The sequence below is a fragment of the Metopolophium dirhodum genome, chromosome 1, assembly GCF_019925205.1.
Source record: "Metopolophium dirhodum isolate CAU chromosome 1, ASM1992520v1, whole genome shotgun sequence".
Taxonomy (NCBI): domain Eukaryota; kingdom Metazoa; phylum Arthropoda; class Insecta; order Hemiptera; family Aphididae; genus Metopolophium; species Metopolophium dirhodum.
This window is the reverse complement of record NC_083560.1, coordinates 48,161,738-48,233,826: the sequence shown is the minus strand read 5'-3', so window position 1 is coordinate 48,233,826 and position 72,089 is coordinate 48,161,738. Positions and strand designations below refer to the sequence as shown.

The window sequence follows — 72,089 nt, the reverse complement described above, 5'->3', positions numbered from 1 at the left end:
AAATTTAATTCAAAAAATATAATTCGTAGGGACTTGGAACTTTTAAACGCTTCGTATAATGCATATTATTATTTACAACAAGGAAGTGTTCAAAATAAAAAAAAAATACATAAAAATGACGAAAATGTAATCAGTGTTTCCGGGAACCGTCCATTACAGTGAATTACTTGTAACCTACTGTACAACAGAGCTACATCAACTTACCCGCTTTTATAAATCTAATCAATGTTAAATATTCGTTTGTGTCTGGTTTATCGACCATTGTAATTACGCATTATTTCGTCAATTTTTTCAATTCGTTATCGAAACTAAAAACTAAAAAAAAATATGAAAGTTTGTATTGTGGGTTCACTTATCACGGTTTGTTATGATACCACATTTTCATTATAATTTATACGTAACCACTTTGGTAACTAGTATGCTCTTCGATCACTCTTAAATACATGACAATATGCCCCATCCACATATATATTATTATCTACGAACATGGCGTCGACAGCTTATATTATTATATGAAAAAATTATGGCAAACATTTAGTTCGGCAACGGTTGTCAACACGCGCCGATAACGTGAGGATTTGACCAGCGTAAAAAGGTCCCCGATGTCGCCTATGAATTATTCACTTAAATAACAACAATAAGTGTAACTGGGATAACAGAGAGAAAGAGAACATAACATGAAACATAATATGAAGAGGTGGGGCCATTCAGGCTCAGGCTGTAATTCTTACAAATATACCACAAGTAGTTTTTTATTTGAAAAACACACTTAAATTTCAAACATATTTGTATTAGTTTCAATAGTTATTTATTCAATTATATACGACGAACATATTATTGTCAACACCTTCCCCGTTGTTTTTTACCATTTATCCTACCCAGCGCCCACATTACGACGCGTACAACACACAATATAATAATATATTATCATAAAAGTGGCGTGGACATAAAAGGGACTAGTGTGATTTGTATGGTATTATTATATCATTATGTAGATTGTAGATAATATATTATTACATGGTCATAATATACTGTGGACAGGGACACTTTACTAAAAGGGTTTCTGTCGATAACTCCGGACGCGGGTCGTCGCCATTACGACGGTATTATTAACTTAGAAATGTGTCGAAACTAAACGTCTATATATCGTGCTATCATGCATGACGTACCTATACAAAAATACAATATCGTATAATAAGTATATGAGTGTGTGTGTGTGTGTGTGTGTGTGTGTGTGTGTGTGTGTGTGTGTGTGTGTGTGTGTGTCATAACGAGAAAGCACCATATACGCGTGTATAATGTGTGCCCTGCAATTAAACACGTGGCCTTTTAAAATGCTTATGTACAGTAAAAAAAAAAAAAATAATAATAATAAAAAAATATTTACGATGAAGGTTCTGTCAGTAACGCGTTTACATATTATATGATACATGACTGCATTACCACAATATAATATATAGTATGTACATTGTACCTAATAGTGTTCGTTGGCGGTCATATTATATTGTCTCGTCCGCTAGTTTATGTGAACTATATAATTGTGTATAAATAATGTCAAGTCGTTCGTTTTACTGCAGTTGTTGTACATAGATGTTTAGGCAAAAATAATTTTAAAATATAGTTTATACCTACTCAACATTTTTGAATTTCAGCATAAACAACTTATGAGGACCATATAAGTAATAAATTATTAGCCTTTTGACAGTGTTAATTTTGTATCGACGTTAGTAAAAAAAAGACAAGATAATTTAAAAATCATACCATGTTGTATAGAGAATACTTGTATTATTATTTGTGAACATTTCAAGGATCTACGGTTATTTATTTTTGAATTACAACGAAATAAATATACAATATATTATAGGGTTTGAAAAATGAAAACCCTTTATTTGCCAAAGGAAAATTAACCGAATTTTCAGCGAATATTCGTGTGTATCAATAGTGACATATTAAGACAATTAATGCTGTTTTCAAATTAAATTGAAAAAGCGGTATATCATTTGGAAGAATTGTTTATTAGATTAAATGAAACATAATTGATATTAGAAACGAATAAATAAAATGAACGCTCAGCTTAACTATGTTATGCTAATTTTAGTATTTTTGATTTGATAATTGTGAACTTTTATATAAAAGATATATTTAAGTTCTGAAAATTAACCAATTAATAATTGAAAAATAAAACCATAAAAATTATACAAATAAAATTATATCTTCCTCACAAATGCTCATTACTTCAACCATTTTGAATGCAACTTATAAGTATAAAAGCAATGTTTATGTCTTAACATAATAATTATCAATTTTATATTTTATTTTCTCAATAAATTACTCCAACACGTATAGTAATAAGTTGGATACTAGTCCAATAATTTGGTGCCTGGGCGAAATTAGTCCTCGATGATTTTCCATATAGGTCACCAGGTCGGTGCTTATATTTTATAGGTTAGTCGCTGATTCCGTGCACTCTGCTGCCCGTTAAAAATGGCAACTCTATATGAATTGTTTTAAACCAATGGCAACCTATAATTATTATAATAATAGCTTTAAAACCCACGACAATAATTTATAAACAAAAATTTCCATCGGAAATCTCAAAATCCCTGTTTGAGCATCTTCCGGGGTTGGTCCTCTCCATTTTTAAATTAGCCTATCTTCTGTCCAAAAGTCTAACCTATCTCTGTACTAAATGATCCCATTTACTCCGTTGCCCGGCAACCAATAATGATCCAGTAAACTTCGTTGCCCGGCAATCAATTGTTATTATTAGAATAGCTTCAAAACCCATGGTAACCATCATAGTAACCTTGGTAACCGATGGTTACAATAGACATTATCTATGGACACATACACTGTCATTAATTTTTATATATATAGAAAAGAAAAAATATGATGCCACTACTCATCATCATTGTTTATCTGACCATCAAACAAGTCATATTTTATATTTGACTGATCGAAGTATTAAAGTACCAAACTAGCAAACTCATAGTTTCAAGTCAGGGCACCGAATATTTTTACTGAACCTATCCCGGGGGATGGTGGTAATGAAATTAATCTTATAGTGTACCTACCACATCGTTTTGATAGAACACCGAAAACCATATTTATTTTTAGTTCTAATTATATTAGATATACTCCATACAATAAACTATACAAGTCTTTAATAAATATTAATAATAATTAAAACAATCATATACTATGAGGTCTGTATTAAAAACGGACCTAATTAAACACAAAATGTCAAAAAGATTAGCTTCATAATTCAATACACTTTTTGGATAACTAACTTATATTTTATTGGGCACCCAGCTGCCCAGCGTGGACATTTGGATTTGTTCGGCCCTTACAAATCTAATCAAACCCTTCAGTGGGTAGCAAGGCACACCCTGTGCCTCTGTGCGCACGCTTATGACCAAACTCACTTTTTTCATATTTTGCCTCTATCAGTAGACGTATCCACAGGCTATCTAACAACAGTCATCCAAGTCACCGTCGAACACCTAGTGAATGCCAAATGTATATAGAAACTTGTCTAATAAACAGCCGAAATACTACACAATCGCCCTCAGTCAAACTCCAACATCACTGCCACCTACTCTTCTAGACAAAATCTGAAAAACCTAATGTAAAGTACACTACCCATTTGTTCAATGTATAGCTGAAATTTTAAACGTAAATTCATAAGTTTATCGCACACCCGACGGGCTGCGTTGTAATTTTTATTGTTCCCTCACTTTCTTTCCCCGGATAAACACCCATAATGCCTAAAAATCATTGAAATCCCGAAAAATGTCTGAATCGTTCCTAAAATACCTACTCCAAAAAATATGTCGATCGATGTTTCCTGTAATATTATTATATCCGCATCGTTATACGACGACGACAAACATTTTACGATCGTGGCGTCCCGTACCACCGACACGATTTCTCGCATAATATAATACGTCGCAGTGCGTTGTCGTCATTATATTGTAATAATATATAGTGTGTTGTATAATATAGTTGTGTCGGTAGTGCGTCGCCAACCCCGCTGCCGTACCTACACAATAAAACATACGCACTACATTCACACCACTCGCACCACCGCCGTTGACTTCTTAATGGACCCTCTTGTGTTTCGCGTGATTCGATTTGAACTGTTTGCCGACAGTGCGGTCTAAGCTCGGGGCGGGAAGGGGGGGGGGGGCGCAAATCAGTTTTAAAATCCCATTGTACAGCCTGCTGCAGTGCGCCGTATATATTATTATATATTTATACAGCACGCGCGCCCGCGACTCCAAAGCCCGACAGGAGGCGGGGACAGTAATGTCATAATATTCGTCGCGCACATATTATTATTATTCCGGCAGTCGATCGTGTGTGCCGTAAGCGCGCACGCATATTATTATGATATTATTATTATTATTATATAATTGTTATTCACAATCGACACTATGCAGGGCCGGAGTGTATAAGGACGAGAACGGTCGCACGCTAGCGCGTCTCGAATGACGACTATAATATAATAACTAAATAACACGTTATGACATTGTGCGAACAATAACATCATGTAGAGGTACATAGGTGCCGGCTACCGCTACCAACGAGCACGACATTAAATCGTAATAATAATATAATATATTATATAGAATATACATCATTTGTCCGGGAGGGAAGTGACCGCACAGTGGTCTGAAAATGTATATTAACCGGTCTTAATTGACCATTTTCAATTTGGAAAAGTCAATTTTTTTTTACACATTTTTATCCCCGTATCCTACTGAATTGAAATTGTATAAGTTTTGAGATCTATAAGAATGTTCTTAACAAAAGTTGACTATTGAAATGCGATGAATTTTTCGTAATATTTTTTTCTTTTATATTTGATTTTTAAATTATTTTTTAATAATAAGTATTTTAACTAAAAACAATACCGTTATATATTAATTTTTAAAAATTAATTATTTAAATTGTTGTCTTTATCATTACTGTCAGCATTTCTTGTGGTACAAGCAAGGTTTTAACGTTGGATAAAACAAAAAAAATAAATAAATAAATAAAAATTAGGTTTAAGGGCCCCATACACGATCAAACATTTTGCGCAACGACTGTGTTTGTGCAAACATATTGTAAGGCACGGTTTGAGAGTTGTGCAACGTATTTCGGTCGGCATCGAAATTTATTGCGCAAAACAGTCATTAAAATGTTCATCGTGTCTACTTCCTGCATCAACAAGTCTCTTCATAAATCTTTCAATTCCCTTTCCCTCTCAAGATTAAACTCTCTTATAGTCATTGACAATCCCTCACAATATAACATTTTAGAAAACCAAACAAAGAAAATAAAAGAAACAAAAAACCCAAAATCGTTTCTAGCTCTCTCAAACAATTTCTAGAAAATATTGGTACTAATTTAAGTTTTACGGAAATAAATCTTCAATAATAACGAAGATGTAACAGTTATTTCAGAAATGCCAATAACCCTGGTAGTTGAGGCGTATTTATATATATGTATAACAAAATTGATCATCGTGGATACTTAAAATTCTCACCAAATATCCATATGACCATTTTCCATGTATGATGACATTTTCAAAATATTTTGACCTATTTTGAGCTATTATACTCCAAGACAATGATGAAATAGAATAAAAAATATTAATTTAATTCATGTATACCAAGAAAATTTATATTTTAATTAAGTATAATATCTTGTTGTTTAATATTTTATAATATTCATATTCATTATCATTGTTTATTAGTTATTACCTACTTATTACATATTATTTAGTTATAGATGTTGTTTAATTAAATACTGTATGATACATTAATTTAATATTCTGTATTATAATTTATTAAGGAATCTTTTTTTATATTTTTATTTAGGTACATCATTTTTGGTTGTACCCTAAATGTTAAATTTTGTATGAATTTTTTTTTTTTTTTTAGAATTTGGTTGCCTTGACCTTAATTATATTTATACTTTTAATCAGTGGCGTGACGACGGACTTTATTTGAGGCATGTTCCTCAGTTAAAAGGGGGGTGGGTGTCCTGGAGACTAGAGGCATTTCACATATTATAATAGTCTATTAAGTATGTACTAAGACTAAGCCAATCGTTATCAGTTACCATTTACGTAATTACGTAATTGCTTAAATAAGTATTTATAATTTATTAGTTATATAAATTATTGTGCCTCATAAGTTAATGAAGTTCTTGCCACTGCTTTTAATTGTTGATGATTGTACTTTAAGCTGACCCCCATGTTCTTTGTATAATGCAGTTATCTGTGGAACTCTTACATATACACGTGACTGGTAGATAAAGGTATGGGGTGACTGCTCAAGTAAATGAACAGCACCAGTGAATGGACATCCCAACGGTTTCATTTAAATAATAAGAAAATCAGAAGTAAACTACTGTGATAAATGGTATCAATATTTAAAAAATATTTTGATGTTGGTCACATTGTAATTTCATGATATTCGATTTGATATCAATTGATTGAGAATATTCATCATTTCCCTCCATTTACTATCATTAGCATTGTCACTAAATTGTTTTATTTTTCAAAAGTTGGGTGTACAGAAATGAAACGTTAAAACCTCTTCAACACAAGGCGAAATATTTAAAGTTATATTTTATTTGATTCATCTTATACTTATAATGCAATTGATATATTAATCAATTAACTTAAGGCATTTTTTAATCTCTTTTAAAAGTGTTCAAGCACTGGTACAAGTAATGATGCAAAAACCAGTGAATGAACTAGTGTTCATTCATTGGGATTTAGGTATTTTACTTTTTACTAGTGAATGAACACTGTGCATTTTATTTTATTATTTTCTAATTTAACGTGATCGTAGGTAACTTTAATGTAACAATCAACACATTTTGTTTAAAATAACTACCCATCTAAATAAAATGCAAGATTATTAAAAAAAAAAATATTGAGAACAAAAGAAAAAATGAAAGTGTCAAACCTATTGGCAGTAATAAAAAACAAAAAGTTTTAAAGTAATTTATCATTTATCATCAAGCACCTGCCTAAAAGAAAAGCACCCGGAGAAGACCTTATAACAGCTCTAAAGTTCCTCCCTAGAAATAAACTTATAAATCTTACAAACATCTTAAATGGTTGCTTAAGACTCAATTACTTCCCATCCATATGGAAAAAAGCAGTCATCATCTCGATCTACAAGCCGTTGAAAGACCACTCACTTCCGGAAAACCGTCCCATTGCCTTGCTGTCTTCAATTTCAAAAGTTTACGAAAACATCCAAAACACCACCTCTCGTATAATTAGGGAAGAACAGTTCGCTTTTCGTCCAGGCCACTCAACAATTCAACAATTGACCAATTTGATAGATGATATAAGTGTAAATTGAAACTCTAAAATCAACACAGCCTCAGTCTTTATTGACGCTTTTGATAAAGTTTGGCACGATGGCTTCCTTTTTAAAATGAACAAAATGCAAATCCACCCAGCTTGACTAAAATCGTACAATCATTTCTTGAAAACCGAACCTTCGCAGTTAAACAAGAAGATCAAATATCTACAAACCGCCCAATTTTCTCTGGAGTACCCCATGCCTTTCACCCACCCTATTCTTAATATATACAAACGACATACCGTTAATTCCAAAGGCTAAACTAGCGTTATTTTCTGATGATTTTCCGCCCAAAACCACAACGCCAGATGGGCAGCATTTACACTTCAAAAATAAGTAGATCTGGCCGCTGAATGGTTTAAACGATGGCGCTTAAAAATAAACGAACAAAAAACCGTTGCACTACTCTTCGGTAACAAAAACACCAAAAATATTCCTCCAATTAAAATCAATGGGCATCCAATAAAATGGTCTGATAACGTGAAATATCTCGGTGTAACACTAAACAGACGACTTGGCGTAACACAGCACATAAAAAGAGCCACCATGGTCAGGGGCATGTTATACCCCTTAATCAACAAGAAAAGCCCATAACCCCTAAAAACTAAAATCCTGATCCTCAAAATGTATGTCATCCCTATATTAACATACGTAGGTGCAGCTTGGGCACCCCTTGTATCGAAGCACCAATGGAAAAGAATTGAGTCAGTACAAACAATTGGCCTTCGCACCATTACGGGCAATCCCACGTTTGTCAGGAATGATATTCTTCGCCGCTCCGCAGGCTTAAAAACCATCAGGGGAACCATCAGCAACCAGGCATCTGCGATGTTTTACCAGAACTCATACTCCAAGTACCCACATATAAGATACTTCGGCCACAAACCCAGTGAAACACGATGCAAAACCCCGAAACAACGTCCGCTAAAATGGGCATCAGCTAACTAGTAATCATTATATTACTCAAATAATTTAAACCACTGGTATAGGCAAAATGCCTGGTACAGTATAAATGCCCCAGGGGCAGTCACTCAAGCAAAGCGATCATCATCAGTAATTTTCCAACCTTCAAGACATCAAGACTATGCAAAATTCATAGCTGCTGTTACTTAAAAACGGAGAATACCACCAACCGCCGCGCCGGACCATCAGAACTGTAGGAGCCGAACGACGATACCAGCAAGCCCCAAGACGAGAACCAGCTACGACGACCAGAGTGACGATACGCAAACACCCGACCGTTCTACGCCATTGCCCGCATACAGTGCGGAGGCCGGAGACTACGAAGCGTCGTCATCGTCAAGGGCTCTCCACGGACGCCGACTATACCACAGCCGTTTAGGATTAATCATCATCTCAAGTCTATCGTAGGACGATTATCGAACGTTTTATAAGTTGTGGCAATCACGAGTAGTGATTATTCATACATTGGCGCGACAGCGGGAACATCACCTTCCGACAAAACCGACCCACCATCGTTACGCCATCGGATGTCGCGAGCTTATTCCGTCGGGCCGCGCGACGATAATCCGAAGGGACGCAGCTGCCGTTAGCAGTAATAGCCGCCGCTCCAAGTGAGCACCCGGTCCGGAACGAGCGGCTAAGCCATCGGATCGAGGTTCGCGTCCTAGGACGACGTGGAAGAGTCACCGATCACACGGTTGAGCCAGCCACGCCGATTAATCCAGTTCCACGGGATTCCGAAATCCGCTGCCAGACCGGGTTACCAACAAACCCGTGTTTTAGGACTCATAAAAATACAAACAAGTTCCTCCAAGCGCACCTGCATAGGCCACGCTACCACCCAACGGAGGTACGAACCAACACCACTTATTTGAACGGACCGGATGTATCCACCCGTACCTTCCCGAACTGTAAATAAACCAACACATTCCCCTCTTTGTCAAGATGGTCTCAACCCCGTGAACCATACCATACGGTCTCGGGGATGTGAACTATCGTCCCAATACCCTGTATATTAAAATTACATAGAAATAAAAACACGTTGATCACCCGAAATCACCCGAGTGTTATACTTTCTTTAAAGTGATAGATATTCGCCCCCGGCGGCTCCGTTACAATCTTTTGCCCAGCGGCGTACAAATCCTAACAATAGCGGTGGTATATCTACTGACGAGGTATAACACATTTACACACAATAACCAAAACCCCCCAACTTTGAGGAGCAATATCTAATCAACAGATTAATGAAAATTTAAACGGGATAGTTCATGAAAAAATAGTCTTATTAATTTATGAAATTTAAAGTATAGATTACAATTTGAAAATCAAAAGTTGATAGTGGTTTTCCTAATAAATATAAAATCATACAATTCTAGAAGAACGTAAATCTTCAATTTTGAAAAAAGTCTTTAGTTTTTGAGATAATGAGTGTTTTACGCTTAGTGAATCATCCTGTATAGTACAACTTAAAATCTATTATTAATTTTTACAATATTTATGGTTGTTTTTTTAATTTAAAAATAATAATATTTTAAGTAAACTCAAATAATATATTATAAGTAAATACCTAATATTATATTTTGATGTTTGTCACTATGAAAGATGATGTACTAATGACAATTTGACAATTTTCAACTGGCACTCTTTAAATACTTTTTTTTTAACTTTGAGTAGAGCTGTAATTTTATTAGAACCATTGAACATTTTTTTTATGTATGCAATATTTGATTTACTCGTATATGCATTTAAATTTACATACCTAACACATCAGTGGTTGATAATGACATCGAAATAGATAATTTTTTTAGTACCTATATAACATTTAAATACCTAGGTACCTACAATTTATTAACACAAAATGTAACTAGTTTGGTTTTGAACTTCCTAAGTAGGACATATCAATGTGCGGGTGCTGGTGTAATGTTACACCAGCACCCGGTTGGGAAAAACGGTTTTCCTGGTACTTGGTTTAGGTTACGAATTATACATTTTCGGTTACGAATGGTTACTAATCGGTTACTAAAGTATGGAACCAAATTCCAAGAAATTAGTTTAGGTTGTGGTGCTAGTGTAATGTACCTCATGAATTTATATTATTACAATTAATTTATTATTATCATACGGAGGTTAACTTATTTTAAGATTTAAACAATCAATTTCCTATGAAGAAAAAAAACAACGTAAATGAAAAATCTTTGACGTTTTGATGTTTTTGGTTGTTTTCGGCGAAATCTGTTTGTTATCTGTTCTTGAAACGCTGCAAAATTAAAACGTCCGTAATTCTTATATTTCCGGCGCATCATAGTACCGATCAATTAATCACCGGAGTTAAGGTGTGTACAATAATATTATAATCACAAAAAAAGAATACAAAAAAAAGTTTGAAAACCACAACCATTAATTAATTGTGTACCGCGTGCACCCCCCATCACATACACCGCGGCGGATATACCACGTTGGTCTCCACGGCTCTCCGCCCTCGGATACCGTAATAAATATGGCTATAGGTATATAATATACGCACACGCACACGCACACTCCCTTTCCATTATGCATAGTAATATAATAATATAATATATAACTGCCCCGCCGCCGCTGCGATGTTCTTGAAATCGCGTATTAAACCGCGCTTAAGTATATACCGGTCGCGGACGTATACACGATACCATTCACCCCGCGCGTTATACCTCGGGTAATGACCGTAATGGGTGCGGACCTCAGAAGTGGTTCCCACTGTTTTCGAACCACATCAACCATATAGGTATATATATATTATATTATAGTACTCGCACGTATAGCATATTATTGCAGCGCGCGTGTGCGTCGCGCGGTCCTCCGCCGAGCCCTGGCCCCTTTGGAGCAGACCACTTGTTGAATGGGGCCGATGCTGCAATGCGCGCATAGGTATTATAGACGCACTACACATTCGATATTTGAACGCGCGCGCACAAACCGGATCCGTTTTCCAACGGTTTCAACTGGAATGAAAAGAAAATAATAACACATATATGTATAATATTATAACCTGTATACAATATAATATGCGTGCGTATAAAAAACGAGCACCTATATACGTACTTGCGGAGCACAACAAAAGTTGTTTTGTAGACTGCATCTATATTGTATTATACGCTTTGTATTTTTTTAGCAAGTGTGGTCGCACGCACCCAAAAGCTCGCGACGTCGCGGGCCGGATCTGGTACAGCAGTCATTGGGTTCTAATATACTAATATGATATTATACACAGTGAAATCTCTAAATACCGGACGCTTTTGGTTACCGACATTTTGTCCGCTATTCAGAGGGTTCAGTTTGTAGACGTCTTGTAGTGTGTTCCCCCAAAAAACGTCTGCTCTTTGGAGGTATCTGATATTTAGAGGTGCCCGTTAATGGAGGTTTCACTGTATTATAATAATATAAGTTACATAGAATCAAAAAATATAGGTAGGTTATATAATTGAATTGATTTATTTTTCATGAAATATTTCAGTTCGATGAAAAATAAAAATAAAATATTTATTATATCTAAAAGTTTATAGTCGTCAACTTCTAAGTGGACATTTTTAAAAGTTGGTTAATTGTATGAAACAAAGAAAATATGTAACATATTTACATACAATTTATAAGTTGTTTAATAAATCTATAACACTTATCACAAATTTAAACATTGTTTTTTAACTCTTAAGTTACCAACTCATAAACCAACTTTACATCATAACATATTGTTGAGAGCCATGGTTCTGCAAATGCATATTATATTATATTCACATTATTATATAGATATAAACCACTCTTAATAGTCGTGACATTTTACAATATACAAAATATGATCTAAGTATTAAATTAAGTCCAGAGCACCTTCACATCACTCAGCCACATACACACACATTTGCAACTTTTGTACACTTTATAATTACTGAAAATACACTATTATTTCATTCACTGTTGGAATTGACATAAAATTTATTTCAAACCATTATCTTTTGGATCGCTGACGGTCCGCATAGAAAAATATTTTAAAACTAAAATGTTTTTATTCTCAATATAATGCCAGGAATATTTTTAAGCACTACAAATAGAATATACAATTATGAAATAATAAATCAACAAAAATAATATGTATTTCTTTATTTCTAATCAATGTGTGTAATCAATATATTATTTCTAATCATCTATAACCGAACATGTTTAAAAGAAGAAAAAATATTTTTCATAATTTCCTTGAAATATTTCAAGAACAGTGAAATTTACAATTTGGAAATATTTCAATATTTCAATTCAAAACCCTAGGTATTAGATTAGGTATACTTTGGAGTTTATTTTCTGGACATATTACTAGGTATAATTAATTGGGTCGTGTTTTACATAATGTTATATCAAGCAAGGAACAACACTGGTTTATATTCATTTCCAAAAAACCAACTACTAACGAAATTCAACTTACATTGAAGAGTAAAAACTATAAAAATAGTAAAATTTTTCAAACAAAAATTAATTGTAAATTTATTTAACTAAGCTAATAATATGTTAAACCATTTTGTAACCATTTTATAACCAATTGTTTTACTGTATTGTTTTTCCAAACAGTTGTACTTAACTAATAATGTTTATTAAAAAAATACATGTTTGGGTACGATCATATTTAATTAAATATACAAATTGATAAGTTCAGTTGTAATAATTGTAAATTTTAAAGAAAACTGTATGTATACTGGAAACAGTATGGGAACGGTAAGTTTTGACCGAAAAATGACACTGGTCGAAAATGAGAGGGTACATTTTGGCCAAAAACAGTGGCGCCCTTGTAATCACCCATCTGAAATATTCAACTACGAACTAAGTCTCCAAGTTCATCCAGTTCCTATCCGAAACTCACCTTAAAAACAAATTGAAACGGCGTTTTCCTGCTTAGCAATATAACTTCTATTATTTACTATTATAGTATTGTGTAATCTAATACTTAATGTTTTAATTTATTGTTTTTCGTCATATTTTGTTATTTATTTCCTTAAAATGTGGTTTTGTGATTATTATTCGTTAAGTATTTACGTCATGTATATATTATATCTGAAATATAATGTTACATCATATTGTAGATGCCACAGATGCCACAGATGCCGCGGACAGTTTACTGGATACAAAAAATAAAACATAGTAATTTTCACTAATTCACTTATGGTCAAACCGTGACCGTACTGCACTAGTTATGACACGACTAAAGTTCGGTTGTAGACGGGTTTGAGGGATCCGACATTCGTTGACGACTGCAAAAATGATTATTTCGACTCCTACCAATTTTTTTTTTTGATTTTTGTCTCGAAACGTCCGCCAACTTGATCCGGCGAATGCGGTTGTTATAGTATTGTTATTAATTATTATAAAATATATTAAGCGATATTAGTTATTATCCATTGTCCACCCGGCAATGATTATTGTTATTGCGTCGTAATATAATAATAATAAAAAAAACAATGTAAATAAAATGACGCCGCGCCGTCGTTGCGTTGTTGTAATTTACGCGTCTTGAAAAGTCTTAAATGTTTTTATTGTTGTTGACAGACACATTGACAAACTTCAATAAAATATTTGCTATTGAATTCGGTATACATAGCAACACTAAACACGGGCGGAACAATGAATTATGAATGGCAGAGTGTTATAATGCACATAAAGTATATAACATCTCACATTATTATATTATAATATCCGATATCACTCGGGGGTCGTATATATTTGGTAAACAGCTCGACAAACAATATGACTCCGTTTTAACACGAATGTATACATTTTTGTTCGCCGACACAATTCGGTAGAAAACACACTTGTGGGCATCTGGAAGGAAGGGTAAAATTTACCCGTTCGGGACAACGACGCGTGTTTATTGGTTGTTGAATGACGTGATTTTCTTTGTGGCTGCATTATGACGAGTATATTAGGAACATATAAATACATAATACAAATATATTGAAGACACTTTAATTTTTTAAAAGTAGAAAAAAATCGTCTGAACTTTCACTTTGACGGAAGTACCTACTTAGAGGAGACAAAAGCGGAATTTTTTCGGTAATTTTCAAGATAATTTGACGAAAAAAAAAATATAAAATAAGAATGAGAATATTTACGCAATATCAATAATTCGAGAAATCTGAAAATGTGCAGTTCTTCAAAAATAAATAGGTATCCAACCGTAAAGACTTCACATTATCAAAAAATGTTGATTATCGTATAGGTATTCAAAATATTTTTTGCTCTTTTTGACTTACCTATAAACAATATATATTTAAAACGTTCTATTGTCTATAGTTTTTTTTTTTAATTGTATGTATGATAATACGTTTGTTTGTGAGTACAAAACATGAAAATTTAATTTAACGTCTCTCATACGTCATTTTGTTATTACCAAAACCTAAAATCGCACAAGTACAATATTTGCGCGAATTTAATTTATAGACATTTGTACATTTCTAAATATTCACAAATTCTAATGTACCTTGCATTGATATAAAATGTATCACATTCATGACAGTTACCCACTCAATGTCCAGGCTCACTCGACGACTACTTGTAGGTATAAGCGTATATTGTAGTATAGCAACTTGCTCGGTTTTCTTTGTGACTGTATCGCATTACACCTGCACGGCCGTTGAATTGTTACGTCGTATGGACAATATGCTTAATAATTGTAAAACAACATATAAATTATTTATTTGAACGTGATATCATATCACTGGGTCTACCACAAGCAGGGCGTCTGCGATTTACAATAGTTTATTGCTTACCGTTTCGTATAATAAAAATATAATAGGCCTGCAATGTATTATGCGGCAGGGTCGACTTTTCGAAATGAAAATATTAAAGTCTAATCTTTTATCTCTACTGAGCATTCACATTATATATACTGTATATGCACGGGCTGGAAAATCCCTCTCGGCGCATTCGCACAGGTGCAGGACCAGCTACGGGGAAATGTAACGTAATAATTTATTATTATTATATTGTATACCTGCAGCGGTGTAGGGTACCTACACGAACGCCGACGTATACTATATTATATTGTATACACGTGACATATAATTAATGCCACCTCCGTCGTATCTGTCGTCGTCGAAGCGCATTAGCTTTATATAATATAATATATATATATATATTACACCGTTATAATATACATTAAACGCACATAATATAATAAACATCCGTCGGCGTGTCCCTTCGCATAGCTGTGTGCTCGTGTGTGCGTGCGTGTCGCCGCCGCCGCCGACGTATCATCGTGCGCGCGGGATCCGTATTGATCGAAAAGATTTAACACGGCTTTTGACGATTTAATTTAGAGAGACCGGTGTGGATGGTGGTGGCGGCGATGGGTTTCCGGGACCCCCTCCTGCGGTGGCCGCGTGTAATAAGCGCAAAGGATTAAGGACTATAATATATATATATATAATAATAATAATACGTGCAGTAAGCCCACCGCCGCCGCCGCCGCCGCTGCACGGTGACTGCTATATATTGGGAAATGACAAGCGACAACGGAATAATAATAATAATAAAAAAAAAAAAAAAACCGTATTAAGACGGTCGCGGCGGAAACGCGCGAAGGGCGAGGGGACGACAGTCGCCGCGAGGACTCTCGCGGGGCCAGAACACCGCCGCCGCGGACAGCTAAGCCACGATTTTCGGATTTCGCCATGTATATAATACGTATTATATACTCCGCCGGACGAGTTGCGCACGATGTGCCCGGCGTAAAAAAAAAAAAAAAGAAAGAAATAAAAATATATAAAACTGACACGCCTCGGAGATCTAATAGTTTTTTATCCCACGATTATTTTCTTCCATTTTTTTTTTTCCACCGTCCGCGTCCGCGTTTCTATATTATTATTATTATTATTACATCGCGTACATTACTGCTGCTGCTGCTACTGCTCCTGCTGCTACTGCTGCCGCAGTGTAATGCGTATAATATAACTACGTGTCCTCCGCACACCCGCCCACCGCGGCTACCGTGTGTGCGATTCGCTCTCGGGCGCGTTTCGTAAGATAATCATAAAAATAATAATACAATGTCGTATAATATATACCTACATGTAGGTACCTATGAGGTATATACCTATAACGACGTATATATATATTATATATATACCTACCGCCTCCCGTGCAGCCCGCGCGCTGCTCCGGCAAAGGTCAAATTACTCATATAACATACGCGCGCAGTATTATATTATTATTATTATTATTAAGAGTATTCGTGCGAGTGCGTGTGCGCTCCACATAGAACGCGATATACCTACAGGATTTTTATTATTATTAATTGTGCAATACAATCGTCGCTGCCCAGGAGCGTATATTATGTTGTAATGGGTATAATATAGGTAACTACATCGCTCGCAGACGACCGAAATTCGATTACCCTCGTTCACGGTGCTGCGGCGGCTATAATATAATATGATTATAATAGAAAGAGAAAAAAATAAATAGCTAGGCCATATTGTAGTGGGTCCGATAGCTATTCCATTAATCAGTGGCGTGTCTAGAATATTTTTTTTCAACAGGTGTCACGTATTATTATTATACAACGCACCAAACGAACTTAAAATTGTGCACCAATATATAGAACAACGCCGTGTACGATAATATATGAAAACATAGTTAATAATATTTTAGGCAATTACTATAGAAGCTAATAAAATGTAATTAGAACGGTAAAGTTATGGCCAACAATGTAATATTAAAATAGCTTAATAGCAGTAGAGAACTACACTATAACATAGTAATTACAATTTTGGGTTCGTGCATGCACGAAATATACATTTTTTTTTTTTTTTAATAAATAAAGCTTATTGACGTATGTCATCTAAGCTTATTGTTGATTAAATACATTTTTATAACATTTGAAAAATAGATAACAATTATAGTAATAAAATATACGTTTTAAAGTATTTAAGGAGAAAATTAAAATTAAAATTAAGTAAACAATAATTATAACGCGAAATACACAAGACACGGTACTTACGAGTCTATACTTCTTGTATATTACAATGATATTATATTGGTATTTCCAAATTCGGGATAAACTATAATGTACAATTTACATCGCTTATTTGTTTAGATTTGTTTGATTTAAACTTTAAACTAACGGTTCGACTCATTTTTGAAATAGAGTTATTACAAAATATTATACTCTTCGCTTGTATGCTATCTCTGGGTGTATCTATACAGTGTCTCTTTTTTAGTATATTATTATAATTATATGATGCGCGTCATAATAACCACCGTAACGACGATTGAAAGTTGATATTATACTGATGGACAAATAAAGTTATTTTAATAATATACACGACAATAACGGTAGTTCAAATTTATTATGATATCCGTAAAATATTCTTTAGTTGAAAAAAAAAATAACACGCACTGACGTACAAATGGAAGCGGTGTCGTATACCCGTAACAACCCAACCGTCGCGTATATAGTATATGGGCCTGTTTATCATTTCAATTGCATAAAATATATTCTACATCACTGCGGTGGGTTTCGAATATACGCGCGGATATAGGACATCATCGTATAAGCTATAAATGTATATACGCGCATGGCGCTTAAATTTAAATAATTATTTTATAAATCATTATACGCAGCGTGCGGTATTTTAATAAAAAAAAAAAACCGATTGCTGTATAATATGTGTAGGCGTGTATAGTATTGGTGTGTACGCCGCACGGTGCGCGGTACAAACGGATATTCTGTCGAACGGCAAAGCCGCGGCGGCACTCGAAACCCGTGTGGTTTGATTTTATATGATATTACGGTTAAATATCGCTGTCGGCGCTATACGAGGTTTTAATTCGAATAATGATATTGAAAATCGCGTGGATCGAATAATTCATTCGGAGTCGGAGCGTACAATATTTTAGCGCCCGTGTATATATATGCACCGATCCGGCGCAGGGTGACGACGACACGCGCAGTGAACGTAATATTATATAATATTTGATATAGGTAGGCGGGTAGGTGCGTAATATTATAATATGGGGGATATGACGACGGCTTAAAGTGTCATTATAAAATCAATTTCGTTGCTCGGTTGAAACGCGCCGGCATTATGTAAAACTGCATGCATCGTATACGGTTGAATTCCGAACGTGTCCGGAGACTTTCATCAAAATGCGAAACGCGTTTTTTATGTTTCCGGTCCGAAAGTTCTGCAGAGGGTCCTCCGGAGGGATGGCCACGGGGCACCGTGCGCAGCATACACGCCGTACACTGTATAATATATGCACAATATATGACTGTCGTATACGCCGATCGCAGACGTACACAAATAAGCGAATTTAAGTTAAAATTATAAGCAACTTATTAAAACTTTGACGTCCAGTGGCGATCGAGTCACACGATCACCACCTGGCTCTAACAGTGGTGGTCAGTGGTAATCGAGTCACACGATCACCACTCACTGACCCTCTTTCTGTCTTCACATATTACTTATTATACTTACAATTTTACTATCAAAGCAGTAATATCGATATTAAGTTTAACCTAGTTACGTTGTACTTATTGGCCATGCTTAAAATTATACTAATTGTTATTTTATTTCATAATAATTGTTATATTAACCTAATTTATTTGAATGCGTGTTTCTACGTTGTTACTTAGCTCATTGAATATTGTATAATTTGTTTTGGTATTTTACCTGTTACATAGTATACGATTGTTTACTTAACCTAGTTAATAGTTTTAACTTTAATATTTTTATATAATACTATGCATGACACAACACACCCCAACGTTACATAAAATATGTCCTAAATTTTTTTAAATAATTCTTTCAGTTACAACTGCAGTGTTAGGAACAGATAACAAAAAAATCATCTAGATAAATATAAAGATAACAATACTAAATTTTATCTAAGATACAGATAAAAGATAAACAAATCAAATTCATCTAACAAAAAGATAAAAGATAAAAATATTTTATCTAGATAATTATCTAAATATTTAAATAACAGATAATTTTAGAAATTATAATTAGAACAACTTTAAAAAAATATATATACCGTTATGTAAGTACACAAAATAATACACTCACAAGAAAACCCATGGCTATAACGGCCGTTCTTGCCGGGCTAACTTGCCTATATTCATATTTTAATTATAGTTTAAAAATATTTATAAAATTCTGGGAATTTGACATATTTGTTGCGACAGTAATATACTAATATAGGCTAATTACATAAATTAATTAGTATATTATATTATATATTATTAACCGAATACATAATATTAATTACTAATAAGTACTAAAATATAGGAATAATTTAAAGTCTTTTCAGAATAACGTCATATATTTTTAGCCCTGAATGTTATTTTACGTACAAGTTGTGCCTCAGATAATGAGAATAAAAATAAAACATTTTCGAACAGATCTAGCTAAGTTTCTCTAATAAATTTATCTTGTAAATTTATCTAGATAAATCCTAACACTGGTTATAAGAATGAAGTTCAAAATATATGGATTTTGTATAATATAAAATGAAATTGAAGTTGATGGTGTTGCGTGGATAATAAAAATAATGTTTTTATGTTTATTGGTCTTCTCCCAAAGAAGTGGTCGTCAAAAAAAAATGTAGTAGTGTTCAGTAAAAAAAAAAACTGCAATCATTGGATTTAAATCATATGGCTTGCTATGTATGAGATGCGGTCTTTATATAGGTCGAAAATTGTTGTGTATCAGTGTATCGGTGGACGATGGACGATGATGTTTTGAATTGTCCGATCTATTATTTCGTCACATGCATTTAATCGTATTACATATATTAAAATATATGTGTATTTATTAATTTTAAACAATATTTTTCTTCATTGTATACCTATTGTACGTGTACTTAACATGTAATTTAATGGCTTAATCTATATTTTTTTTAAATAATATGTAATAGTTTTGAACCTACATTGATGGTTTATATGTAATTTGAAAATTTTTCCCATGATAAACGATATAATTAATGTTCAATTTACATTTAAAATTCAAAAGTTAGTATTAAATATTTTAGATTACTTTTTTTTGATAAGCATGATAAAAATGAAAAAAAAATGAACCTTTAAAGTTAAGTCATCCACACATGTGTACATTAATGTTGTACCTCGTTATAACGTAGGTACCTAATCTCAAAGTACTAAATGATGCAGTATATCCATTGAAGTACCTGTTTGGCTGTTCACTAAAATATTGAATGCACACGCCTGTACACACACGCTAAGTCAAAACTCGTATTCACATCCTACGGTACTACACACAAGTTTGATAACCCCCCAAAACCCCGTGTACATACATACACATGACAAGTCATATTATCGTATTCACACATTATTCATACATCTATATATCTTATTTGAATGGGTTTTTGGTTTGATGTATCATTTTAAATTCCCCCAGTAGTTTTCTTGAGCATAAAGAAAAACTATCTTATAAACCATATTATGTGTCTGGAATTTTTTATGTTTGCAAATTATCAAATTTTAACTTTACACTAAGTTGAGTTACTTTTTTTTCAAAGTTAACTCTTAACTTAACGAGTTAACGAAAAAAAAATACGAGTAACTTTTAACTTTATCATTTTAAAACAACTTAACTTAACGAGTTAAATAAAAATAGCCAACTTGTCCAGTTTTGCTAGTCAATACTCACGTAAAGGTAAATCCAAAATATCATGTATATAACACACATTCATGGAAACGCAAAATATCGTATTCAAGCTCACATACAAAAAATTAATTCGTATCCACAAAAGTTGTGCCAAGGGTTAATATGTACCCAAATAAATACGCATTAAAAAAAAAAGGTTGAGGTACCAAAACACGAATATACTCACTTAAAAATCTAAAGTTTAGATAAACCTTTCAAGATTCGTGAATTTATGATAAATACCTAACACATATTATTTGGTACAAATATATTTTCTTTATGTTACAATGTCTGGGGCAAAGCTAAACTCTCTGTTTTTCTTTATGTGTACATGATCCAGTCCAGATGGTATTTTTGCGTTTCTTTTTGAAATAGAAGTCTTGACGTACTTGGTTTGACTGCCAGTTTGATCTTTAAGAAATTACGTGCTTTGAAATAATATTATGGCACCAAAATTCCGCGATACTTCTTTACTATACATATATTCCTTCAACAACATTAGCATTCCAGTCCTCCAGACTAAAAGTCTCACAATTTATCATATGAATCAAGTACATCTTAATGTATTCTTTCAATTTCAATCATGTACCATGATACTATTTTTAATTTTTCATGTTAGGAGCATTGTTCTTATATTCCAGGTCCCACCGGGATTCACTTCCTGTTCCTCATGCTGGATATCTCCCACCTAAAGTTCTGATGGGGAGCTATTTTACCTCCTGAAATAAATTTTACTCTGCCAAAGTCCATCAGTGAATCGATATTAAGCTGTTGTGAGGATAATAATGAAGTGGTTTTCTTTTGTCTTTACCATCTCACCACTGTACAGTTATACCGCTTTCATAACAGCTGACAGCTATCAGGTGTGTAGCTGTTACTGCCAAAAGGTTACCTGCGCTTGCACCCTGTATATTTACAAATACTTTGTAGTCATCTTTTACGAAAAGCATATTGACGAAATTTGTCAAAATTCTAAGTTAAAACACATGGGTTTTAAATTTAGGTATATTTTAGTTGGGCACTAGGAACATAATAATAATAATAATGATAATATAAATAAAAATAATTACATTATTTATAAACCATAATCTTGGTTTGAGAATCTGTATAAATGGACGGTTCTTAAGAGAAAGGGCTTAAGTCATTTTTGGACATTTTCAGTTTATACATTAATTCTGTATGAAATTTCAAGCCGCGCTGAATGGTACCACTGTAGATGCCATGTGGGACTTGGTTTACGAGATATAATAAAATGCGTATGGTAATAAGTCATCCTACAGAATTTTTTTTTTTTGTGGGAAAAGGCCTAAGTCACTAATTATAACTTATTTTAATGACAAAGGGCATAAGTCTTATAAAATTACATGCAATAGGTCATAAGTCATAATAATTTGAAGAAAATAAATAAATACTAAAATATATTTAATAGTAAAATAACAAAACACTTATATATATATATATATATATGTATATACACCTATATATTAAACATGATTATGAATACAAAATTTAAAAACGTTAAAAATTTTCAAAGTTATAATGTTTTTTGTGTCTCCTGAAAAGTATCAATTTTTGACTTAAGCCCTTAAAAACCGTCCAAATATTTAAATGCGTTTGTACAATTTCGCGATTTTTATCAATAAAAAATTTATCTAGATGAATTTATTTAGATGAGTAAAAAATTTATCTAAGATGAACGTTTAGATACCTTGTAACTATTTATCTAGATAAGATAAAAGATGAACAAATAATTATCTAGGTAAGTCCGAACACTGAAGAAATTACATGAAATGGAAAAACGATTAATAATAATATATACCACCATGCACAGAATATTCGAAAAGCATTGGATATATCTACAAGTTTCAATGTTTTCTCCGTAAGTGTGCACGTCTTTAATTTATACAGTTCGTTTTTGTTCTCATTCTCGTACCTTAGTCATATATAGATAACTGTGTAAGCCAAGTGTAATTGTTTATATTAAAAGTCGCTAAGACAACACACAACGACGCCGCGGCCGAGCGCGTTAACACATACTGTTATTATTATCATTATAGTAATAAACGCAACACAGTGTTGAAAATTAAAATTAAACTCGTTAAGCCGAGCTGAACTTTTGAATTATTTAATTTAAAGCCAAACGTGAAGGTGAGTCGAAAGACACATTTAATGTCTTCAGTGATATAATTATAATCACTATATTATATACGTATACAACATTATTATACATATACGTACGAGGGTCTGACATAAAAACAAATTATTATTACTCAGCACGTAAATGTGACATTTCAAATAAATGAGTGGAACATTAAGTTTCAGTATATATATGTACCGACTACATTTTTCAATAGTACTGTCACCTTCATTGTTAGAGTGTCATTGAAAAATCCTTACGGATAAGGGAATTCACTTATAGTCCTGGTTAGCGTAGGTATATTCATCGCCTATAAAGAATTTAAGTACACGCCGACCGTTTAAGATAATAATATGCATTTTCAGACGGCCGTTAGGTGCATGTAATTATAATATTATAACAATTTATCATGTGAACACATGCCGTAATTTTGATATTGTACATTACGACGATACCTATCATATCATGAATTTTTAAATATATTTTACTTTAAATATATTAGTCCCAATTTATTAATTTGTGTAACATTACGCCATTACCTACACCTTTGTCCTTTGACAGAATAAACGATAAAATACATTTTCAAATCAAACTTTTCACGTACCTCCGTAGTAGGTATTTTAAGGAATAGGCAATAATTATTAAAACACTTAAAACTATAACAAATTGTCTCATACATCATAAATCATAATAATATATTATAATATATCATATGATTCATGTTATACTATAACGTTAATAAATCTAAGAGCTTAGTATTGTTATCAAAATTAAAATAATTAATTTCAAAATACGACGATGTCATCAATTTGTCCGTTATACCTATATAACATGACAATGGTTCGTGTAAACAGATCGATTACTGTATATAGGAACCTAACCTATTTGGTGAGCGTTTAACAAAGGCTATTGTTGGCAACTTCAAAATTCATTTTAGGGTCTAGGTGCTAGTGTTGTTGAAAACGCACAGTGCACTAATTTATTATAGATCAACAAAAACATTATAGGTACATTTTACTATGTAATTATGTATATAGAGTTTTTTTCCGTCATTAACTGAATATTAAATAATATTATATGTCGGTGAATTTTGTATTGTACTATAACAGGTATAGTGTAAACTATATGTATATTATATTTTTGAAAAATTGAAACTAGTAACTTTGATTACTGGTTACCGCCGAAACAATCGACTGCTGATATAAGTCAAACAATTTGCGATTGTAAAATTGCAATGGTCTGTGCTCTAAAAAAACGTGTGCAACTGCTTTTATAAACAATTAATATTATATTGTGTTTTCAGTATTTTAACGTGATACGATGCGAATATTATATTCCTGTAAAAATTATAATACGGCAATTATTGGAAATAATGCATATTGTCAATATCATATTATTCCTTCGGTATATTATCATCATATTTTTCGAAGTTCGCAATGATTGGTAACTTTGTAAACAAAATGACTCGTCCTGGATGTGTTGGTTTTTATTTCGACGTACACAGAATATGACTAGGAAATCAATAATTGTCACGTCAAGAATATCAATGTTTAACGATCAGAGACGGTCAAGTAACCTAAATATACTAAATAAATACTTACCCACACATATAGATATTTATATTGGACAGCATGATTGCCCATAGCTTAAAATAATTTTACTTCGTCCCCGGACGTATTGACGACACTATCGTAATGATTATTTTGTCTGCAGTAATCTGTCAACAAAACTTCTTTTCGAAATTGAAATACAATACAACACCGCTGATTCTATATTTCTAATTTGAAATTTCTGAATACTTTACTGCGGGACATTGACGAATATCGTCGAATACAATTAAAAAAATATTTAAGAAATAATGAAAATAAGAATTCTATTGCATAACATAATATTATATCTGCAACTGATATTATTAATTATTATTACGTGTACAAGAAAAACTTATTGAAATTACGTAACGGGAAGACATAAATAAACTCGAATTCAGACCGACTCAATAAGCCATCTCAATACCAATCGGTTCAATACCAATTTTATTGTTCGAACCTGTTAGTAAGTTCTTCTCAATGAAAATATTTCTAAAAACCACACGATATTTTGCGATACCGAATACATACAATATTATAATATATATTGTATATGACACGTTCCGCACTTGGTGCAATCATGTCGGATGGTTTCGACGTATAATGTTGGTTTCATATCGACACGGAAATGTAGATCGTCGATCAGTATGTGAACCTAAATAATGTCCGCACCGCAGCTTGCAAACCCCATGTCGAACGCAGTATAATACCTTCACGTGAAAAAAATCACACGTTTTAGAAAGCCATTAGCAATTTCATTAAGTCCACGTGTCCATCGTTGCGAGAGTGAAAAAAAAAGAAAAACAGAGATCGCGGTCACTCGAGAGTCCTAATAGTCATAATATCGGCTACCCAGCAAAACCTCGTAAGTCGTAATTTGAAAAAAAAATTTTTTTTCTTTTATTGGATGCACTGTACATTTTCGCACGTTTTGATATCATAATATCATTGTTTTTCCCGCTATTTTCATAAGATAATACACAAAAACAAAAACTCGTAACAACAGTATCAATAACAAAACCTCGTAAATCTGAAATCAACTGACTGGGTACTTAATAGGTACTATTATGATTAATCATTAATGGCATACATTATTTACATATCTACGTATTTTAAACGTTTGAAATAATTATAATACATTATTGTATTCAAAATGTTAACAGACAGTGGAATTCAATCACTTTTAAACACTTTTAGTGATTCTGAAGATTCTGATACTAGTGCTCAGAATTCTGTGATTGATTTTGTTAGAGATGATGTGAATAACATTGAAGATAAACTTGTTAGGTGTTTTTTTTTATGTTATTACATTTTATTTTACTCATAATATTGTATACATTTATTAATATAACACATTAGATCTGGAGACTGATATTGTAAATAATGAAAACTGTAATACTCAAATTGATGTATTAGATATGGCGTTAGAAGTTGAGACTGATCCTAATGTAGAAATGTATAGTGATAAAATGGTGAATATTGATGGTTCACTTGCTGTAATTGAAGGTACAACATGTTAGGTGTTTTGTTCATGACGTTTTAATAGTTAAATCAACTTTTTTTTATTTGTTCATGTTTTGATAGTTAAATCATTTTTAATTTGTTCATGTTTTAATAATTAAATCAACATTGTTTTTATGATATTTCTATGGTTATTATAAATAAAAGGATTTTAAAGTTAAATCAAAAACTCGTAAGTCAAATTTACTTAAAATCAAAACCTCCTAGGTACATTTAATAAATTACAAAAACTCGTAAGTCAAATTATTTTCACAATTATATTAAAATGTTGATTTTTTTGTCTTTCACCAATGTGGAGTAATCATAAAAGGAGTATAAAGTTATAATAGTTTATAATTGTCAAATATTAATACGTGTCACAGTTTTTCGCTTCTCCTGATCAATTTGATAAAAGTGACTTACGAGGTTTTGCTGGGTAGCCGATTATTATGCTCTAGTTATTATATGCAGACCACCGCGAAGGCGATGAGGGGTTTCGCCGACCGGTCCCTTATTATTATTTTATTACGACTTATTATCATATACGGCGTTTACCGCGTTATTCAAGTCCCGCTCCAATCACCTCCGCAATAATATTACAACGTTGTACACCGCGTTAAACGTGTATATATAATATCGTGAAATATTATTACAAATTATATACATAATATATATACACACATTGGCCGTGTCATTTTGTACGATATAAATTCTATTTCTCGTATATATACACACACACGGCGATATAGACATTATAATACGTATTTACAGAACCCCCTGGGCGCGCGTACCGGGGGCTGCACGTCATACAAAATTACCATCCCTTTGAAGCGCGCCGTGTGTCGCGGAGGATTAGACGAGCGACAGACGCCGCTCTCATTTAAAATAATCTCTTTGGCTGCTGTTACTGCTGCAGCGGCGGCGGCGGCGGGACTACGCGAGTTGTTGATAAGTTGTACACGAGTACTGCTCCGACTTATCTGATGAAATCTCAAAAATACACAGCCCTAATTCAATGGACCCGCGTAATATTCTCTCCGCTCCTGCAGCGGCGCTCGTGTATAATATAATATATACTTATATTAAATTATATTATATCATAGCAGTATACATATATATATATAAAGCTGTAATACAGATATCATGTGTATGTTTGTGAGTGTGTGTGGGTGCTTGTGTGTGTGTGTGTGTGTGTGTGTGCGCGTGTGTGTGTGTGTGTATGTGTCTGTGTGTCTGTGTGTGTGTGTGTGTGTGCGCGCGCGCGCGCAACGACTGACTTTTTTTTCAATTTACATTTTTTAACATTTTTCAAATTTATGACTTTACTCCCTATAGTTACTCATTATGACTTACCTACTCGTATTATAAGATCTTATCAAAGTCGATTAATCAGTTACAGCTATTATAGTATTATAATATTATTAAGTTTTGAGCTATTTATAGATATTTAAAATTTGAAATTTGTTTTAGTTTTCTTCTATAAATGCCAATACAATATTTTTCGTTGGGTCAAAAATCTTGAAAATAAAATTTAATTCAAGGTTCCTTATAATTAGTTATTATAACAGTTGAAAACATATTAAAGGTAGGTTAACACATTCACCGCGATATTTTATAAACATTTAGAGTTAACAATATGACAAAATTCAACATAATCTCGAAAATTTGAAAATTATTTTGTAATGACAAATTTATAATATGTTCAGTTTTATAGTTGAGGATTGAGTTTTTAAAACAATATTTCTGACAAGTAGTTCTGACTGTTACAGAAAATATCTAAAAAATGTATAGATATTTTATTTTATTTTTATTTGTTCATTTATATTTTAAGCTAAAATGTAGACGAAATTAGATATTTAAACGGAGAACGTCGATTTTAGTTAATTCGTGTAGTTTAAAAATGTTATAATATTATAATATAAGCTGACTGACAGATCGTCTCCGCTCAGAATCGTTTTTCGTGTACAATGATATTACATCATTGATTTTAAATTTAACACCTTCCGTTTTAGTAACCCACACCACACCTAATGTACAGCAGAGCGGTACCCACTTGCTCACATTTTTGAACATTTTGCACGAATTAAGGGCTCTCAGTGTGCGTAATTTATTTTGTATTGGTAATTCAGCGTCAGGCCAAACTGACCATGTCTGGGTTATGGACGTTGAACATTAATATCGTCGCGTATATAACAGTAAACTGTAGGTATTTCAGAACAATAATCTGCGCACTATCTGCATGGTAGAGCTGTGATTTAATCACAAAGTTTTCTGCGCCATCGCGTATCCTATTGGTTGGACATTAATTCGCGTTGATTTTTCGTCTAGTTGATGACGGTACTGCACCGTCGCACATCGGTACAGTATTTCCGAGACCGTAGAATGATCATGATGATATTATTATGACACACAATATAATATGAAATGCGTCACGTCTAACGCCGCGGCCGGTCTAAAAAAAATATATATATATATAATTATATATACGTATATTATGTGATCATAAGAGCACGTGACTGTTGGGAAAATTCGGGCACAACCGCCTCTATACTTTCAGGCCGGATCCGCCCCCGGTTGGCGATGGGAAACGGGCTTGGGGGCGCGGACGAGGCGATATAGGCGAGTTGCTGTGCGGCGGGGTGGTTTCTGTTCGCGGGCGCTCGCACACACGTCGCGCGCGCACATAAAAAATATAAATACTGACGTCGCTCGGGGGGGGGGGTGTTGTAGGGGGACGCGGCGGCGAGGGGGTCAACATCGACGACGTGGAAAACACTTCATCCCCTATACGCGATATACCTATATATATATATATAATATATGCACACATATGGATCGTGTGTGCGTAAAACTGTCAGTGGCGGCGGTATTTCGCCGCCACCCATAATATAATATAGTAATAATAATATAACGCTGTACACGTATATAATAATATAATACATCGTTCGTGGCGTAACGCCGACGTCGTTGCGGCGGTTGCGGTGGTGGTGTTGGCGCGACGACGACGACGACGACGACAGACGAGGGGAAAGATGAATATCTTATACAGGCGACGCGCACTAATTAATCACTGCGTGTCATTCGCCTTTTACGTTTGTGCGGGTGAGTGTGCGTGCGAGTGTACGCCGTTTCATGTACGCACAGTATACGTGTGTGTGTGTGTGTTATACTCATATAAGTGTAAATTATGGTGCACATATATATATATATGTGTGTGTGTGTGTGTGTGTGTGTGTGAGCTCTCCGTGTACATGTAGGAGTTTGAAAACTCAACTTGGTCGGCGAGCACCGGTACTATATTTTATTTGTATGTGCGTAGATGCGGCGTATATATATATATATTATATATATAGTCTATGTATATATATAAATATTATATACCTACAGGGTGACGCTCCGGAGCTCCTAAGTTTTGGTTAAATTGAACAATATTAATAATATTATTATGTATTGTACGAGAATGACATACCGCTACTTCCATATAATATATGCTTTTAGCTTTTTTTTTTTTTTACCAAGGATGTACACCAACGTTTGATTTCATAACGGCGGATCAAATAAAAAAACCAATGAAAGAGAAAATAATTGGGGTAAAAATAATACTATACAATTCGTTCACTATAGTCGCAATAGGTACCTCTTTATCTACTCCTTTATATTTAACAGTATATGTTTTACATAGTATAATATGGTTTTAGTGTAGGTGGTACCTACTTATTTTGTTCAATATCTTTGAATGTGTACGGTACAATTAATAATTGTTTGCGAAAATGTACTTATAAAATGACACCTTGATCCATTCGTATATATAGGTACGTCGTAATACCAACAATAAAATATGTCAAAATTAAGTACCTATCACTAACACGGTGACAATGTGACATTATACCGTATTGTCGTATACTTCGACCACTTCAAACGTACATTATTAAACATACGCAATAATTAAAGATTAAAACTTTATTACTGCAGTTATTTAATGACAAGCTAATGACAGTTATTCAAATTGACAGACAATTGTAACTCTATTACCTATAAAGTTCAGTTGCATTCAGTCGGAATGCATTAAAACAATAGTCGACTTATCTATATGAAATAGTTGAAATGCAACTAACCAATATTTAGCTGTAGTGACTATAATATTCGAACTATAAAATAATAGTATCTGAAACAAAAAATATAGCAATGCCATAGGGAACTATAATTTACAGATGATGTACCTATAATTGAAGTTAGATAAACCAAACATTTTTTTCCTTGTAACGTATTGTGTAACAAATATATTATATTCTGTGTAAACATGTTTTGCCCGACAGTGTCACAGTGACCGCATCAAGCGATCACCCCAGAAGGACCCACATTTGTCTAGTCCTATCACTTATACATTATCGCTTAACCTAGTTTCTATTTTGTTACTTCTGCTAAAACTTGCTGACTAGTTTTAACATTAATAATGTTTATGTTAGTTTGTATTATATTTTGTATGATACAACATAATTTACGTATACAAATAATTAGATATGATTAATAACCGATGACAAAACTGGATTTATATTTATTGTGATCATAATAATTATATAGCTATCGATACTTCGTTATAAAAAATGTTCGATATTGTATTATGCAATATACACACTCCAAATTGATGGCGTCTTGAAAATAACCCTTTTAACTGATATTTTGTTATAAATACAATTCAATAATTTTCTGCTGTATTTTTAATCCATGGTTTCACTATTAATTCGAACTTTTAACCTTTAAGTCAAACTTAAAAAAGGAATAAGTCTGAAATTTATCTTGTGATTTTACACTTTATTTTACATACTTTAAAAATATACTAGTTGGTTTAACTGTATATTATTGTTCTCTTAGAATTCTAGTTAACATTATTTGTCTATAATCAATTTTATATTTTTCTTCGAGGATTGATACTTTTACGAAATGTGTACTTTGTCTGTTGAAGCTTGAAGCTCGCTACATAATATGTTAATAAACAGCCGGTGGTAATATACTTGTTGTACTTCAGCAGTACAGCATACACGGTGATTTACCAACCATGTGCCCCCCCCCCCTAACTTAGTAACTTAACTATGAATCTATTCAAATTCTGATTCTTAGTATTTTTATGTATACTTCAAGATCGTATATCGTTTTCAAATACTTGAATAATTGTTTAAGGAGTGTCCTGTGGTAATACTAACTATTTTTTCATATTATGTGAACCAAAAAAAGTCCGTACTTGAATAAATTGATTTTTAAAGGACAAAAGGGGGGGAGGGGAGGTGACCATGCTTGGATAATCACGATGTATTATATTATATTTATATACATGGAATCATGGTGCGTGTTGAATAATCCTACTGTCTATAATATGTACCTAATCGTCCTAATCGAATGCAATCATACATAGGTATATAAACAGTTGTACAGCAATCGTATGTCAACAAAAGGAAATCGGTATACCCATGTAGTGTAATGTAGGTACATTATTATACTATTGTTTAAGACATGTGATATAATGATAATGGACATCATAAACTGCATTTCTATATATTACTACAAAGCAAAAACACACCAAATTGGATATTTTTCAAATTTCACTGCTATATTATCGTATAGTATTGTTATATTATCGTAATCAAAAACATATTTTTGCTCTCGGCTGACTTCTCTCTCTCCGCCAAACGCAAAAATATGTTCGTTCCTTCGAATTTCGAAACTGTAGACGATGACCGCGTGTCTGAGACGCAATTGCTGGCCCTGTAGAATAATAAACTATATAATATATTTTATAGAACGCGGTCGTCGTCGTATAAATACACGCGCATAATATTATATAGGTTCGTATGCATTTAATCTTAATATACGCCGATGTACACGCCGCGAAGCGGTTTTCGACGTGCGGGCGGCGGTGTACGTACCTAAATATTATTATTATTATTATTATTATTATATATTATACCTACCTACCTATATATATATATATGTTTTATAATATTATGTATATAAGACGCGATGGCGGCGGCGGCGGACTGATAAATTACCCGCCACCGCCGTCTTCGTGCCTTTAAACACACCGATTTCCTCCTCTGCAACCGCCACTCGCCAGTCGACGTCGACGTCGCAGTCCACCTCATCCGTTCTCCGCCGTCTTTCTGCTCGCTCGTCTTTTCCTATCCTACTCTCCCTCGTCGTCGTCGTCGTCAACCGCCACGACCGCCCCTCCGCCACCGCGGCAACACACCCACCGCGGCCGCCGCCACTGCACGCTTTGTGTATACGCGTATAAAATATATATTATTATATATTTCAGACGGTCGTCCGTCATGTATATATTATACACACACACACACACACGTATATATAATACGTCAGTATATAATATTATACATAAATCGTATATATTATACTACTACTACTACTACTACTATACGAGTACCGGTGGTGGTTAGCGATCGTGGGGGGGAGGGGGGGAGCGCAGCGCTCGGCGTTGCCCGCGATGATTGATTAAGAGATGACGGACTTTGTTCTGCCGTCTCGCCCCCGCGCGCACGACGCAAGAGACGACGCGCCCGAGACGTTCCTCGACTATATGCGTCCACGACGACGGCGCAAGTCACGCACACACACACACACACACACACACACACGCTGTTCGTGTAGGTTTAAGCCATCTCCGAGCAGCTGTTTCCCGCCGACGGACGACACTGTAAACATTATTATACGCACGTATAATGCGTGTGTAGTACGAGGCATAGTAATTCGTAACATACCTATATAATATTATTATATTGTCATAAATCGTGATGCGATCGTATGCGGCCATTTTTCGTATGCCTCCTCCCCGCCGCGGATCGCAGGAGACGCGAAGCGCTGGAAACGATCGAAAAAAATCGCCGTTTTAAAACAGAAGAAACCTATAATTCTCTGCCGTCCTTAGGAAAAATGCCGTAACCATACGATTGTTTAACCAGAATCTTATGGCCACAAGAAAACAATATCGCCGCAATTATAGTAATGAAATATAATCGGTGCTTAGCGAAAACGCCGTAACCACAGTTTGCGTGGAAACATTGCCGTAAGTCTTGTTTAAAATACGCCGTTTTTACTTAGCACATCCGCATAATCTATATTTGCGTCGTTGTTGCTTAGGAAACCGGTTGCCATTAAGCCGTATCGCCCGTATCCTATGTATACAATTTTAAATTACTGATGATGTTCGGACATTTTGATGTCATTATGCATCGGACACATAATATTGTTTTTCGTTCAGCTATCGATGTACCTCGTAGCGAATATTTTACGCACTGTTTTAATTTTTGCCGTTATCAGATTTGCGGCATTTTCGCCAAGCAAACAATTCTGAATAATTAATAGCTTACTTAGTATAAATATCAAAACAATGATATCTTGGTGAAAGAAAAATTGAATAGTTCCATTGCATTCGTCAGGTATATTTCCATGAGAAGTTATGTATTTTACTTTGAGAAATATTATATTTATGAAAATAAAACTACCAAAAACTACTAAACATAAAATGTCATTTTTCTCAAAATGGCATGGCGGGAAATAACGGCGTTTTTTCTTAGCACGGCAGTAATAAATTGTATCCGTGTAGGTACATAATATATAGGTGCCTCCTAAACGGGCGTTTTGCTGATATGACTGCCGTGCGACCGTTCTCTGGCCGTCGATTCTTCCGAGCTCCACTCCGGATGATCATTATATTATTATAATAATTTATTATCGTCATTAAATTGTGGAATATTTCACTGTTGAGCGCGCTTATACGTGTTGTACACCCGCGACATGCGAGGTAGATTTTTTTCGCACATTCTTCTGAATATAGCGGTTATTGTGAATAATATTTTTTTGCGTGTGTGTGTGTGTGTGTGTGTGTGTGTGTGTGTGCGTGAGTGAGAGAGTCGCAAGAGGTGTCGCGAACGCCGTGTGTAAAATATGTAAACAACTTTTTGAAGAGCGTCCTCGGGGGCCAAGTATATAGGCGTACTCTCCACACGCGCGTTTGTGCAGTGCGTGACGAGCATATTATACGAGAAAGGTAGGTATACGTATAGGCGTGGAATACGACGTGTACGACTTGACACTGTCTGGTAATTGTGTGTAATGCTGTTTCAACCCGCACACATAGCGTGTGGAAAACCCTGCAGGACCCGGGCAGTGGGTATAGTGTGTGTGTGTGTGTGTTTGTGTGTGTATACTTCATCCGCCACCAAACTGTTTTGATTATTTAATTATCAAACGCAAGAACGGGGATATCTCCGTGTGCCGTGTGCGCAAAATAGTGTAAGTATATTACATAATTTACAGGCAGGTACTAGAATATATTATTCAGGCATATATTATATTATTATTAATTATGTATAATATTATATACTCGGGACGGGGTTGTTCACGTATTCGCTCGAACCCCGAACAGCACAATATAATTATAATTTATAATGTACGCATAATGTACGAATACCGTCGTGTAATTACGCACTTTCCTCGATTCTCGACAACCACTTTGGCAGCGAAAATAATATAAATGTAAAACATAATTACTATAAATTATACTTTAGTCGTGCAAACGTGTGCAGCGCGCATTACGTCGTAATATTGTAACGAACCCCCTAATACGCATAATGTATTATTGTGCTCGTTTCGCCTTCGGCCACATTTGGCAACATAAAGATTAGATAAATATCAGCACGTAGAAATTCGGCTAAAATAAATCAAAGTCATATATCCAATTAGAAAGCCTATGGAAATATAACAAGAGGGCAATACGGTCTTTTGCATTTTAATAAGTCTTACAACCTCGCTTTAATCATAAATGTATGAATATAATATTTAGAATTTGCTTACGAACTATACATATATATATATATATATATAATGCACAGTATCTAAATATTGTCGGATAGCGTATACCATATACGGCAAAACATGATAACGAAATAAAACGGACACGACTCTCCGATTAACCAGGCGTGGGAATGTAAACAGCATCCTGTGAAATCCACGGAGTTATCGATAGACTAGGGGGGAAGTAGAAGAGCAGGAGGCCCTATAAAACCAGACCCGAAACGGCCTGTAGATTAGACGTGTAGCACCATAGTACAGGCGAGCACCTTCACGCACGGCAACATAATAAATTCTCAAATTGTACTTAGAACAATTTTCAATAAAAAACCTAAATAACTTACATCAGTCTTATTATTCAACTCTACCTGAAGAACTCCTCATCCATCAGTCTTGCTACCTGCAACTTTATGAGCTAGGCAGTTAACTCAACTCCTAGACCATAACACTGGCGCAGTCGAGTACGGAACTTCCAAGGAATTGAGGCGAGTCGAGCAGTCAAAGCAGCAGAAATCAGCGGAGGAAGTGCAGCAGCGACGCAGAGCTCGATTCAAATCAACGACACGGAGGCAACTTTTCAAGTCACAGTCGAGGACCGATCACCCTTGACGACTCCGGGAAGCGACGAACAATTCAAGACAGGCAAGCAGACAAAATAAGGAAAAAATATGAACAGAGCAGTAGGTGCAGGAGTAATGTGAGTTAATAATAATTATAAAAATAATTAGAATTGTAGCTTGGGTACACGTCTCACGTTGGTTTTTTTTTAAGAAGCCAGCGGTAAAAATTTTTTAGTTTAGATATTGGTGAAGGTGCGTATAATAAGAAATCTTATTATATATTAAAGGAAAAAAAAAAATATAAGCTGTTGAAAAAGAAATATATATAATTGTGGTAAAATAGACAGCGGTAGACTGATCTGTGTTGAAATAAATGGTTGAATTAAATAGGAATCAACAAATGAAATAGTAAGGGAATACTATAGTTAATTGAAAAAGTAATAGAGGAAATATAGAATTTGATAGAAAAAAATATTGGGAAAAATATATATATGAATGCACGCGTAGCAATTGAATAAATGATAAAAGTTGATGAATAATTAGAGAAAAAAAAAAAGGGATTATTGAAATAAAATTTTGAAGTGAATTAATTGATAGTCAATTGTTGAATAAATGAAGATTTTTGAGAAATATAGGTACCTATGGAATAATTAAATGATGTTTTGTGAATAATATAGAAGAATACTGAAGTTGAAATATTGAAATATAAAGAGTATATAAAGAGTTTTTGTTTTTGAAGTATAAAGAAATTTTTTTTGAATAACTGAAATAAAGTTAATTTTGTGTCTAAAAGACAAGTGTATTGAATTGAAGTATTAATGTTGAAAAATTATAGACAAAGAGAATTAGATTGAAAGAAATCAATTGGGAAAAATATTACAAGTGGAAGTAATAGGAAGGCTAGCATAGAATAAGTGTAGTAATAGAATATAATAGTAATATTCGATAGTTAAATTGGTAAAAAAATAATAGAGTAATTAGATTTTAATTGTAAGAATTAATAAGAAATTAGGTAGTGGATATAAAATATTTATTAAATTGGAGTAGCTAACCAATGTTAATGGTATTTTAATATCCAAAGCTTGTTATATATCGTAGGGAGAGCGATAGAAATTACGCAACGACAGAGTTACGTAAAAATACGAGTGTTTTGTGTGTGTGAGTGTGTGTATACACTACACAATACGACGCGGTGTACGTAAATACAAGCGTACGGGTATGAAATATAGAATAAATAATGAGAATAAATGTCGAGTTAAATAAATTAAATATTCTTAAATGATATTAGTGAATATTGAATATATATGAATAAAGAATCAGGAAATTCAGATATTGAGAGTAGTTCTTCGGATGAATCGATAGAACAAGTTAAAAATAAAAAATTAGGAAAAGAAGTAGTAAGGAAAAATAGGATAATAAAAGAGGAATTTTTAATAGACACTACAGAAATAATAGAAGGAATAGACAACGTTACTAGAAAAAATTATTTTAGGACTTTAAGTCAAACAGAAGAGTTAGGTAAAGTATTTACCCCTCAGAAAAGTGTAAAACAAAAATTGTCGGGTAGATCAGGTTCTAGATCTGATCCCGGTGTAAAACACGTTCAATTACAGCAAATAACTAGGAAAAAAGTAGCGAACGTAAAACATAAGATGGATTTAGATAAAGCAGTTTCTATGATTCCGATTTGCACGGGTAAAAAGGACGTAGCAGAATTTATAAATACATGTGAGATAGCACTCAACGATATTGCAGAGATAGATAAACAACTATTGTTAAAAATTATAACTTCTAAGTTAGCGGGAAATGCTTTAGAGGTAACCAAGTATCGTACGTTAGATTCTTGGGAAGCAATAAAATCAATTTTACAAGGGGCATTTGAGCATAAAATTTCGGAAAGGGCTTTATCAATAGGTTTAAATACGGCACGTATGGCAGAAGGTGAAAGTGTAGCGAAATTCGCGAATAGAATCGAAGAATTATATTACAAATTATGTGCAGCTAGTACCGTAGGGTTGAACAAAGCTGAGGAAACTGTAGTGAAAAGCCAAACGAAAAAACAGGCTATGATTATATTTATGACGGGTTTACCAAATCACTTATATATAGTACTGAAAGCAAGAAGTCCTAAGTCTTTAGAGGAGTGTATACAAATGACTCTTGATATCGAATATAATTCTAGGATGAGTATAGAAAATTTACAGAATAATGCGGAAAGTCAAAGTTTTAGTAAAAACGAAAATCAGGGTGTAAATGGGAATACAAAACAACAGAATAATAATGGTAAAATTAATACATTTTACCGCGGTAATAATGGTCATATGAATCAAAACGGTAGAAATAATAATTTTAATAATCGAAATGGTTATAATGACGGATATAATAAATTCAATAAAAATGTTAATCGCGGAGGATACAGTAATTTTAATAATAATAATCGTAACGGATACAGTAATTTTGATAGTAATAATCGTAACGGATACAGTAATCGTACAGGATACAGTAATTCCAATAATCGCGGCGGATATAGTAACAATTATAGACAAAATTATAACGAAAATAATAATCAGCGAAATAATTTTGGTAATCAGAATAGAAGTAACACTGGATGTTACACGTGTGGGAAAACAAACCATATCGCAAGAGAGTGCTGGCAAACGAACGGTCGACCAGGCGGAAACGACCGAGCAAATACACATAACACCAGTCGTGATAATGGTGCGCGTAATTCTGGAGGTGGTAATAGTAGTAGAAACAATACGGGTGTTCAGAATTTGCATTGTAGTTATTGTAATAAAATAGGACATGAAATTTCGAATTGTTTTACAAAACAGAAAAACGAGAAAAATAATTCAAAAAATTCCAAAGGGCAAGTTCCAGTGGGCGTCAGGCTTGTCCAAGAGATAATGGAATCGCCACAAAACGATGTTTTCACATCACAACTAAATTAATAGAAAATCATATCACTTTAAAATCACCTAGTTTTAATAAAGAACAAATTAAATTATTAGTAGACACGGGGGCTGAATTAAATATCATTAAAATTAATGCACTAAAAGGGGATACAGAAATTAACGAAAAAGACAAGATTTATTTAAAGGGTATTAATGAAAAAATAGTCTCAACAATAGGTAAAGCGAAAATATATTTAATTATAAATAAAAAAGCATTCGAAACAGAATTTTATGTAGTTAACAAAACATTTCCAATAGAAGGTGAAGGAATATTAGGACACAAGTTTTTAATGGATAATCATGCGGTTATAGATATTGCTAACAATACGATAACAATTAATGAAAATAAAGTAGAAAACGAAAATAATGTATGTTTTATTTTAGAACCGCGTTCGGAAACAGTAGTTGAGATAGATATCACAAATAAGGCAATGAATAGTAAAAATATATTGATTAATAAACAAGAATTGTCACCAGATGTATATTGCGCGAATATTTATAATACGGTTAGAAACGGAAAAATAACGATAAGTGTGTTAAATATATCAGAAGTAACACAAAGTATCAGTGTAGGTCAAGTTCGTAAAATATCATACGAGGATGACATAGTAGCACACATCGATAACGCGGTATATGACAACAAAATTGACATTGACCGCGCGAGCAAAATAAAAACGTTGATTAGGACGGAACATTTGAATATTGACGAACGAAAGTCGATAATAAGAATTTGTGAAAATTACGCAGATATTTTTCATATAGAAGGGGATAATCTTACGTGTACAACGGCGGCAGAGCACGTCATAAAGGTACCTAAGGATTTAAAACCAATTTATAAAAAACCGTACCGTTTACCGTTTTCACAACATGACGAAATAGAACGACAAATAGGTCAAATGATGAAAGACGAAATTATAGAGAGATCAATGAGTCCTTTTAATGCACCTTTAATATTAGTTAAGAAGAAGGAGGATGCCTCGGGAAAACAAAAGTTCAGAATAGTTATAGATTTTAGAGCACTTAATGACGTAACTTTAAATGAATTTCACCCATTACCAAATATTACGGAAATATTAGACCAGTTGGGGCAATGCCAACTGTTTAGTCTATTAGATTTAAAGTCAGGTTATTTTCAAGTCCCATTATCAAAAGATTCGAAGGAGCTTACAGCTTTTTCCACGGGACAAGGTCATTATCAATTTAAACGGTTAGTTATGGGTTTAAGCTCAGCTCCGGCAACATTTCAAAAAATGATGACGAATGTGTTGTCAGGGTTAATAGGAATTAAATGTCTAGTTTATTTGGATGACATAATAGTATATGCGAAAAACTTGCAAGATCATAATGATAAATTAATTAACGTATTTGAACGATTACGTATTCATAATCTAAAAATAGAACCAGATAAATGTAGTTTTTTACAGCGGGAATGTTTATTTCTAGGTCATGTAATTACAGATGAGGGTATAAAACCAGATAAAAAGAAAGTTGAAGCTGTTATGCATTTTCCAGTGCCTAAGAATGTTAAGCAAATAAAAAGTTTTTTAGGTCTTAGTGGATATTATCGTAAATTCATAGAAAATTATAGTGCTATAGCTAATCCGATGGTAAAACTATTGAGGAAAGACGTAAAATTTAATTGGGATGAAGGTTGTCAGAAAGCTTTTGACAAATTAAAAGAAATACTATGTTCGGAACCAATTTTGCAATATCCTGATTTTACAAAACAATTTATACTTACGACAGATGCTAGTGGTAAAGCATTAGGAGCAATCTTATCTCAAGGTACAGTAGGATCAGACTTACCAATAGCTTATAGTTCGAGAACATTAAATAAAGCAGAATGTAATTATTCAGCGACAGAATTGGAATGTTTAGCGATTATATTCGGCGTAAAAACATTCCGACCGTACTTGTATGGTAGAAAATTTACAATACTAACAGACCATAGACCGTTATCTTGGTTATTTAATTTGAAAGATCCGTTATCTAGATTGGCAAGATGGCGTATCGAGCTTGAACAATATAATTATGAAATAATTTATAAAATGGGAAAATTAAACACTAATGTTGATGCATTATCGCGAATGTATAATATTAGCGAAATCAAAGACGAAAGTTATACGAATTTTCTAGAAAAATTAGAAACGACAATAATTAGTAATAAGAATGTTAAGGAAGTACACGGCGAGTTAATAGACTCTCCGTCAGAATATAATATAGTATCGGAAATAGAAAAATATTATAATTTCAGATCAGGTATTAATTATGAATTAAAAACACGATTCGGGCGTGACAAAAAGTTGAAATCTAATAAAGATTTGGGTGACGTAGTAAAATTTAAAAATGGGGATAGATATATAATATTTTTAATAACAAAGACAAAACAGAAACAATTAACGACGTATGAAAACATACACATAGCATTATTGAATCTTAAACATTTTTGTGAAAAACATTCGTTAAATAAATTAGCAATGAATCAATTAGGACGACAAGACGGACTAGATTGGGCTAAAATTAGGTCAATGATAAGATACATTTTTCGTAATACAAATATAGAAATAATAATTTGCACCAAGTTCGAATTCAGTGAGGAAGAAAAATTAATTATTTTTAAACAATTCCACGATTCGAAACTAGGGGGGCATGGTGGCGTTAATAGAACAGTAAAGAAGATAAAAAAACAATTTAACTGGCCAAATTTGAAAAACGAGGTGAAGGGGTATATAAAAAACTGTACAGCTTGTCAAACAAATAAAAACACTAACAAGCATATTCAATATCCAATGGTTATTACCACAACGAGTACAAAACCATTTGAAAAAATATTTTTGGACATTGTAGGACCGTTAATTACAACAGGGTTAGGCAATAATTATATATTGACAATGCAATGTGATTTGACAAAGTTTAGTTTAGGTACACCTTTACAGTGTCATACAGCGAACGTAGTAGCTAAAGCATTTGTGACAAATTTTGTTTGTATACATGGTATTCCAGAAACAGTTTTAACGGACCAAGGTACCGAATTTCTTAGTAAAACTTTTACGGAGGTATGTAGGTTGTTAAAAATTAATAAGATTAAGACTTCAAGTTACCACCCACTTTCTAACGGTGCACTTGAACGTAGTCACAGATCACTAGCAGAGTATTTAAGACACTATGTGAGCAAAAGTTTAAACAATTGGGATGAGTTGCTACCGTACGCAATGTTCGTATATAATTCAACGGAGCATACATCCACGAAATACCAACCGTATGCGTTGTTGTATGGTAGGGAAATTAATATTCCAGTTAGGTTGAAATCAAATCCAGAACCTAGGTATAATTATGACGATTACGTATATGATTTAAAGCAAAAATTACAAGAAGCACATCACATAGCCAGGGAGAGATTAGTTAAAAATAAAGAAAAAAGTAAAAAATATTACGATAAAAAAGTAAAAACGGAAACGTTAGAGATAGGAAATTTAGTACTACTCAAAGATCATACTCAAAGGAATAAGTTAAGTCCATATTGGAAGGGACCATACGAAATTTTGGAAGTATTAGATTCAGAGAACGTAGTTATATCGCGAAATCGAAAAAAAGTAACAATACATAAAAATGACGTAAAAAAGTATTACGAGAGCGATGATAAAAATAACGAACAAAATGATTGAATATACTACGAATAATTAATTATATAATATAATAAATAAATAAATAATAAAATGATAGAAAATAAAAGGATTAAAAAGTATATAGATATAATGTATAAATAATTAAATAATCGAGTAATATAGCAAAATACGGATAATAAAAGTCGACGTGGGATGTGAACGTCGTAGCGTAGAAAAATGATAAATAGTATAAATATATATATATTATAGGTTGTGTTGGTTATGTACCACAATTCAAGGAGTATCAAATAGTTTCAATGACAATATACCAGAGTACGAAGGAATATCAGAAATAAAAATTGATTTTAATAACAGAATCGGAGTTAAGAAAGGAATGGTGGAAGTATCAAATCACCAAAATGATAGGATAGTTGTACCACAATTCCAGAATGTAGGATGTAATATAGAATCATTACAGTATATATGTAATACACCATATCAAGAAGCTGACAATGTTGGTTATAAGGGAGAATATACGTATCTTTTGGAGAAATCATGTACCATACATGTGAAAACTGGGAATGGCACAGACGAAAAAATTAAAGTAGGAAAAATAGATTACTATATAGTAATAAATCGAAAAATGGAAATAGAGAATGAAGATAATAATAAATCAATAATTAATAATAACAACGAGATAACAACGAAGAGGACTGACCAAACATTAAGAAAAATAGTTACAAGAAACGCGACTATAGATGAAGACAGTCACATCGTTAGTACTACAGAAATGACCGAAAATCACGAAAAAAAAAAACAATGAGCACATCAATGGAAAACATTACGGGGTTAGAGGAAGTTGAAAAAACATATTCAGATAACGTAGCAGATAGTGCTACGCAACCAGTACAAACAAACGAACATTCAAGTTTTGATTTTTATACGACAGAAAGTGAACGGAAGTCGGAAATAAACAAGGAGTCATTAAATTTTAATAAGGAAATCAATAATACGAATAAAAATAATGAAACAATTTCATGTAATCAAGAAAAAAATGAAATAGATTATGTATATATGGTATGTGTGTTATTAGGAATGATAGTAATAATAAAGATGTTAATAATAATGAACATATTGAAATATTATAAATTAGTAAGAAAAGAGAGGTACAGATATTTAGTACAAACATTGACTACTACAGCACGACGCGACGTTCAGAATAGGGAGGAAATAGCTCTCACGAGTCTTTAGAAAGAAAAAGAAAATAATAATAAATAAATAAAAATACGTAATAATATATATAGCAATAACGATTTAATTCTAGTATAGATAAAATAAAAAAAAAAACTGTAGAATAGAGTATACAGGGTGATAAAGTTACTATTAGATTAATAATATACTAATAAAGCATGGCGCAGCTAACAATGGAAATAATTAATATAAATTGATAATAAAATAAAAAAAAAAATACTATTATAGGGTTTTGATCGCAATAACGTTCAATGGACGAGAGGCGGATAGTGAAAATCTAATAGGAAAGGTAATAGAATTAAAATTCAGAGGACAATTGGATTTAATTAATATCACGGGAGAAGTAGATGATGAATTTTATATTCCAAATTTGGACTACGAAAACAATTATGTCAAAACTATTCAGATAAAATGCGAATTATCTGATAATTATGTTAGATTGGATAAGGTGTTGAATGCACCTAGGACATATTATTTACAAAAATTTTGTGCGATTAATTTAATAGGCGGGAAAGATAAGAAATACGAAACAACATATATACACGAAATTAACAAATCAAATGAGGAAGCGAATAAAAAATTAATAGTATCTACAAACGAAACGTTAAAAAAAACAACGACACCAAAAATCGATGTTTATAAAATTTTAAAACAAATGGTTAACGATAGGGGAAATTCAACAACATCAATTGATGAATATTATCGAAAAAATTTTTTCAGAAATGTGTACACTAAAATACCACTGGTAACGGAGTTAGAACTAACGTTATATAGAATATTACCAATACCACAACCTGTAAAAACAATGATAAACGGAGTATTGGATAAAAATCATAGTATTATTCTTAAACCAGAATTCCAATATGTAGGAATTACGAAAAATCGTGAACAATATACAACTTTCACTGAAACACAACTATTGCATTGCACTGAGACAGAAATTTTTACGATATGTCCGGAGTTTTCACCTGTTGTTCATTCAAATATTAGAAACCCATGCGAAATATCATTATTTAAAAACCCAGATATATTACCAGAAACATGTGAAACAGGAGTATTAATTTTAACGAAAGATATTTTTTATAAGTTGAGGTACGCAAATACGTGGATATACACGACTAGAGGCGAAACATTGACTATTGCATGTCGAGGGAATACGGAACCGTATATACAAAAGATAAAAAATCAAGGGTTGATTACCCTAACGACAGATTGTAGGGCATACGGAAACAATATAATTTTGAATCCAACGCAGTATATAAAATCTAAATATTATGTAAATTTTATTCCACAAATAGGATCAGGAAATTTAGTATTCACGATTCCTAATAAAATAAAAAATATAAACCTACCTAGATTAGTAATTAGGGAAGATAATCACAAATTAGAACAGATTCACGAAATGGCACATTCGCTTGACGAGGTACAAAACATGATAGATAGTGAAATAGAAAAACAATCGGGACAGGACGTAATAAACGATAGACGCAACTATTTGTTGTATGTAACCATAGGATTATTAGTATTTTCATTAATGTTAATATTTGTAATATATATAACATATAAATGTAAACTAACGTCGTTAAGACAACCACGGTATGAAATGGTACGAATGGGAAAAAGTAAGTCCTATGCGGAAACCGCAAGTAATACAGCTAAAGGTGTTATTCAAGTAGAACAAGAACAAAGCAAAGGAAAAAGCGTATTACCGCAAATAAAATAAAAATATAATTAATACATAATAAAATATTATAATATGTAAGTTTAAATATTAATATAATATAAATTAATTAATAATCGATAATACTAGAATCATTATAAGGATAAGTATATATATAAAAAAAAAAAAAATATATAAACCTAATATATCCCAATTGTTACCTAACCTTAGGAATTATATTAACCTAACCTAACCTAACTGGCTAAGTTTAAATATTAATATAATATAAATTAATTAATAATCGATAATACTAGAATCATTATAAGGATAAGTATATATATAAAAAAAAAAAATATATAAATAAATAAATGTTAAAATATAATATAGATATTGAAATTTAATAATAAATTTTGAAATAGAAGGGAAGTCAAATTCGTCATCATGGATTTTGAGTTCACCATGATGAATAGAACGAGTATAGTGGTAATATCCGGAGCCATTTCGAACAGCCTGAACAAGTGCAAAGTTCGAAAGCTAGAAGGGAGACCGCTACTTTTGCCACTTCATGAACGAGTAAGAGAAATGAAAGTTCATGAATTACTGTTGGCCAAAAAGGAGATCAAGCGGATTCTAAAATGTAAACAGGTACTACAGGAGGCATGTTTAACGCAACTTGAGAAAAGTGTGAATTCTAGTCTGAATAATTTAAAACCAGATTACATTGAAAGGTATATTTCGAATGGAGATAAGTTAAACGTAATAGTAGTGTGGAATGGGCATTCTGATAGAAACATTTTACAAAGGATGGGTATAGATAAATATGAAATTTTGAATATAACCTGTTATGATGAACACCTTACAAAAGAATTTACAGTTAAATTAGAGAAGCTAAGAACAAAAGAAATTATATTTAGATATGAAATAGGTTCATTTGAAAAAAATGGTAGAATGTTAAATTTGGAGGAAACTCACAGTATAATGTGTTCGAAAAAACATAGAATGACTTACGCTCACGACCCGAAAATGGACGTGAGGTTCACAAAATGTATATTCAATATGGTTTTGAGGAAACAAGGATACACAAATTTGATAAAATATTTTAATTAATGAAATAATTGGAAATTAAAAGTTTTAAATATTTTTTTTTTTTGTAAAATGGTCAATCTCACAAAATAGTAGAATTAGATTAATGAAAAAAAAAATATTATATATAACAATATGAGGGTAATTTTGTAATAAGTATGTTATAGTAATTTAAATTATTTTAATTACAGAGGAAGAAATAGGAATTGAAATTAGGTGGGGGAATGACATTATGACGGTGGATCAATAGAATTTAAATTATGATCGGTGGAATAATGTCATGTCCCATGTAAAAAAAAAAAATCTACAAAATAGAAAATAGAAATCGATTCGGATAAAATTCGGATTGGAATGTAATACTGTGCCAAGTAATTTAATAGAAAAAATAAGATTTGATTAGTGGTACAATATTATATTCCGTGCGAGATAAAAATCTTCAGAAAAAATATAGGCATTTGATCAATTGGTGATACATTTAATAGTTGTGAATATAATGGAACTTTGAATGGATCATACAATCGATCAAATGGATTTAACAAATCTCAATAAGATAAGGAAAGAATAAATAAAGATAAAATCATTTTAATGCTGGTCTACACCACAAACACAACTTTGATTAAATAGTATGTTTGAGTGATAGATCCGCAGTAAATAAGATAAATACAAACGATATTGTAGAAAGTGAAAAAAAAAAAAAAAAAAAATTAATTAAATTAACAATCTAATATTAGATATAAAGAATTTTGAAATATTTAAATGGAAGGTATATATATACAATGGAAAAAAAAAAATTAGATATATACGCATAAGAAATAGAAAATATGGGGGAAATAAAGGTAAAATATAGAACTAAGGTAAAAAGAAAAAGGATATATATATGATATTAAATTTATTAACTAATATTGTTAACACGGTGTTGGAAATGAAATACATAAGAAAGTATATATATATTATATAAACAAAAAGAAAATATTGTAATAACTTTAAGCATTGATATCATAAAAACTAACACTAAAATAAGTGAAATTGTGGAAAAAAGAAAAAAAAAAAAAAAAAAAAAAACTATATGTTATTATTATAAACTAACATAGATAATAATTAATGATATATTGTAATACTAATTGTAATCTAACAAGAATTAACAAATGATAAATGAATTGTTTAATTGTACTTAATGTTGAAAATCAATGTAACAAAAATATATTGTGGATTGTACGTATATTTTTGAAAACAATAAGAGAATATTTCGAAATAATGTAACCAAAATATGTAATTGTAAAATGATAATTATTGTAAACATGATTGTAATTGTAACAAATAACTTATGAATGTAAAATTGTAAATTAGGGAAGGTGCTTGTACTGAAATTTAGAAATAAGCCACATTTTAATGTTAGAACAGTAAAATATGACTTTAAGAGGGGAGGTGTAACGAACCCCCTAATACGCATAATGTATTATTGTGCTCGTTTCGCCTTCGGCCACATTTGGCAACATAAAGATTAGATAAATATCAGCACGTAGAAATTCGGCTAAAATAAATCAAAGTCATATATCCAATTAGAAAGCCTATGGAAATATAACAAGAGGGCAATACGGTCTTTTGCATTTTAATAAGTCTTACAACCTCGCTTTAATCATAAATGTATGAATATAATATTTAGAATTTGCTTACGAACTATACATATATATATATATATATATAATGCACAGTATCTAAATATTGTCGGATAGCGTATACCATATACGGCAAAACATGATAACGAAATAAAACGGACACGACTCTCCGATTAACCAGGCGTGGGAATGTAAACAGCATCCTGTGAAATCCACGGAGTTATCGATAGACTAGGGGGGAAGTAGAAGAGCAGGAGGCCCTATAAAACCAGACCCGAAACGGCCTGTAGATTAGACGTGTAGCACCATAGTACAGGCGAGCACCTTCACGCACGGCAACATAATAAATTCTCAAATTGTACTTAGAACAATTTTCAATAAAAAACCTAAATAACTTACATCAGTCTTATTATTCAACTCTACCTGAAGAACTCCTCATCCATCAGTCTTGCTACCTGCAACTTTATGAGCTAGGCAGTTAACTCAACTCCTAGACCATAACAATATTATTATACCGTGTTCCAAATTGTATGCGTCTCAATTTTTCAACACAATCATACATAATATAATGACAACTATATACTATTAATGGGTGGATAGGCCTACAGGGAAACCGGGAACTTCCCTTGTGAGCTCCTCCGTATGGGGCCCTTTTTCTTCGTTTGGACGGAATAACGCCTTGATGGTAGAATGCATGGACGTAATATGGAATAAGAATCAGTAACTACGAAAACTACACTAAGTGACCATATTATGATATTATACAATAGAATTTTGAATTCAATTCAGTTTGATAATATTAAGGGGTGCAACTGCAGTGTAATTTGCACCAAAACAAAAAGTTGCGAATATTTTTAAGGCTGTGATTTGCACCACATAAAACTAGCTAAAATTATAATATTATGCCATCATGTAATCCGTGCAATCTTGATCTTCTTAAAATTGTAATTTGTGCTAATTTAAAATAATTAAGAGAACGTGGCACCAGCATGTGTTGTCTCCGTTTTGTACACCTTCAAATATTCATACCTCACTTTAAAATTAAAATATAATAAAATAAAACCTTTGACATTGCCTATATAATAATCTTACCTTTAAATATTATAAGAGGTCAATTCACCCTAAATTTTAAACTAACAAAGCTAAACGTGATCTGCCGAGTGTAAAATTTTCAATGTTACGCACTTGTAAGACGGAGACAACACACGAGGATCCTCTTAATAGTAATTTATTAAACTTACTCATATGCATTTACTATTTTGTTCATCAATCAAGTTAATTTTAACAGATAAATTTCAAAAAAATATTAAAATGTACACAACGTAAATTAAATAAGGTCACCGACTATAATATGGATTGCCGGCAGATAGTAATTACGGCTGCGAACGGTAAGGTGTGTTATTTGGGCTACGACACGATTGAACATATAAGACAGATTTTTTGCGACACGATTAAGCAAATTTGTCGGCATGTGAAAGGATATAGAAATTTAAACAAAAACCTATACGATTATTGAGTATAAAAATTCTGCAACCTTGCCATTTTAAATTTTGAACTACCTATATATTATACAAAAATATATATATTGGTTTATGAAGAAGTTATCAGGAACCTTCTATTGCATTTTCAAGCTCAGTATGTAGTATATAAGTATATTGACCTCCGTACGTATATTATGTAACACGGGTCACTTTGCTCACCTATGTATAAAAAGTACACTGCATTGACTGCGCACAATGTTGTTATAGGAACTAAAAAATACCTTCCGATAAATTCACGTCACCAACTGAGCATCATGTAGATGTGGGTATAATATGGTGACTGGTGAGTAATGCCAAAATACGTTTGACGAAAATCGTTATTTGACATTATTCGGTAAAATAATATCGTTCGACACTGTATGCGGGTACACGCGCGCACTTAACGCCATTATAACGCGCAAAGCCGCGAACCTTTATGACAGTGTTTTGTTTTCGGCATGACGCCCACTAAAATTAATTATTGATAACAACGAAACGTCCATAATATGTCAAACGTTGAGAATATAGGAAAAAAAAAATATTTAACAACATGACAATGCAACAGTACGAATAAAATATTATTAACCGCAGCGCATTACGAACCTATCAATTACTTGCAGTTATATATAGGTACATTATTGTACACATATTATACGGTGTACATGCGAATAACAAATTGATTAAAAATCAAACTCGAGCAACGTACCGACCGCGACAGCAGGAACAAATTTATGAATAATCATGAATATTAAAATATTGGTTGGGCGTTTTTTTTAATTATATACCAAATAAAATAGTACAACGTAGTCGCCTCAATGTAACAAACGATGCAACTACAGACATAAAATCCGAAAATCCTAAAAAACTTTGACTCTGCAGATAAATGCAATAAGTCGTTAACTCTTCAAGCACTAAAAATATTACCATCGCATATAATATACGATAAAGCACGTCGAAAACTCGAAAAAATTTGGTAACTATGTTGTTATTGTAACTGCAGTTCGAATATGAACGTTAATATTTAATTTACTAAAAAATTAATTAGCATCAAAAATCGTTATAATTATAAATGTCGATGGTTAAGAGGCCAAAAGTTGTATGTCCCAAACATTAAATTTTACAGGAGAGCAGTTTTAAGATTTTAAATTATTCTACACCAAAACATATGTGTTGTAGATTTTCGTTTTTCAGTGTTGCAACTGATTTATTTGTAAAATATTCTGTAGATTACATAAATTATTACTTTTAGGCCTTAAAATTTGTTTTCAACGTAATTATAATGTTTCTTTTAAATTTAAATGGGACTTATTATGAATGGCAATTATAATATATTTTTACCGTGGACGTATAAGGTTTTGATGGACATTTTAAAAGTTGTTAATTTAATATAAACTCTAATTTATTTATTATATACATAGTTAAAATGTACGTAAGACTAATTTATTTGATATAAAAATTCAATTTGCTTATATAATTGCAGTAAAAAAGGAAAAAATATAAAAATATAGAAATTTTTTATTAAATGTAAAAAATAATAAAGTAGCATTTTTCAACAAATTTTTATTCAAATAAAACCCGTGTTTAATGATATTTTATGCTAATTGAAGATATCATATTATTTAGTGTAATATAAAATTAAAAATTTTTATTATTTAAAATAATACGTCTGGACATATTCATTTTTTATAAATAGATAAACAAATTCAATATTATCTAAAACATTACACGTCCAAAATTGGATGTATTGTTTTTGACAAAAGTAACAAGTCCTGACTTATTATATTTGTCCGCTTGATATTTAGATCATGTTAAAATATTTATTGTATGTCTCATTAAATTAGGACTTGTTATATGTGTGCACTAAAAAAACCTATCTTGCACTTAAAACACAAAAATTGTAAGCATAAATAAAACATGTTTTAATTATGATATTGATTTGTAATGTTTTATCGAATCAAAAAGACGACCCAGATAAACCCTATGGACTAATAAAACGTTTTTTAGAAAAATTGGACTTACAACTTTTGGCCTCTTAGCTATCGATGTATGTATTTAATTCAAGCCTCTACCTTAATATAATTATTTATTAAAATAATATTGTTTTAGTGGATTGGTGTGGAGCGTACACTCAACTGTGGAAATGCTCTGAGTGTACGTATCGGCCGATGTCACTAGCTTCCAGATGGGTGACCATTTGTAGCTACAAATCCTTGCCACACATACAAACGTATTTCAACCAACCTTTTTATATATATTGTTTTACTTATTAATATATATTGACAATATTTCAAAAGTTCAGAAGTCCAACCGATCGTAGAAAATACTAAATTCTAATTACTTGGTACAGATGTTTAATGAGCGACTATTGCAAAAAAATGTATGGTATACCAATTTAACAATATAAACCATGTAGGTAATAATAATATTTATATGGATATAAATTTAAACAGCCACATTTATTGATAATCATTTCAATAAGTATTATATGAAAATAATTAATGGACTCAATGTCCTTATACAAGTGAATAATGTCCCATTTCTTTATTATTAGTTATTGGTATGATATATTATAATTTAATGTATCTATAATATGTATAAATGAGGACGGAGTGGCTGGCTGAGCGGACTAAGGCGTCGGCTGCGACGCAGTCGACCCGAGTTCGATTCCTCGGCCATGGACGGCATTTTTCTTCGGACAAGTCACGGTGTCCGGAGAACAAGTGCCGCCATCCCCCACCCGGGCATGGCAGATACCTACGGGTGCCCACTTGAAAATCTGCCAAAAACTACACACACGTGTTTACCAACCAACAGTATCCTCCCCTACAAATAAACAAACAAACAGTTAATAGCCATAGTTGCCGGGCTTAATCACCAATAAAAAAAAAAAATGTATAAATACAAAATGCTTCGTAATAGTAACATTTTATCTAGTATTATTTATACAACTTTACGAACTTATAATAATATAAACAGTAATAAACAAACATATTTTTCTGAATTATATGAAAATTAAAATAATAATTTAATTGAGAATATTTAAAATGTATAAATTAATTTTAAATAAACATAGAGAAAATTAGTTAAGTAAAAGAAATTAAAGTTAATAATACAACAAACAAAGAGGTTATTGTGTCAAAAGTGCCCTAATCTTTTTCTTATTAACTCTTTGGTAAATTAATTAGTAAATATGTGTGAATTGTTTAAATGGTCCATCAAGATACATTTTATTTATAGAAAAAATATTTTTCGCATGAATAAATAATAATATACGTTTTTGGGATTAATTAGAATTAAAACATTTTCATCTATATAAGTATATACGCATTTAAATTGTTTTTAAAAGTTCACGAGCCTCATTAATTGATGCGCCGCAACTTCGATAATGCAGAAGACCTTGCCCGAAGAATATTTTTTCTAATTAAACGTACACCATTAAACATGAATACGTGATTGTGTACACATCGTAATTGAAAAGTTATGTACCATCTATGTATAAGTTTAGCTTGCGTTTACACGAATCTTCTCACATACACTCTATGGCTTTTCATTTAAATTTATTATTCAGTTGTAAGTGATTATTCTCTGGATGATTTAGATATTGAGATTGAAGATGGAAATTTTCATTTATAAATGGTGGCTATTGGTTATGGAGAAATAATAATTAGTAGAAATTAGTTTTTATTTGTATATTGGTCACCATTGGTTAATCAGGCAGATCAAGAATGCATACAATCGAATTTTCGCACAATGCCTACTTGATATGTTATCGCACATTGTCCGCGATCCGACGTAGTGCTGAGTTGCAGTATTCGGATCAGATATTATGTTTTTTTTTTTTAAATGGTTTTAAAATGATCAGACCACACAATATAATTTTTTATTTTATTATTCTATTTACTATTTTCATACAGGCTACAACATTATAGCTATACCTAGCTATATATGTTATATTATTATAGTATAAATTATATATTATAATTTATAATATATAGCCTAACACAGATTAAATGCTTTATCTATTTTTTTATTATATTTATGTAAAAATTATTATTATTTTTTTAGGTAATGAAATAATCAAAACAGAACAGTAACCTGTACATTTATATAGTAAATAAACAAATACCACATTTTTGGAATTAAATATTAATATTATTTATGTTATTGATATAATAATAAAAATTATAATTTAGCATTTGAATTGTAATTATAATAATTAATAGTTAAATTATAAATTAAATATTGACTGTGTGAAAATCAATTTATGTATATCTATTATTCAAAAGAGAAATGTTATGGATGTGCGCTTTTCAAAAACGCTATTGTCTCATGTGGTACAACCTAATTTTTTACATGAATATTATGTTTATTATTATGTTTCTGTTATTATTTAGTATAACTACGATGTGATTTTGGCTTAAAATGTTATCCAGAAAAAGAACTCATGCCCTGTGAAAGTCCAAGAAGAATCCAAATGATTATTAATTGTTGCCTCTTTTCGTACTCTATAAAATACCGAGTATAAAGACTAAAGTGTGTCACTTGTTGTACATACATAATATTGAGTTACCATTTCTTTCTTGAAAGTTATTGGACATTATTGGTAGGAAAAGGTCGGATAGTGATATACCTGTTAATGTTGAGCTCAATGGTGTTTTATAGGTGCTTCAGTGTTCCAAGGGTAATTTTGACCTTTTTGGTACGATGAGGCCATAATTTGGTGAAAGTAACATTCCAGCTTTCGGCTGTGGTCAAGGTTCAGAATGTGGATAGAGTCAGACTGGGTTATATTAACTGTCAGCTACGCCAATGGGAAGAATTCCGTAAGACCGTAGGGTAGGTGCCCTAGATATTTGCACATGCACACACTCGGGATAACTGTACCAGATAGAAAAGACTGTCCGGCATGTGAAGAAACGAGGCACCAAGTGACACTGTGCAGATCGTCTGAGGATAAAAAACAGAGTTCAAAGAACTGCTGAACACGCAAACAACAGTGTCATGTACTACGAAATCACAATGATAAGCATTCTTTAGATTAATGTCGGTATTTGCAAAGCTGCACGGGGTCTGGCAATGTCAATGGCTTACGAAAGAGAACCAGACATCATTATTTTCAGTGAGCAACACTTTGACAAAGGTGAATAAGATTACTGGTACGAGATGCAGTAACTGAACCAAATTCGATAGGCTTCAGATGGATAGAAGAGAAAGATTTCAGAATCTACAGCTTCTACTCTTTTACTAACAAAACCTTTGCACCGTTTGAGTCACCAGATACTTAAAATAGATAATCTGAAGAATGGGACAGACCCAGCTAAGGTGCTAGAGGAATGTTCTGGCAGACTTCTCCACTTTGTTAGGATTGGCGATTTGTAACCAGTGTTGGAGACCAACGTTCGTGAAGGAGAAGCGTCTAAGTTTCATCTCGACCTTCCCCTCGTGTTCTAATCCACAGCGAGTAGAGTCGGGCATTGGACAACTCTGAAGGAAGAATCCATGAACCTACGCTAGAAGTACAGCGTGCTTTAGATAGACACGCTCCCGTAGCCATCTCAAAGTGCAGGTTTGTAAAATTTGGCCCTTCGGAAAACTGTATCGTGTGAAGCTGATTAAAGAACTCAAGCGCAGAGCACTGTATACCACGAGCACGGCAGAAGAAGAGTGCAACCAAACAGTCCGCTGGCTGACACATTAATGCAACTCCAGTATGCTGATGCCTATACACAGGGGAATCCGTCATTACGCCTATATCGTGGATCAAAGAAAGAAATGCCTAAAGGTAATAAGATAGATGAAATAGGCTGCACCGTAGAAAAGGAGGAAATGGAATGGAAATCCTTTCAGTTAAGTAATGTTACTGGAGGGACTTTTGTGACCCAGTGGGCAAGGAGACTACCGTATAAAATCTTGATGAAGCGTTTAAATCTTAAGAGGATAATTCTGAGAATTGACTTGACGGACTTCAGTATAGTATCATCAGCACACTGTTGCTTTTTTGATAGACGAGTGCGATTTCTCTACTGAACGTTTGTCAGGAGGGATGGGACCTGGCGAGATTCTCAACTATTGAAGTTTCGGTGGTGAAAAGTCTACCAAACGGCAAAGCCAGACTGCATTTACAACGCTGAGAACAGCAGTCAAGTTATATCTGGACCGTTTCGCGTCGATGAAAAATAACTGCTTTAAGAACGCTTTCTACCCAGTGGAGAAAAAACGGCTAATTTTGTGCTCATTTGTAAGCGCAGGAGACCACTTGAAACCCGAAGACATGACAAAGCGGCTCAGATATATGGCCTACAGCTATAGAAGAATCATTCTTAATGTGCCATTTTGTTATTGCATAGTGTCCAATAACGCCGTGATAGTTGTCTAAAGCATGTCCCCTTTGGCTCTACTAGCTGATAAAAGGCAAAAGGTATCCAAGGGAACTGACAGGTCAGGCTACAGTGTATAGAATACACTTACTTCTGTCAGGGAAGTGGCAACCTCCATCATCGACGTAACCTTACCCAGGGGAGGGTGGAAGTCGCTGCCTGGTCCGTCCTCGAGGCCATTTTGAACTCGGGCTGGGTACTTGAAACGTTCTACAATCACTTCAATGCCAAGCCCGTGATTATGAGGTAGGATGCTGCTCCAGACAAAGCAGCTCTCTGGCTGCTGGGGCTCTTGTCAGCTACATCAACCATGCTTACAAAGACTCGATGCTTGTAACGCTTCGATACCTCCAAGAACCCCAAATCCGCGGTGTAAAAAGCCAATGTACAGATGGGCTGAGCTCATCGTGGATCTCAAGTCAGCCGGCTTCACCTCCTCCCACAGGACCTACCATGCTCCTCGTGCACAGTAGGGAGGGCTCGCTGACCATTAGGGCTAACTTTACCGCATCTAGAAGGGATCTTCGTTAGGAAGTCCAAGGAGCAGGCTAGAAGGACCTATGCACTCAGGTGAGCTCTGATCCTTAGGAGGAAACATACAAGCTGGTCGTAGAAAAGATTTGCAATAGTTCCACCAGGCTGGTCTCCAAAGGGCACAAACAAGTGAGCGCTGATACCTGTTCCCTGCCACTCTGATCACAAACTGGGACGATATGCCAACTCCGAAAGTGAGGAACATTTTCAAGACGTTTGAGCTAGTGTTCACCAAGGTAGTTTCTGAGTTTACGGTTGCTGAACTGATGAAAGCCACCAAGAATATGTCTTTAGGCAATGCAAGCAGTACTTTGAGCATTCTCAACGAGATCCCGAAGAGGATCATCCTAGATTGCCCCAGGGAAACTCTTTAAGTATATAATGAGTGCTTCAACTCTCTCACGTTCCCTACCACGTGGAAAAAACAAAGATGGTCCTTCTCTACAAGAACTGGGCAAGCCAGTGAACTCTCCTTCTAGTTTTTAGCCGATCTGTTTACTGTACACCTAGGGGAAGCTGAAGAGAAGTTCTTTTTCAGGAGGCTTTAGTCTGTAACGGAACAAATATACACTATACTAAAACGGCCATTATCATGGCCAACACATATCACTATAGGGAGGGAAACACGAGACCGTTGATAAAGATTCATTTTTGTCGATGGAAAACGACATCTTGACAACCAGGCAACCATCGGAACGAGGACAGGTTGACTTGCCTAACCATGGGTCGGCAGCCAATCAGAAACCGGAATACATTGGGGAACGAGTATATATACTGGTGCGTTTCCCAATAAACTTCACTTCTTTCAAAACCTTCAGACCTTCAACATCTCTAACAAGAACAAACCCGAAGGACCTGAAGCAGCACCAGCCAACGACGATCTTAGAACTGACCACGGCGGAAACGAGCTACCAAGCGCTCTCGCAGCCCCGACGACCACGAGCCACGACGATCCGGAAACCGACAACTGTGGAAACGAGCTACCAAACGCTCTTGCGATACCAACGACCAACGACGATCTACGAATAGCCTGCGGCGGACACGAGATATCAAGCTCTATCACGGTATCGACCGTAAGACTGTCGAGCACGCCGATCTCACAAGGAACGCTGTGACACCACCACAAGACCGTGGCAATATCACTCCTTCGGCATTGACGAGCAGTACCTCCGCCGAACTTATCCCGGTCGACGGCTAATACCGTCGGATTACCGTGGGAGTCAACAAAATCGTCCTTTTCAGGACGACCCCTCAAGCGCGCCTGATACGGCCACGCTACCCGAACGAAGTTCATAGACCGAACGCCACTTTTATGAACGGGCCCGGTAGATCAACTTCATTCTTTCCACTTAACTTGTAACTAATATATCATAACCATTCACATTATTGTACGGGAAACCGACGGCCGGGTGGCCCTCGAACCCCTTGTAAAACTTGTAAATAATTAATCATTCCATAGAAATATACAACAATCTTTTATACCAAAACCCGAAGTTTTTATTAAACAACGGTGCCACGTGAAGTACGTGCACCGTTTCAAGTCTCACCAAGACGTGCAAGGCACAGCTCATGAGACCCTAATTAATACGGTTTCCTAGAGGCATCTCTACGGAAACAGGCATGGAGGTAATAACCAAGCTTGCTGCCCAAGTGGTGGCTGGCAACTGGAAGCAGAAAGAACAATGCGTGCAAGTAACCCTGGACGTTAAGAACGGTTTAAACTCCTTCAATGGCCAGTGATTGATGAAGTGCTGAGGAAAAATGGAACACCTGGGCTCATGAGAGTAAAACAAAGTTGTAAATATTATTTTATTTTAATGAACAATGCTACATGGGGTTAATCCTTATGAAAACAGTTCATGCAGTGATGCCACACAAACAAACAAAAAAGTGTGACGCATGACCAGTGTTGCCACAGGGAAATTTTTACATAATATTTTGGAAAAGGGACAAAAGGACATTTTTCAATAATTTTTTTGTATGTGTGGGAAATTTTGCGATTCATGAATTATAAACAATAATATACAATTAATTACAAATTCAAATAAATACATGTAGGTACTGTTTACGAAATCGTTTATTAAATATTGTTAAATTAATATAATATAAAATATATAATTCAGTAATAATAATTTCACATAACTTTGGTTTATCAATCATTACCCATATAATTGGGTAATAAATCTACAACGTGAATGATGATAGTCGAAAGACACATTTATGATAATAGTATAATTCGGGTAAAACAAAAAAATCTATTTTCCAAACTATTATTATGTGTAAAAAATATATAATTTGATTTAGGGGAAGGCCCGGGGGAGAAACATCCAAATACCCGGGAAAATAGACCTTGCGGTGTACGGCTAGAACGGTCACCGACCCTTGATCTTTTCGATTTTGTTTCATTATTATCGCCTGGTTTCTTATATGCTCTTAGACATTTTGTTTTCACTCCAAGATGGAGTTACATCACAAATCAAGTGATGTTTTTTATGAAAAACTGCAGACTTCAAATGCCAATAACATTCGAACTAAAAAATTTCTACGTTATTGTAATTTCACTTAGTATCGCTCATCGTTAGGTCCCACGAACCACTGCTAGTTGATTGCCTACCTGATAAACTGCTCAAATATTTTCCGCAATCCGACAGTCAGATTTCCTAATTACCTTAGTCACACGTTATGTGAATAACACGAAAATCAAAGTTCACGGTTGATGAAGGCTGATTATAGAGATACTCTAATGTGGCTTTCGACTTAAATCTTTTTACATTCAAAAAAGCACAGAACAAGTGACGACACAAAGTACCCAAATGCCAAGTCGGATATCAACTTACACCGCTAATGACTGATACCTAGATCCTTGATTACGAATTTCGTCTCATTTTAACTTCAAAGATAACCAGACACCAGTAATTTTCTAAAACTATTCATCAATCGGATTTTGGCAACGAAAACACATTGAGATTTTACCAAACTCTTTGGAAACTCCGTAGTCACGCCAATATCATAATATAACAACAAACACAATATCATACACACACACACACATGCGGATGCCCAGTGTTCAACCATCCCGTCTCTGCGGTTCTCCAGAGGTCTAATAGTCTCGATGTCTAACGACGAGGACGCCGACGACACCCAACAGCGGCAACTGTTACCGTCACGTTATACGGCCGACGGAAAGAAAGACCGGTGGTCCAGGCTGTGGCTGCACCGCAGTGGTGGCTCCGATAAGGTTCACAACGACGATGATGGGGTCGATCCGGACCAAGGCGTGGAATCCGGGCTACCGGCGCTGCCGGACAATCTGAGAGAAGAGGGCAAGCGCAGCAAGGGACGCGGACCGGGCAGCGACCACCTGCGGCAGCTGCACGACGACCGACCGAGTATAATATAAAATCGTACATAGGTGCCTGTATCACGTTCATTGTATCTGGCGCGCGATATACACTGTTGTACAGAGTGGTCCACGCCAAGGCGTTTCCTCGTTTCACCACCCCTCTCCGCAGTACGGTGCGGATATAGTTTATCCGTGGCGTCAACAATCCAATCAGATACAATATTATGTCAAAAATAAAAAATATATAAAATTTGAAAAAGAAAAACAATTTTTTTTTTTTTAATATACGTTTTTTATTTGAACTTGGTCTTCAACATTACAAACATACCGTAATATTATTATTGGTTATTATTAGCTTTTGGGCGTTAAAAATGAAATCGTCTGAAATATCACCATGCTGGATTCTGCAGCATTGCCGCGGAATATGCACCCCGTCGTGACGATCCGAGTTGTTCGTTTAGGTGAACAAACGTTTTGGGGTCTCTCGCATAGATGATGATGTTTACCTACGTCAATGCGTCATGATATTATGATATTATTATGAACTATATCGCAAACGTAAGCCGCAAGCGTTTTAGTACTACCTATTTAGGTCCACGCTGGCGTACATCTGTAGGCCGGTATGGGTAAAATGTACGCACGACGACAGACACAGCGGACGCCCTGTATGTAGGACGAAACACAATAATAATAAAAACGCTTGATATATCGTACCAGAGGTGTTCTTAAACAATATCGTAATATATAATATTATACGGCCCATAAACCCCGAGCGCGTGCCGGTGACGATTATTGTGTCGCGCCTCCCGCGAAACATCGGGCCAAGGTGCAAAACGCCTAGCCGTGTAATAATATAAGGTGTCATGGGCCACTTCCCGTAATGTGTATATATATATATATATATTTATATTATACACATAATAGGTATATGCATTGTAATTGCCTCGCGCGCGCCAAGAGGGCTGCCAATGGTTTCGTCGCGTATAATAAAATATATATTATACGGTGATAGTAACAATATAATATTATATATTTTATTTTTCTAATATATTATTGTACCACCCCCTCACGTCACAGAAAAGGATCGCTATCCTCTGTCGTCCGTTGATATTGTTCTGCTGCAGATACCGTGTAAGTCTAACAATTTTTTTTTTTTGTATAATACATTGGTATAATAACATAATATAATATAAAAAAAATATGAAATAATAATAATAATTATTATAATATAATATAACAATAAACTATATATTACTAGCCGACCCGTCACAGCTTCGCCCGTGATTGGTTGTTTATTTTGCCTCCGGACGATGATACGTATAGTTATTGTTTATTCAAATTTTATCGTTTTACGTGATCGACAAGTAAATATGATAAATGGTTAATGAAAACGTATTGAAATGTTTCTAGCGGTATTAATGATAAATATATTTTTATTACAAAAAAACCGATCTCATGCATTTCGTTGCCCGTTAAATGTACCATCTCTATATGACTCAAACTTTGTTCAATTCGTTATTTAATATTCGGTGTATGGTGTTCAAAACTTATCTTAACTTTTCCAATGCGCCCAGAATAAAAATTCTGATTCGCAGCAGTATATAATCAGGTAAGCAATTTGGTAAGCTGTTTGTACGTAAGTGTATGATTTAGCTCAAGAGTATCAAAGTAATACCAAGTAGCTGGAAACCCGCGGGCCGCCGTGCCGCACAATATGTATAATAATATCTATGGGTATACCTAATTTACACGTTTATTTTAATCAATAATAACCAATTATTTATTAACTTTACCGGACTAAATTTATGCCTAAAACCTTCTCTGTGATGTCCTCTTTAATTTAAAAACAAACTGCACGACGATTGAATAAGTAGTAGTTTCAGAGTTTATCCCGAACGTACAAACAAACGCTATAATTGTATATATTTGTACAGATGATAATCATAATATATAACATATACATACCTATAATATATGTATAATATTATACATTGTTGGACTGTTGTTTTTTCATTATTGTGGGTTTCTACAAGTCTGCATTCTGTGATAGTTTTTAGTTGTTTCGACCTCGTGGTGACTATAAGTTTTCGTAATCGTATATTCATATTTCAATAAATTGGGCGTACATTATCAACATAAATGTTTGGAATATAAAATCACGAGTGTATATAGACAAATAAATAACAATAATATTATAATATATAATATTACACCCTACACCCGCTTTAGTTTCAATACGAAATGTAAATGTGTATTACGAGCGATTTAAAATGTGTTTAGCCACGAATATACGTTCAAATACACAAAAAACATTTACCTCCTAACCAAGCAGATAAATAATAAATTACGTATTATATTTTTTCTTCTAAAGAACTATTATAAACGACCCAAATATTAAGATTTAACGACCATATTTCTCTTAACCATTCTTCCTCCCCCGACTCATTAAAAAAAAGCCAAAAAAAAACTAGATTGTTTTGATGTATACGATTGTCTTATATTTGTTTTTTAAAAATAAATGTTTTTTGTGGGTTTCGTATTTTGTTTGAGATACAATCGGTCTAGATTCTAAACTATGACCTGCCCTCTGCAGAACGTGCATAAAACAAAATAATCGGATAACTTTTTATGACCACTGGTGGTTCAAACCGTGTCAGTGACTTCACGTTAAAAAAGATGTAGTTGAGCAAAATGTACTGTAACTGGTCAGCCGCAACTGTTTTTTTACAATTATACTATTGTGAAAAATATATTGCAGAGACAATTTATTATTGTTTGTTAAACAAAGAACAAATATTTTATTTGAATTTTTGACCACTAAATAATTATCATAATTGTATTATGATATAATATCATAATTTTTAAAAAAAAAATTATTTCGTACATTAGCCGTGTAAAGTTTTTTACGCTCATCCCTTTCCACCTCCGAGAACGACACTGATTATAAGACATATTTTATTTAAGTACCATTTTTTAGTTGGTCTCCTCACTCCCTCCATTTATTAAAATTACCACTAGGCGCCCATGGCTGCACACATACACACTCATATGTATATAAATGTGTATGTTTTTATTGGTTTATGACGTTTATGTTCTACCTAATAATATTAAACGAATTAATAATTACGGTGAATAAGCCTTGTAACGAATACTGACACAGTTTAATACGTTTGATGATAAATGAACAATAGTATTCATAAAGTTGATAATTGTCATAAGTAGAGACCGGATTTTTATGTTTTTACATATTTTTAGAGTATGCAGCTACAATTGGAAAAAGCTTTCTTGACGGTTCATTTACCTATGAACTGATATATGTACAAACAATTTTAGTGCATAAAAAAGAATATTTCAAGGTTAAAGAATATTTTGTGTAAAAAAACTTGTTTTAGGAATATATTGCCATGTTGGGGTTTAATTTGAATATTTTATAAAAAATCTAATGGCTTATAAAAGAAAAATGCAAACTTTTTTTTTCTTATATCATATTCATCATGTCGAAATGACGCAAACCAATATTGATAACGACATAACAGTGATTAGAAAATCAATTATTCTCTAGATCTATCTTATACTTATAGACGGATCATGGCGGTAGTTCCTGCGTTCAACGTGGGTAGAACTTATCGTGTTTCTGTTATTTAATAATATACCTACAATACGTTTTAGTTTTTATTATTAACATGTTATAATTATTGTTTTTTTAATTCACAAATCTAAATTTTAGGTAAGTATGTAACTATGTGCTACAATCACACATCTAAAATATGATTAAAAAATATAGGTACACCGTACACCAGTATATCACCATATATTATAGAATACATCTGGTCCATAATACAGTAAATAAAAATTTGTGAAAAAAAATTGCTTAATAACAATTTACAATATTATTATAAAAACTATCTTTATTCGTAGCGCTATTCCGGTGAAATGATAAATTATCATGGCCGATTTCAATGTTTTTTTTATCTGAATATGCAGGTTATAACGTTATATGACAGACAGATAGTTGACAGATTTATTCTGCCAACATTATGTTTTACTATAGAGTTTATAGTTTTAGTCTTGTGTCGATCTTACGCGATGCACACAATATTTATTATGGGCATCTAATTTGAATTGCATTTACAGTTACACAAGGCCAGATGAAGAGGGGGGGGGGTGGTCTAGCCGGGGCGGAAGCCCCGTGGCCCTCTCAAGTACCCAAATGAAAGGAGTCCAAAACATTTTAAGCTGATACACATTTTTTAGTGATTTTAAAGAAAAGTTTTTCAATATTTTAAAAACCATTTTTTTTTTATCGACAAAAAACAACTAAATAGTAAATACCTACAAAAGCACTTTAGCACTATAGTAGAAAAGATGCATTTTACTGTTATTTAATATTTTCATTGATATCAATAATATCATCAATCGTTAATAATGTTATTTATGTACGGAGAGAGCTTTTTCTAAATTAACTAGAGTAAAAAATAAGTATATAACCAGTCAAACCCAAAAACTATACAAATGATTTTATATTCTAAGAATGATTTGTTAAAAATATCATTAGACTTAAATGAAGTACTAAGAGAGTTGGCTTCAAGTATAGTAAGAAGAAAATTTATTTGATAAAATGGTTTTTGTTTTATATACTAACATTTGTTTCATATTTGTTGTAAATGAGTATACTGTTAATAAGTTTAAAAGTTATTATGAAAATTTGAATTTAAATATATGAAATATGAAGTATTAACTTTTATCATACTACAATGAATCAATGAGTAGCTTTATAGACATAAATGACATTTACCTATTAATTTTATAATTGTATAATGCAATTATTGTTAAATTGGGAAATAGTTAGAAAAATGTATGCTCCTGCGAGCGTAGCGACCGGCTTTGTAAAGCATGTTTTGTCAAAAGGGCCCATATGAAATTTCAGCCCCAGAGGGGGGGGGGGGGGGCAATAGGTTCTTAATCCGGCCTTGCAGTTACATAGTTTTAATAAACTACCTATACGTCATATTCACGTTCATATACGTCCGTATAGTAGGTACATTATAAATATCTAATTAGAGTGGTGGGTGTGTTCGGTATTTCAAAAAAAAAATTACACAATATGAATATGGCAAACATTTTTAAGCCGCTGACTGTCGTAATGACCGTCAGTATTAATACCGGTTATTCATGCCATACACATAGGAGAAAAATTCAGTAAAATTTTTCTCTGTCCGTGATTTAGAACACATAATTTATTTACACGATAAATTAACGCCGGTTGTCTCTCTCCAACAAGTATAGCATTAATATTCTATGTATATATATATAGGTTTAGGCACACGCATTACGCACTAAACGTATATTATGGACTAACGCTCAAATTTAGACCGTCCAACTAATTTATACATTACGGGCACAATACAATGCATTACAATATTATACGGCGGCTGCTTCATATCTGACAATTTACCATACACATAATAATTATTATTCAGTATTCCGAAATATCGGGTCCAGGCGTTATGGGTATATACCTGAATACCTCCATACAATATATACACGTCATAATATAATACCTATACATAATATGTATGGACATATTATTGAGGGTACGCGGCGCGTATGGGAAAATGCATTTTTCATTATTTTCTCTGCGTTCCCCGACGATTATCTCCCGTCAAAACCAATGCAATGCATACATAATATTATAATATTATATAAATATAATAATACGACATACACGCGTGCGCATTGTGCAGTAATCTTATAGCGTAGCCAATCGCGTATGTATAATATGCTCGTCGTTATGATATTATATTATATTATACGAACACACGCAATGATGGTAAAGAAAAAAAAAATTTGCCGAAGACATAACGCGTCTTTGCCTCCACCTATAAGTTATAGCATTGTGGCACACGCAACAATAATATATTATATGATACGTTTAAATGCGCGATTTTTACGCACACGTCATCTCTTTAAACAACGTATCGAATTATCATCTGTCGTTTGTTTTTTAAAGATTACCGGTCTGTATTTTTCCCGATCTCCCCCGCCCCCCCCCCCCGCCGCCATCGCCATTACACGCCACCGACGATAAACGCGTACGTACGATAACCAAATCCGCAGCCTCTACATGTACACGATAATAATATTATTGTACGTTCACTGTATACCCACCTAAACTATATATATATATATTATATATTTATATGTTATTATTATTTATATGAAATGCGCATAGCGCTGCAGCATTACTATTTGGGCGTGTAAATCTTCGTTTTTTTTTTCCGCTTCGTCACCCATCGCGCCACGGTAACCCAAGTAACTGTAGCGACGGAGATGGAAATAAATAAAAAAAAAAATTGAGAAATATATACACAACGTCTCATTATTTTACGTTTTTTTTTTCCTTTTTCCCCCGTTCCCGTACATTACGCTTATATTTATGTTTTTTTTTTTTTGTTTGCATCATTAAAGAGGCACAAGAGACCTGAAATGGTTGTTTACAGTTAAGGTCGGGGACGGACCGGTAGAATGATTTGACATCCTTAATGTCCGTTATCCTCCCGTTCCATAACCTGATATTAAGGAACGTTTTAATGATGTCCCGGGCTTGCACCCTATAATTCCTCATTCAAAGCACTGACACTCCCAACAACTATTTCACCTACATAATTTATAAGCGTTTTTAATTTTGTTTGTATATAAAAAAAATAATAATAATAATAATAATAATCTATATATTACACGTAGCTGGTAACATACTATTATATAATATTACATAATATGCAATACTATTATTAAATTATGTACGCGCAGCGATATTCTTTGCAATTAAAAATGTCTCTTTTTCCGTCGTAATCGTGGTATGATAAATGGTTTGAAAAAAACATTGACGTTGTTTTATAATATTATAATATATTGTATATACCTATAGAAAGTACCCTTTAGGAATCTGGTACTTATTTTCATCATTATTGTTTGGTATTTTTTTCCATGCATTATGGAATAATTACTCATAAATCGAACAACAAATTGAAAACAATCGAAAATGACATATTTTATAGACGTTGTAAGGTTATATTCTGTCGATCAAGTATATATCTACATATTATCTATATATATATATACATATTGCTTAGGTCATTATATATACACATACATATAGGTATCTACAACAATATCATCTTGGATTGAAGAATTAACATTTTTAAGATAATTTCTATGCGTGAAATATAAATACAGTAGATTCTTAATACGTCGAACGTCACTATCTCGAACTACATTGAATTCCCCTCGAAACTACTATTACACTATTTACACTTAATAGTGTTTTGCTCTCGATAACTCGATATAAAATTAAACGTTTTTCGTTAGGTCGAGTTCGCCAATAAAAACGTTTTTTACGGTCATAACAGGAACTGTGTTGTGCAGTACATTATATTATTATATAGGTATGTACAAACATAAATATGCGCCAACTTTTAAAAACATAAAATATTGAAATACAATGTCAGTACAATTTATATGTGTTCATTGTTTTTAATGGTTTCACGTAATTTATTATTGTCTTATAAATAATATTGTAATGCCTGTTAGGTATCTACCTTTAATATCATTATGTATTATGAAATAATAATTACGTATGATAAAACGGGTGAGCACTACAATGGATACTGTACTATTAATTATACAATTTATTAACACTGGAAGTCATAATAATTAAAATGTGTGTATTTTGTTGTTTTCCAAGACGAGAGGTAGAGGTGCCTATAATGGCTATAATAGATGCGATTCGGACAAGATTGTTAAATACTCCTAGCACATATGGGCAATAGAGAACTGGTATACAAAGTACAGACGCGTTGAAGTGTTGTTTATGTTACACTTTCAACGCATTACAATAATATTAAAGCAGTGTTTGTATCCAACACGAGCGTGCAGCGATCCTCGTTGCGGGAAGATGAGACATTAAGCAAATGTTATGTACATTTATAATGAATTGTGCTTTTGTTTGAACACAAATCGTGCCACGGCTTCTTTCAGGATCACGTATTATTGTTCAAGAACAGTTTAAATCGAAACACAAACCAGCCGCGACGACTCCCTCCGTTCGACATATTATTTTTCTGGCACAGTGTGCTGCCTACTTACACTCTCCGAGAGCGCTTTGCACTCGAAGTGTGTCATCGGCAGACGCACATTTTCGTTATTAATTCATGATGTCTGAAAAAAATTTACCCCCGTCACACCCTCCCCTCCACCCCCCCGACCCCATCTTCGCGACACAATTAATTATCGTCGTCGTACATAGTAATATCATGATAATAATATTACGCTCGTATAGTCTATACGAGGTGTATGTTTTTTTTAATAAATAAATTACAGTGTTAATATTTGATCGATCTTATTCGAACGAGCAGTATATACAGTTTTAGGCAGTAGGAACTGGAAATTTAGTGGGGACGCGGACAGTTGAAAAATTTGATAGTTGTCTTGTATTATTTCAATATCCGTATGCTACACCACCTGGCCGCTAATAAGATATATAATTAATTCACCCCGGGTCCAGCGTTTTTAAGAGTGCTCGCGAATTGGGGAATACTATACTCAACTTTTTTTGAACCAAAGAAACAATTAAAACTAAGAACTCGATAACTATTCTATCTGTTAACCGACAAAGTTAATGATGATAGTTAGTCGAAAATAGTGCGGGGTCTCAAAAGTATTACCCCCGGCCCCGCGGATTTCTCTATCCACAACCATATCTAAATATGTGTAATGATAACAGAGCCCGATTTGACGGAGGGTTTAAAGGGCACTTGATTTAACTCATTTTAATTGTACTATTTACTAAATTATATTTACTATGTACTAAATTTGAAAGTATTAAAATTTAATTAAACTGTAATTATAATATAATATTATTAATGTAAGTGTAAAAGGTTTAATTTCAACAAATTAATAAATAAAACATTATGATATTACGAAATGTATTTCTACTATTTGAATTATGAAGGTACCTATTTAATAAAATTATTATAATACTGCTGTTTAATGAATTTTTAAATTTGTGATACACTACCTTCAAACTTGAAATAAACACGTTTTTGGTAGATAGTTATAACGTGTGCAAGTCTGTAAATTTTGACTTACTATACCGACATTACCGATATTGGGTTTTTAATATTTTTTTTCTGCTAGAGGCCTCAAAGAATTATTTTTCCCGGGCACCTGAAAGTCCAAATCCGGCCCTGAATGATAATAATAATATTATACTACCGTCGAATGCAGAAAAAAATAGTGAAATGCCCGCCGAGCTCGTCCGTTGCGCGCGGGCGTGCTTGCGTGCGTGCGCGGCTTTCATTTTTTTTTTGTTCACATTGCTCACCGGAGAATTTCGTGTTGCAGCGCTTCCGACATTATATAAATCATAGTCATTAACGGCCAGTGCCGGCCGTGGATGATGACTCGGCGCATATCGTCCGACGACTGCACCAGGAGATCGTGCTGTGAAGTTTATCTTTCTGTGTCGAAAAAAAAAAAAAAAAATTCATAGTCATCACTACTACCGACATCCAAAACCACATATTTCCACTCGTGCGCCTCCTATATATGTGTATTATACACACGGTCGCGTACACACACGCACGGAAAGGAATATAATAATGTATAAGTTGCCTCTAAACGCTGTCATCGCGCCTCTACGCTGTGCTGCTGCTCCTGCTGCTGCTGTCATTACCTCGTTTTTGATATCCGTTTTTTTCCCTCCTCTCCACAGCCAGTCAGTCTGTCGGTCGTCCAGTACCGTATCGCGTCCACTACGTATTCCTGCCACCACTCTCGTCTCCGTCGTCGCAGTCGTCGCTGTCGCAGGTTATGCTACATAATAATAATAATAAACGAGAGGAGAGAAAAAAAAACAGTGCTCGCGTACACATTACACATATTATATATATATATATATATTTATTTATACGCGAGTAATGAAAAGAATGAACGTCATTATAAAAATAACATGTGGCTCAATGGTAGTCATTACTATACGCGGTGCAGACCTCCTCGGCTGCAGAATATAATATTATATATTATTGTACGCACAGTATCCGTATATCAAGGTAGTGTTATACGTATAATAAACAGTCGTCCTGAATGAAAACGAGGGGAAATAAAAAAATAATAATAAAATACCGAACACGGCGTATGCCGCGTGTGTGCCGTGGATTTACGTACACGAGTATACTATAATAAAGGTGGTGGTTCGACATCGTGTGTATAATTAGTGTATAATTTAGGTGCGTATATGTATACCGTGGAAATTCGTCGCGAGAGCGTGCGCGGGACCATCACACGATTCAATGGCGATTTATATTACTACGCTGTTTCGACGTATATACATCCACACACCCATACCGATTTGTGCCGAAGGTCGCGATTGGGAGGACAGGAGTGACGTGGGGGGAAGGCCGACTTGGGGAGGCTTGTGCGTTCAAATTACTAAAAATTCAGTAGACTCGGTACGTATATCGAAACAATTTATGGTGCCTCAATGGTTTTTTATAATATTATTGGAGTAACGTCTCGAGTTGCATTGCGGAAAAAACGAATGCGAATAAAATATAATATCTGAAACAAAAAAAAAAAAAAAACCGATAGTGAGTATACCTACTCTAATAAATTTATTCTTTCGAATTAAATGACCTAAATATATACGTGATTAGACAATAACAGTAAGATTGCATACTGCGTGGCGTAACGGCGGCGTATACGAGTGAAAATAATAATGACCAAAGTTGCCTTTAAATGATATTGATATAGAAAACCCTTGGCTATAAGCATAATGTTTTATTATATAATACGGAAAAAGTTATTAGCTATATTGTTCAAAATACATTGAAACTATATTATTTTTCCATCTTGATTTTCAACCTTTTTCGTATACCTACCTAAACGGTATCGAAAAAAAAGGAAAACTTATTGCATAGGTCAAAGTTACTCATTTTACTTGATGATAATTTGGTTTCTAAAATCATAGACGTAGCACTCTCGGTAATTTATCCAGTAACAATGTTTTTTGTATATTATTCGTGGTCATGTGACAACCAACAATTGTACCTACGTACGTGGACCGATTATAAGTTACCTACTATCTGACTGAGTATTTTTCTCTTCATTTAGTGATCCCTTAAATAGGTCAATGAGAAGAAAAAAAGTAGATTGACGTTTTGAACCACTATCCGTGGTTGTGCACACTGAACTGTAAACTCTAATCCGTGGACTTCAGTTCAATGGTTGTGGATGCTTGAGAAATGCCATTCAAACTCTCACATTATAATAATATGTACCTAGAGTAGGTATACGGTGAGCATCATAATACTCACCAATCGTAAATCCCAAAACTGGATATAAATTCTCACGCTTTTGCGAATATCAAATTCGGGAAGCGATGAAAACACTATAACCACAACTATAAAATATAAAACAATTAGAATGATTAAAATATCAAAAATCAAAATTTGATGTACTTTTAATTTATACCTTACTGTTGACTATATAGATGAGTATTATTAAGTCCCATAACAGCTAACAGGTAAGGCGTAAAAAAGTTTGTTTGCATTTCAAACTTTTACGCAAACATAATATGTAAAGATTAAAATTAAACGCACTTAATATTAATATTATATTTTATGAAAATAACAGTGTTCTGACTTGTAACATATGATTTGATATTTTATGGAAATGAGATATTGCCAATGGGTGACATCCATTTCACCTCACTCAACTCGTGCAATAGTTAATAAACATCATCATAATTTTATTGCTGAACCACAGTATATCTGTTGAGAGTTTTTTGTTTTACATTTTCGTAATAAAAAAAAAAATTGATCGGACTCTGCCCCGATTCGACGATAACGTGTAGATTTAAATTCATAAATTTAAAATATTATACTCACCGCAAGCCATACAATCGACGTCAAAACGCGTTTTTTATCACGTGAGAAATTGTTTTTCACGCATTTGCCGCTCTTCCAGACTCTACGCCACAAAGGTCGGCCAGACGACTTATGTACGAGTCATCGCTGCAGCTCCGGCAGAAGGATGCAACGATAATCGTATTTTCTGGTCACGAGAAAACTTATAAAATTATTATTATTATTCCTGTTAATAATATACACGCATAATGTAGGTGTGCTATACAGTATACCTGCTATGGCGTGCACCGAACGTCGAGCACATGATAATATTATTGTTGTAAGTCATTTTTTTTTTTTTTTTTATTAATTTCTAAACAGAATTTTTTATTTTTTTTATAACGTATACTCACTTGTCAACATTACAGGAATTCCCATGTTCGTCAAGTGGTTAAACGGCGTGACCGCGCGTTTTCGGGGCACACGGAACGCGCTGTGGAAAGCGTATAGATTTCCACACGATTTTTAGTATATATATATATTATATAGGTAGGTACACGCACGCAGCCATAATATATATACCGA

General features: G+C 33.4%; 2 protein-coding genes across 2 annotated transcripts; both read left to right on the top strand.

The window, feature by feature from the left end:
* Positions 1-34,870: 34,870 nt before the first annotated feature.
* On the top strand, positions 34,871-38,464 carry LOC132935184 (uncharacterized). The gene is given in 2 exon segments (XM_061001656.1): positions 34,871-37,990; positions 37,992-38,464. Coding segments are annotated over 2 exon segments (1,497 nt in total). The 5' UTR covers positions 34,871-36,962; the 3' UTR covers positions 38,461-38,464.
* Positions 38,465-45,519: 7,055 nt separating this feature from the next.
* Positions 45,520-48,272, top strand: LOC132937312 (uncharacterized). Its single transcript, XM_061004140.1, has one exon. It carries the CDS (start codon positions 45,570-45,572, stop codon positions 46,233-46,235), a length of 666 nt encoding a protein of 221 aa, XP_060860123.1. The 5' UTR covers positions 45,520-45,569; the 3' UTR covers positions 46,236-48,272.
* The last annotated feature ends 23,817 nt before the right edge of the window (positions 48,273-72,089 follow it).

Excerpts from the sequence above, each read along its gene's own strand:
- LOC132937312 (XM_061004140.1), top strand. The coding sequence starts at position 45,570 with ATGGATTTTGAGTTCACCATGATGAATAGAACGAGTATAGTGGTAATA.